General features: G+C 53.9%; 3 protein-coding genes across 7 annotated transcripts; 2 read left to right on the top strand and 1 right to left on the bottom strand.

Annotated features, from left to right (window-relative positions):
* Positions 1-5443: 5443 nt before the first annotated feature.
* On the top strand, positions 5444-38231 carry LOC106800779 (endoplasmic reticulum mannosyl-oligosaccharide 1,2-alpha-mannosidase-like). The gene is made up of 17 exons (XM_087419598.1): positions 5444-5944; positions 6050-6218; positions 6315-6535; positions 6637-6759; positions 6803-6867; positions 16914-17070; positions 17314-17435; positions 18144-18246; positions 20795-20949; positions 21235-21344; positions 22732-22917; positions 31950-32098; positions 32475-32663; positions 34838-35028; positions 35834-35954; positions 36470-36871; positions 37683-38231. The coding sequence occupies exons 1-17, from the start codon at positions 5444-5446 to the stop codon at positions 37884-37886; spliced, it is 3168 nt and encodes a 1055-aa protein (XP_087275724.1). The 3' UTR covers positions 37887-38231.
* Positions 38232-48157: 9926 nt separating this feature from the next.
* Positions 48158-52238, top strand: DPP7 (dipeptidyl peptidase 7). 5 transcript variants are annotated; one of them, XM_087418723.1, is made up of 13 exons: positions 48158-48264; positions 48340-48453; positions 48539-48678; positions 48761-48924; positions 49162-49297; positions 49373-49454; positions 49592-49758; positions 49904-50051; positions 50444-50562; positions 50818-50974; positions 51134-51198; positions 51630-51700; positions 51826-52238. In XM_087418723.1, the coding sequence occupies exons 1-13, from the start codon at positions 48183-48185 to the stop codon at positions 51959-51961; spliced, it is 1581 nt and encodes a 526-aa protein (XP_087274849.1). In that variant the 5' UTR covers positions 48158-48182; the 3' UTR covers positions 51962-52238. The 5 variants fall into 5 exon arrangements, with proteins under 5 accessions (XP_087274849.1, XP_087274850.1, XP_087274851.1 ...); XM_087418724.1 differs by having other exon boundaries at positions 50465-50562; XM_087418725.1 differs by having other exon boundaries at positions 49991-50051.
* Positions 52239-53440: 1202 nt separating this feature from the next.
* MAN1B1 (mannosidase alpha class 1B member 1) lies at positions 53441-68288 on the bottom strand. The gene is given in 16 exon segments (XM_014781990.2): positions 53441-54404; positions 55216-55347; positions 55420-55617; positions 56134-56254; positions 57060-57250; positions 59423-59460; positions 59463-59513; positions 59516-59566; positions 59569-59608; positions 59985-60133; positions 60835-61020; positions 62408-62517; positions 62803-62957; positions 65503-65618; positions 67336-67444; positions 68040-68288. Coding segments are annotated over 16 exon segments (1962 nt in total). The 5' UTR covers positions 68151-68288; the 3' UTR covers positions 53441-54200.
* Between the last annotated feature and the right edge of the window lie 517 nt (positions 68289-68805).

The raw sequence follows: 68805 nt of genomic DNA on the forward strand, positions 1-68805 counted from the left end.
CTAGGCCCTGACAATTTCCTCCCTTCTGTTTTCCCTCTTCTCTTTCTCAAGCCCTTATTCTTTGACTGTGAGATCTTCTAACTGAGCCCCTGGGATTCCAAGTGCAGTCTGGTGGACCAGAGGTACCGCAGCATCCCCTGGGAAGATGTAGGAGCTTCAGAACCTCAGGCCTCGCCCCAGACCCCAGAGTCAGCCTCTGCATTTTAAGAAGATCTGCAGGTGGTTTGTCTGCACAGGAAGATCTGAGAAGCACTGGGAGAGGCCTCTAATCTTTTCTTTCATGTTATGTTTTTGCCTTCTTTTTGGCTCCATATTCTGGTATATTTCCACTACTTTGTCTTCCAAAGTAATTACTGAGGTTTTTTCAGCAACAATATTTTTAATTTCCAAGAACCTCTCTTGTTCTTTTTCTTTTATAGCAATCTACTTTTATTTAATAGATGCAACATCTCCCTGAATCTCTCCAGGGGTTTTAATCCCCTTGATCCTGGGTTCTCGCTGTTTCCGAGGGTGGCTGCCCTTACTTATGCGGATCTTTCTCTTCCACCTTCTGGTCTCCTTTACCCCTGAATCAGACTTGGTTGAATCCTTCTAGTTCAGAAAGAGGGAGCCAGGTGGCTTTTCTAGGTGGCTGCTGTGCACTTTTTCTGCTCTTTGCCCACTGGTCTCTCCCCTGACTGTAAAGGCTGCAGGAGCTCTGGGGCAGTGGGGTGCCGCTGTAGGCTGACCAGTCCCTAAATGCTGGGCTGAGGGGGCGTGGTGGACATGGAGACTCCTTGGCAAGAGAGACTTACTGCCCAGCTGCGGAGAGCGTGGTCAGCAGGCAGCCCCCAGCTGCCAGCTCCTTCAGGGTCAGCCTGCAGAGAGCCACCACGCCACAGTCACGCCCTCCTGGACACCTGGTGACTGATCAGGTGAAAGTAAAAAACTCTGGTCATTTCAGCCTGACCAAGGCTTTGGCGGGCTGGTGTCACCATCCGACTTCTTCCTCCAACCAGTCCTGCTTCCTCTCCTGTCCTTTCTCAGTGTTGAACCCCAACAGCTACTCTGCACCCCAAAATCCATCTCAGCATCTGCTTCTGGGGAACCCCACCCGGGACAGCTGTTCCCTGGAGGGGTCTGAGAAAGCTGGTGGTAAGATGGGGCTTGGTGCTGGGTTAGGACCACCCCCGCGGCAGTGAGGACCCAGGCGAGGACCCGGGCACTGGTGGGCAGTGGAGCTGAGAGCCCAGGGAGGCCGTCCAGCCATGAAAGCTTTGCTGGGGGGGAATCCGGATGACATGCTGGGGGGAGGGACGGGAATGCGCTGGTGGGGGCTCATGTGTCAGGCAGTTGAAATTTGGAGCAAATAGGCCATCAGGACTGGATGGCTAATGCCAAGTCTATTCGTGCTCAACAGGAAGATAATAAACATCTGAGGGCCAGGGTGAAGGCCAGGCAGGGCCTCTGGTCACTTACAGAGAAGTTCTCATCCCCTGCAGGGAGGCCAGAGGAAGCCCAGGCCTTAATCCTCAGAGTGGTTGAACCTAGAGGACAGACAGTCGCCAGCCAAGGCTGGCCTGTCGAGCCAGGGTCAGAGGCCTGGTTGGGAAGAGTGGGGCTGCACGCTTCGGGTGGAGATGCCCCGAGGCTTCAACCCTGACTTTTCTGAACCTTCTAAGCCTGCAGACATGGCCCCCACCAGCCCCAACCCCAGGAGACGATGCAGAGGCTCAGCCGCCTCCTCTGACAACATGTGACCCCCTCAGGAACCCCTCCCCTCCTGGCCACGAGGCCTTTGCCAGGGGGAGTCCAGCAGAACCTGGCCAACCCAGTCTGTGCCTGGAGGAAACGGACCCTGCCATGAGGAGCTGCAGGACCCCACAAGCAGGTTTCAGGGAGCCAAGGCCAGACTGTGGGAGTGGATGCTGGGGTGCCTTACCAGCGGCTACGACGTCCAGCAGAGAGGGAGGTTTCTAGACTCGGGAGCTCCCTCTCAAGATGCCAGACTAAACCCTTCACAAAGACCCTTAGAAGTTGGCAGTAATTCGCCATTGGACAAGAGGCGGAGAGGCCACTGTTGCCATGGCAGACAGCGGAGGATGGGACGGGAGGCTCAGGGAGGCAGGGAGGCTGGACCAGACAGGAAGCCCACACACACCCACGAGACCAGTGATGCCAAGGGCCGCCAGTTCTGGGTGGAGTCCACACGACCCACTGGCAGACCTTGAGATGTAGGAGCCTTTGGTGGTGGGGAAGACACCCTGTGGCGTTTGTGGCCCCAGCGGGAGAATCACACGCAGGCTGTGACTGGAGAAGGCCACAACGGCAGCAGCAGAGAACTGAGTGTCTTTGGAGAAACAGCTGCTGGTAGGTCACCAGGTCCTGGCAGAGACACACCTGTGTGAGTAACCCTGGCCTGAGAAGGATATAGTTTTCCAGGACCCATGGGGGGACGGTCAGGGACACTTCCTAGAGCTTCTGGAAGGAAAGTGGGCCCCAGGCTTCCAGTTGTGGACAGGAGGGAGAAGGAGGGGGCCGGGGCCCCTGCTGGGAGCTGGGACCCTCTCCCCTCCCCCTCAGGCCAGTCTGTTCACGGGCTCCTCCGTGAGACAGGCCTGGGAGGTGCCAGTACCCAGAGGAGGGAAGTGGCCACCTTTCCCCCGGAGTCCAGTCCAGGGCCTGGGTGACGGGCCAGACCAGCAGAGGCAGGCGACCAGCTCAGCCACAGGTGGGGCCATGTCCCCGCAGCCCAGAGCGGGTTGGGGGAGGCCACCCTGCCCCAGGCTGCAGATGGAAGGGGAGTCACCCACCCCTACGCCCAAGGCTGTCCCTGGCCAGGGTGAGCCTGGTCTCTGCCCAGGCCCAGTTTGTCCAGTGCTGGGACCGCCCAGGCTGGGGTCCTAGGCTCTGGCTGCAGCCAGGAAACCCACGTCTCCAGACCAGCCCGAGGCTCAGTGGGGAGGACTGACCACTTGAGTTGGCCCTTTGGCTGCCCCTCACACTGTCCAAAAACTGTTGCTGTCACAACCAGCGTGGTGACAATGACTGTCCATTCCGTCACACCACCTCATGGGCACTGATGTGGCTGCCACTCCAGGGTGGGAGTTCCAGTCCCTGTTCACCCTGGATGAGGACAGGGCCAGGGCGCTGTGGCCCTCACTCACTCCCAGACCTGCAAACCTGGGGTCTCCAGGGGTGGGGACGTGGTTTACTCCAGGAGGGTGGGACCTCTCCTGTCACCTGTTTCCATGGACACAAGGGACGCCAGGCCTGCTGTCAGCCAACTCAGGATCTTGGGCTTCGCTCCTGGCTGTGGGGTCCGAGGAGGAGGCAGAGGGACTCAGGACCTTGGACAGTGGGGCTGAGAGGAGGCTGTGGGGAGGGGCCAACGGAGGTGTGGCGTCAGCGGGTGAGAGCAGCGCACCCTGCCTCTCCTGTTTGAGCTGAGAGGTGATGGGAAGGCGGCTCCTCTGCCCCACGTGCACGTCTGCGTGGTGAGAAGGAGCCCCAGCCACACGGAGAAGCATCTCTGCAGATGTACAGATGAGGGAACGAGAGGAGGGGACGGTGTCCTTCCCTCCCAGGGTGACGTGTTCACAGAGGCTGCCCCCTCCCTCCCTGGCAGCTGAACCACTAACACAGCCCAGCCTGCCCAGCTGAGGCCCACAGCAGAAGGAACCTGACCCCTACCCGTAAAGGCTGGTCGCTCAGGGAGAGTCGGCTCTCAGAGAAGCTCAGCCTGCACACCTGAGACCGAATTCTCTCAATTCCTCTCCAAAGCCTCAGCCTCCGTCACGTCAGTGGCTGGTTTAAGCTGCTGAATTTTATGTGCTTCCCCGAGAACCAGGGGCGGCCTCCCACGGCGGGTGATTAATCTCGAATTTACCAGGTGGGGGGCGCCATCCCTCGCCCGGCCAGCCAGGAGCTTCTGACAGCTGTTGGTGCTCCCCCTCCTCCCCGGCTCTGGTGGGGGGGGACACAGCCTCCATATTTGGGGCCATGGCCCCCTCCCTGCTCCCCTGCAGCCTGGCCGAGGCTGGAGGAAACCAGCTGGCCCTGGGCCTCTGGCTTTGCTGTCTGGGCCCCGGCACCTGCTCTCCCTTCTGGAAAGCAACGCAGCAGCACCACCTCTCCCCGTGATGTGAGGAGCAGCATTAATGCAGCCTACTGCCCCACCGGGTCACCCGCCCCCTTCCCTCTGCTGCAGCCCGCAGCCCACGCGTGGAACCCCTGGTGTCCCCAAGGCAAGGACGTTATCTGGGTGGTGGGTTCAGACGCAGCTGATGACTCCAGTGGCTTGGGGTGGACGGTGGCTGTGCCCATGCATCCTGACCCGGGCATGACGGCAGAGTCAGGGTCACGCCTAGGCTCTGCCAGTCTTGTGCAAACCTCAGATTCAAACCATGTGCCTTAGGATCCTTCTCTCAGCTGCTCTACAGGCAAGCAGAGGGCCGGGGGCAGAGGGGGGTCGGCCAAGGAGGAGGCCCGGGTCCAGGTCCTGCCCACAACGGCTCCTCACTGCTCTAACTGCACGAGCTCTTCTCTACACAAGTCGAGTTAGCTGGGTAAACGGCTGAAACAGCTCGCTTTTTAAAAACTTTTTTCAGATAACTATACCTTCACATGAAGTGTCAAACATAGCAGGGAGAGGTCCTGGGGACCCTTCACAGTTTCCTGCAGTTTTCACCTCACTGGTCACAGGACCCGGCAGACCAGGAGAGGCTGATGCTGCTCTAAGTCGCTAACCACAGGTGTGGATTCCTGCGCCTGCTCTGCTCTCAAGAGGCAGGTGTCCCATCACCACAGAGACCTCCCTCATGCTACATTTATGGTCACCCCATCTCTGACCCCAGACTCCCTCTAATGAAACAACTGAGTTTTGAAAGATTGCCAAACTCCTGATCTTCCACAGGAGGTGGGGGATTTCCAATAAACACAACGTGTTGTGATTGACCGCCTGGGAGTGCGGTTTCTGACGAGCACGTGTGTGCTGGGAACAGCACCAGGTGTTCACAGCTCTGGTCCATCCGAGGGCTGGAGCCCAGTGGGGGCCCTTTGGGACCAAGAGCCCACACGGGCGAACCCGCTCTGGGCTGCCCAGGAATTCCCTCGTGCTCCCGTCCAGCTCTTCTCCAGGGTCTCAGGGGGGCCTGAGACAGCCTAGCGGGTCAGGCACCCTGGGGGTAGGCCCAGAACCTGCCTCTTGACCCAGCTCCACCGGGGTGGCCCCGGCGCTCTCAGTCCGAAAGCCTGGGGACTAGCCCTCCTGCACCTGCATCCTCCAGATGCCACCATTTCCCTGGGAACAGGCTGTGCAGGGAGGGACGCCTGAGGGCATTGCTAGGACTACCCGAGGAGAGCAAGGGGCAGGAGAGCGGGAGGGGCTTCCCGGAGCCGGTTCAGACAAGCGAGGCGCTGAGCAGGGGGCGCGCACACTGGGGAGCCCTCCGGACACCCAGAAATGCTGCAGCCAGGACCGCAGGAGGCAGCGGGCTCCCCCCAGGGGCAGTGGGCAGCCTGGCCTGGAAAGCCGCAGGGAGGGGCCGAGCTTGAGGTCCGGCAGGGCAAGAGCCAGGCCGACCTCGCCGTGCGGGGCCGCAATGCGCCCCGCATCTGCGGAGGGAAAACGCGCGCACAGCAGAGCGCGGCGACGCCTCGGGCACCCCGAAGGCTCGGGGGCGGGACGAGGAGCCCGAGAGCCGCTGCCTCCCACCCCGCGCGGGCGGCGCGGACAGTCCAGCGGGCCGCCCGCCCCGCGGGTCCAGGAACAGGGGCCCCCTGCCTGCATGGCGGGGAGGCCGGCCGGTCCTCACCGACCGCCGCCCGTCGGGGAAGTCGCGGCCGGGGGCGCAGCGGGGCCACCACGGGGAGCCGGGAGCCGGGACGCAGCAGAATCCAGCCCCACCTTCTCGCCACGGCCACTGCCGCGGCTGGAGACGGCCGGCGCAGGCGCAGAAAAGCTGTGAGCGCGGGACGCAGGCGCACTAGACCCAGTCGGCGCTCCGTTCCTGCCCATGCGTGCTGCGCTCGCGGAGGCTGATTGTTGACGCGCTGCGTTGGCGCCCAGCGAGAGTCGAACTCGCGGAGCCTTAGGTCCCTTCCGGAGTGCGGCCTCCCGACGCCGCCAGAGCCGGTCGCCTTCGTGTGTCCGCCACCGGCGCCGCCTCGGGACTTCATCTCGGTCACGCTGAGCCCCGGGAAGGGCTTCGTCGGCAGCAGGAGCTGGCGCGGCCCTCGTGCTGGAGGGTGAGGGCCGGGCCGGCGGGTCTCCGCGCTGAGCGGCCCCCGGGCGTGTCCTGGGCGAGGGGGAGAGCGGCCCCTGGCTCGCGCAGGGCCCCGTGCGCGGCCCGACCTCATCGTGTCGCGGCCGGCCTGGGGCGTGCCCCGGCCTCGGACGGGCGTCGAGCAAGCGAGGGACGACGAGGCCATCAGCCGTGTCCGAGCACGGAGCACAGGGTCTCTGCCGCCCGCCGGGGACCCGGTCGTAGCGTTGCGCTGCCTCTGCGGGCGTCTAGTCTGGAGCACATCCCCCGATCGCTCTCCCGGAGCTCGGGTGCGGCGCTGTCCCCGTGACACTGCCGGGGCGGCCTGCGGAGCCCGGGCGCTAATAAACGCGCTTGCCCACCAGGCGCGTCTGCGGGGGTCTGGCTGCAGGGCGTTGAGTGGACTGGAGGTTCACAGCCTCAGACTGAGACCCTCGACTCAGCAGCGGTGACTCCAGCTGAGACGCCCGTGTCTCTCTGCCTGAGGCACCGCCTGCCGTCGGCCGGGAAGCAGGTTTGCGCTGACCTGAGCTCTGCTGTTTCCCTGACGCCCTCAGCACTGTGTGCGTGTGTGTGAGTATGTGAGTGTTCCTCGGAATAAGTCCCTCAGCACCGTGAGTGTGTGAGTGTGTGAGTGTTCCTCAGAATAAGTCCCTCAGCACCGTGAGTGTGTGAGTGTGTGTGTTCCTCGGAATAAGTCCCTCAGCACCGTGAGTGTGTGAGTTCCTCGGAATAAGTCCCTCAGCACCGTGAGTGTGTGAGTGTGTGTGTGTGTGTGTTCCTCGGAATAAGTCCCTCAGCACCATGAGTGTGAGTGTGTGTGTGTGTGTGTTCCTCAGAATAAGTCCCTCAGCACCATGAGTGTGAGTGTGTGTGTGTGTGTGTTCCTCGGAATAAGTCCCTCAGCACCGTGAGTGTGTGAGTGTGTGTGTGTTCCTCGGAATAAGTCCCTCAGCACCATGAGTGTGTGTGTGTGTGTGTGTTCCTCGGAATAAGTCCCTCAGCATTGTGTGCGTGTCTGAGTGTGTGAGTGTTCCTCGGAATAAGTCCCTCAGCACCGTGAGTGTGTGAGTGTGTGAGTGTTCCTCGGAATAAGTCCCTCAGCACCGTGAGTGTGTGTGTGTGTGAGTGTTCCTCGGAATAAGTCCCTCAGCACCGTGAGTGTGTGTGTGTGTGAGTGTTCCTCGGAATAAGTCCCTCATCACCGTGAGTGTGAGTGTGTGTGAGTGTTCCTCGGAATAAGTCCCTCAGCACCGTGAGTGTGTGAGTGTGTGAGTGTTCCTCGGAATAAGTCCCTCAGCACCGTGAGTGTGTGAGTGTGTGTGTGTTCCTCGGAATAAGTCCCTCAGCACCATGAGTGTGTGTGTGTGTGTGTGTTCCTCGGAATAAGTCCCTCAGCATTGTGTGCGTGTCTGAGTGTGTGAGTGTTCCTCGGAATAAGTCCCTCAGCACCGTGAGTGTGTGAGTGTGTGAGTGTTCCTCGGAATAAGTCCCTCAGCACCGTGAGTGTGTGTGTGTGTGAGTGTTCCTCGGAATAAGTCCCTCAGCACCGTGAGTGTGTGTGTGTGTGAGTGTTCCTCGGAATAAGTCCCTCATCACCGTGAGTGTGAGTGTGTGTGAGTGTTCCTCGGAATAAGTCCCTCAGCACCGTGAGTGTGTGAGTGTGTGAGTGTTCCTCGGAATAAGTCCCTCAGCACCGTGAGTGTGTGAGTGTGTGAGTGTTCCTCGGAATAAGTCCCTCAGCACCGTGAGTGTGTGTGTGTGTGAGTGTTCCTCGGAATAAGTCCCTCAGCACCGTGAGTGTGTGAGTGTGTGAGTGTTCCTCGGAATAAGTCCCTCAGCACCGTGAGTGTGTGTGTGTGTGAGTGTTCCTCGGAATAAGTCCCTCAGCACCGTGAGTGTGTGTGTGTGTGTGAGTGTTCCTCGGAATAAGTCCCTCATCACCGTGAGTGTGAGTGTGTGTGAGTGTTCCTCGGAATAAGTCCCTCAGCACCGTGAGTGTGTGAGTGTGTGAGTGTTCCTCGGAATAAGTCCCTCAGCACCGTGAGTGTGTGAGTGTGTGAGTGTTCCTCGGAATAAGTCCCTCAGCACCGTGAGTGTGTGTGTGTGTGAGTGTTCCTCGGAATAAGTCCCTCAGCACCGTGAGTGTGTGTGTGTGTGAGTGTTCCTCGGAATAAGTCCCTCAGCACCGTGAGTGTGTGTGTGTGTGTGAGTGTTCCTCGGAATAAGTCCCTCAGCACCGTGAGTGTGTGAGTGTGTGAGTGTTCCTCGGAATAAGTCCCTCAGCACCAGGAGAGTGTGTGTGTGTGTGTGTGAGTGTTCCTCGGAATAAGTCCCTCAGCACCAGGAGAGTGTGTGTGTGTGTGTGTGTGAGTGTTCCTCGGAATAAGTCCCTCAGCATCGTGTGCGTGTCTGAGTGTGTGTGTTCCTCGGAATAAGTCCCTCAGCACCATGAGTGTGTGTGTGTGTGTTCCTCGGAGTAAGTCCCTCAGCACCATGAGTGTGTGTGTGTGTGTGCACGTGTGTGTGTGTTCATTCCTGGGAATAAGTTCCTCAATGGGATTTTGGTTGTCTTGACTACATTTGTATTTTAATTTGGTGAAATTGTTTTCTGGCCTCTGACGTCTGCTTATCTAATGCTTTGTCTGTCTATCTGCTTTCCAATGGCTTCAGTTATTTGTCTGTCCATCCTCAAGCTGGCCTCCACAGCTAAGACATTCAGAAGGTTTCTTCTCAGATCCGTTTCCTTTGGACAGACTTTGCCCCAGTCACCGCTTCATAGCTTTATAAGGACTTCCTCCCGCGTCTTGGGCGTGAGTCCCTGAGAGCTGCTTTTCTTTTCATTTCTTCTGCCTGGAATCAGGGTTTTTCTGGCCACTGATAGGTAACAAAACAACACTAAAACAGTCTCCATTATCTTCATGCTGCTATTTCTGACTCCCATGGTCTCCCAACAGTTAAGGAAAAACAAAACTCTTTCCTGCCTCTTCCCCAGACAGCCCTGCAACAAGCCCCTTTTGGTACTTAAGTTCTCTTCACATCACTGATCCCAAATGTAAGTCACGAAAATTGGACCTTGACCTCACTTCAATAAAATGTGTCTGCTGAGGTCACTGCAGCCCTATCACAAGGCCCAGTGGGTCAGGGGTATCCCGGGGACAACTGCCGTAGTAGGCTCGTTGTCGTTGGTTCATTCTCAACTTGCTTTGTGGGAAGTGTTTAATTCCACTCAAGGAATTTGTACATATCAAGGGGCACAAACTTGACTCACTCCTATTAGGATAAATGATACTTTACTTACAATGCCATCTATGTTCCACTAGGGTACTCCTCGTGTGCGTATCAGGGTTATACCTACCTACCGCACATTAACATTCTGTGTATTCAGAATAATTGGTAGAGATTTCCACATATGTAAAATTCTCATCCCTCAAAGAAATCACATTTACTTAAAAAGAATAGCAAGAAGTTTTCAAAATAATGCAAGTATAGGCTATTAAGAAAACTTCCAGCAGGGATGACTAATTCTCCTTCACCCATACTCTGAGCTACAGGTCCCACAGCAGAAATAAACAACTAGAGGGCCGGCCCCGTGGCTTAGCGGTTAAGTGCGCGCGCTCCGCTGCTGGTGGCCCGGGTTCGGATCCCGGATGCGCACCGATGCACCGCTTCTCCGGCCATGCTGAGGCCGCATCCCACATGCAGCAACTAGAAGGATGTGCAACTATGACATACAACTATCTACTGGGGCTTTAGGGGAAAAATAAATAAATAAAATTATATATAAAAAAAAAGAAATAAACAACTAGAAAATGTGGTCAGACTTCAGAAGTCACCAATGGCACCACTGCTTTGTTGACCTAAACAAAACAGCCAACAGCCAGTTATTTTACAGCAAAATGAGTTTATTCAGGAATACTGAGGAATTGCAATTCAGGACAAGCAGGCTATAGCAAAAGCCATAGGCAAGTCCAGCAAACAAAGGAGAGGAACGTTATAGAGAAAAAGGAGGAAGTTGGAAGAGGTTGTTTTGAACAAAAATCCATTGGAGAAGAGTGAGAGTTCAGGGTGGTGAAACACTCTCATTGGCTGAGTTGCTGGTCAGGGAGGAAATCCTCTTGCTGGGGTGGTAACAGACAATTCTTCCTGTCGGGTCTGTAATTGACATTGAGTAGTAGTGTGTGAGGCTCCCCCTTCTGGCCTGCACCCATTTTAAATGAAGTTCCCTTTATTCTGTCACATTTTCCCCTTTTGATCAAGATCTTTCTTCAGAAGCATTGTTGTCAAGAATTCAGTGGTGTGTTCCCTGTCGGAGGAAAAGTGCACAGACTGGACACCTATTGAGGTCACATTCAAGGAACAAGGAGGGCTAAGAGGGAGAACTCTCAGGCACTTCCCATCTAAAGTCTGTATCTTATCAAGGTTGTAAGCGTTGGAGATCATTTCAAAGCGTTGAGCCAGCATCACCTTATCAGGTACATTGTTTTTACAAAAAGTTTGGCAGGCAATGAGTACAAAACAATAATTACACAAAATAGAATCAAAAGTAGCATGACAGTTCCAAATTGTATTATGGTTTTTTTTTATATAATTTTATTTATTTTTTTCCCCCAAAGCCCCAGTAGATAGTTGTGTGTCTTAGTTGCACATCCTTCTAGTTGCTTATGATAGTTCTAAACTAGGACCCTAGGCCTGAACATAGCCAACCGAACAAATCAAAGGGCCATTGAGAGTCAGGTGAGACTTGTTGCAACCAGCGCGCTTGCTCCCTGACTCTATGCAACTGAATTTCCATTTCCCCAGAAGATTTTGTCCATGTGCAATTGGTGGTGTCTGCTATCACAGAAATGCCTTCCTGCTCAGCAGATAAGTATTGAGGGCTAAGACTACCTTAGCCAATGAGTTAAGTGATTTTTGTTGGGCTGCTACTGTTTTTGGCTGTCGAATCGGCTAGCTCTCCTAATGTTAGGGAGAGGTTTCTAATCATGTTTTCATTGGCATTTACTACAATCCAGGGGAAAAAAGACTCTCCCTACAGAGGCAAAGAGTCGTGTATACCTCCTGGAAGTTCCTGCTTAAGTCGGCCATGGAGGTTTAGTAAAGTGGATCGATGGGAGGCTTCCATTTTGTTATGAAGAGAAAAAACAGTGAATACAGCAAGGGCACACTCCAACTGAAAGAACTGACTGAAGGCATCGGGAAGACAGTGCAGGAATAAACCTGAAGCAAGAGCCGATGAACTCTTCACAAAAATAGAAAACTTCAAAGACGTATTGAAACAGCATTGTTACCTCAAAAGAACTGTTTTGAGTGTTATGTGTTATGCAGTGATACAGCCTATAAGGTCGGACATTTCTGAATTTCGATAAGAACTCAGACTCCAGGTGAAAGAAAGGCTTCTGTGAATTCTCAACCTTCTAACCCTTCAGAAAAAGCAAGTGAAAAGATTAATTTGTCACGGGATCATGATGAGGCTGTTTCCAAAAGACCATAATCAAGAGAAGAGGTTTCCCTCTTTCGCTACAGTTTGAGAAATGTGGACGAGGCCATTGTCTTTCCATGAAAGAGAGAAAAGAAGCAACAGTGGGAAAGGCGTGTACAGGCCTGGTCCCGTTGTCTTGGGAGAGCTGCCTGCCTCAGGTGTTGGCTGCTTTTTTCCCTAGTGAATTTGATATGGAGCCTCCAGTGTTTGTACAGGACTAGATGTCAGGTGGAGCCGCCTTTAGCTCTGAGATGTGCACCCAAGGCTCGAGTACCTGAAATTTGGCTGCCATCTGGGTAGTGAGGAGGACCTGGGATAGTCCCTTCCAAGGAGATTTCAAGGGCAGTAAAAATGGGAAATGTTAGTTTGGAGAGTCATAGACATTTAGGGAAACTAGAAGAATTTAGGATCCAATTCAGCTTGTAGGTATATAACAAAACCTTGAAGACAATTAATAGGATGAGAATTTAATATCTACAAAGATGCAAACATAATTTATCTCTCCATGATTACCTGCATTTTTAATTCTGGAGGGATCAGGTAGGGAGAAAAAGATAAATGTTTTAACCCTTGTTGCAAAGATACATTTTCTCAAGGGAGAGGAGAAAAGGGATCCTTTAAATCTAGTTCAGTGTGATGATCTTAAAGTTATCAGATACCTGCATTCTAGAGTATTGGTCAGGGTCTTTTCCCTGAATTTCTCTGAAGATGAGAAATATTTGCAAAAGCACCAGAGTAAAGCAATAACTGTCAGTAAATGACAAAAGACTTAAAAATATCAACAAAGGTCTGATGAAGGTTCATTATAGTGTAATTGACAAGTAAATTTGGTTATTTCTGTGACATACATCTTAAAATTATGACTGATAACATTATACCAGAACATAACAATTTTAGAAATTTTCATACAATCTCTAAACATTGATTTTAATAACCTTCACCTATGTAATATAACCTAAGGTTTATCATCATTTATATGACAATGCTTCCCAGGTAATTTGACATATCAAATAAGCCTAATTAGTTTAACATCTCTTTTATTTTATTTATTTTTTTTAAAGATTTTATTTATTCAGTTTTTTCCCCCCAAAGCCCCAGTAGACAGTTGTATGTCATAGGTTCACATCCTTCTAGTTGCTGTACGTGGGACCCGGCCTCGTGTTGGAGGGAGAAGTGGTGCCTCGGGGCGCTCCCGGGATCCGAACCCGGGTCGCCAGCATCAGAGCGCGCGCACTTAACCGCCAAGCCACAGAGCCGGCCCATCTTTTATTTTAATAAGGAGAGAATAAGTCCTTTGAGAAGTCTCAGGGGACTTCTGGAAATTCCCAAACTTACTTTCAGGTTAAAAAGATTTTATTTAGAATTTGATTTTTTTAAGGGGGAAGTTTGTCAAAAATATCAAAAAGTTTTGGACATTTGACCAAAATAGGATCACAGAAAATTATGAAACAATACTTAATTATCCATCTAATCAAAGTGACAGAAGATTTCAAAGACAAATATAGAAAGTTACATAGCTGCAAAAACCTTAGCTCTTTTTAATAGAAAAGACTCAGCTTTTAACATAAAGCACAGGAAATAATTTTGATAAAACACAAAAAGGTAAGGGGAAACCTTTCACAATCTCTTATCAGGAGCATACCAATAGCCCAAGCAAACTTTGTCCTTTTATCAGTAAAGAAAATTAAGTTATAATTTTACATAAGTACACTGTTGATATTAAAGCTTATTTTAAAACCCTGATAGCAATTTTATTTAATCTTATCCAGCTTGATGGCATATAAAATTTCTTTCCAAAGATTCCTGTTTCACAAACCTATAATTTTATTTTTACATTCAAATTTTGTCCTATCCTTTCCTTTCTTATTCTGACAACTATTTTACTTTAGGACAAAATTACTTTCTTTTTCTTCAACAAAAATATATCTCCATACCTCATACCTTTTTCTAACCAAAAACACACATCCTACTTTTTTTGCATATGGGGATGTTTCCCTTACCATTCCTAGTAGCTTTAATCACATATGTTAATTAGAATTCTTGGGCCGGCCCAGTGGCATAGCAGTTAAAGTGCTCGCACTCCGCTGTGGAGGCCCGGGGTTCAGATCCCAGGCACGCACTGATGCACTGCTTGTCAGGCCATGCTGTGGTGGCGTCCCATATAAAATGGAGGAAGATGGGCACAGATGTTAGCCCAGGGCCAGTCTTCCTCAGCAAAAAGAGGAGGATTGGTGACAGATGTTAGCTCGGGGCTAATCTTCCTCACAAGAAACAAAAAAGAATTCTTAGGCCTTAGAATCCTTGATTCCTAGTGAAAACTAAGAAGTAAGCAATTGTGGACTAGCAAATTTATAAATACATTTCATAATTTCTAGAAACATGCCCCTTTAAGTAGTATAATCTTTCAGTGTGGCACAAGACATGGTTACTAACAGAACCAAATTTATCTTTGGTTTCTCTACAAGAGGAAGCCAGAAGTAGACCTATGTTCAGTAATTAATGTTTTAGTATTTTACCTTGTTTGGAGAATGATTCAGATAGTCAATGAAATTCCATCATTTAATTTAACTTACCAAAACTCTAAAGTTTTAAGTTACCCAAAAAGATTTGGAGTGCTATTTTTAAGCACATATATAACATAAAACATAATTATTGCACCTAAAAACTCTTATCCCATTTTCATGTATCTAAATAAATTGTTCCCAACAATTATATTTAGATTATTCACAGAAACTTCATGAAACAAAATCAGACATCATCTCAAGTGAACTTTTTTTTTGCTGACAAATTTTGCAATGGAGAATAACAATATTATATTTAATGTGGATAACTAAAGACATGCCTGTTTCAGTTAAACCAACAAACTTAAACTAGCTTTAATCCCGAATCTTTTCCCAGATCACATGAACCTGAAAAGCATTTGCATTAGTTTTTATTATATTCCTGATAATTTTTTAGTATAAGTATTTGATTTTCCTTAAGTCAATTAAATAGAGCTCTTTTACAAATTAATTCTGGCAATACCAGCTAGGGGTAGAAAAATATCACATATCTAAAACATACACACTTGGACATACATAACATACAGATAGACACAAAGATCTTATTGTCTTAGTTTAAAGTTTTACCCATATCTCAGGTACAAAACTCATAACAATTTTCTGGCAGGTGGACTAAGTTAAGGTTACCTGCTCTGATGGCCAAAGTATTATTTGTTTTCTTTTTTAACCAAAGGTTTTTATAGAAAGGTTATTTTATTTATTTATTTTTTTGTGTGTGAGGAAGATCAGCCGTGAACAACATCCATGCTAATCCTCCTGAGCTAACATGTATTGCCAATCCTCGTCCTTGCCCCCCCCCAAAGCCCCAGTAGATAGTTGTATGTCATAGTCGCACATCCTTTTAGTTGCTGTATGTGGGACGCGGCCTCAGCATGGCCGGTGAAGTGGTGTGTTGGTGCGCGCCCGGGATCTGAACCCGGGCCGCCAGTAGCGGAGTACGGGCACTTAACCGCTAAGCCACAGGGCTGGCCCTAACCAAAGGTTTTTATAATTTGCATGCTATAAGGATAATTTTTAGGGCACTTTTTGAATTCACTTTGTCTTTTAGAAAGTTCTGCATCTGAATTACTTTTGGTTATGTGGGTACATTTAGGTAGAAATGCACATGAGGATGAACTGCAGTTTTTGGACGTAAAACTGGCCAGAGTCCCTGAAGGGGGAGCCTCCAAGCATTTAGATGCCTGGAATCCCATTTCTCAGAGGTTTTTCTCCAGAGCAAAAGAAAAATTCCTAAACAGCCTAATTCCAAAGCAGTCATACCAAATGCTAGCACACTTCCAATAGGCCTAATTATACAAATGGGTACTCACAGAAAGGACAAACCCTTTAAACAGAAAGGATGAAGCCTTTATCAAACAGATCCCAAATAAAGTTGGAGAGCTCGAAATGCAAAGACAGTGGAGCTTGGATCCAGGAGAAAACCTGCCCTCAAACTCCAGGGCCGGCAAGAAACCAGTGACCCCAGTGGGCTCTGTGGGTACCAGCACCTGTTTGCTCTCCAGCCTCGGAGTTGTTGGCGGTCTTCTCTGGGTCCCACTTCTGATCACCATGTGATGTTGACCTAAACAAATGAAATAGCCAGTTATTTTACCAGCAAGATAAATTTATTTGGGAATACAGAGGAATTGCAACTTGGGACGAGCAAGCTACAGCCAACACCACAGGCAAGCCCAGCAAACAAAGGAGAGGAGCATTACTTTATAGAGAAGAAGGAGGGAGTGGGGAGGGGTTGTTTGAAGGAAAGTTCACTGGAGAAGAGCGGGAGTTCAGGGTGGTGATGGCTTCTCACTGGCTGACCAGCCGGTCAAGGAGGAAATCTTCTTTCCTCCTGCTGGGGTGGTAATTGACAATTCTTCCTGTTGGGTCCCCAACTGACTGTAGTAGTAGCGTGTGAGGGTTTTCCCCTTCCGGCCTCCTGACCCCATTTTAAATGAAGTTTTCTTTACTCTGTTTCACAGCTTTAAAAGCCAAAAAAAAAAAAAAAAAAAAGTCTAAATCCACTAAGTGGAGTTGTCACAGAATATTCCATAGTCCTTGATTTCCTCTTAGCTAACCAAGGGAAAATGTTTGCTATAATAAATATTTCTTGCTAAACCTATATAAATACTACAGAGAAAATAATAATCAGTGACTAGGATTTTAAAAAAAGGGAGGAGTAGAGGGGGGAGAAAGCTACCTAATTCTCTAAAACAGACCCAGCTGTTTTCATTGCACCTGTTTTCATTGTCTGGTCTCAAATCTAGGTTCTTGGCTTTAAGACTCATTACAAGGAATAACCATCATTTTGTTTCTGACAATTGCCTGTGTTACAATTAGCCAATGATCCTGCCCAGTCTTAAATACTACTGAAAGCCCCTGTCATGTCCAATGGTTCAACTGCTCATCACACAGCAGAAGAAAGATGCACCCTGCCTCAACTGCACACACCTTCAGTGCTCTCTTTTGAGCTTAATCAACAAAATCCCAGCAGTGGGGAGAATCTTGATATCATGAGTTAATGTCCTGTGGCCTGATGTCAGTGGTCCTTGGCCTAAAGAGGTACTGAAAGAGAAAACGCCAGCCCCGAGTGCTTCCTGACACCCTCTTATTGAGACCCCTGAGGCCCGGATCTGTGTTCTCCCTCAGTGCGGAGAGGACTGAGCCCACCCTGCTGAACCATGGGTGTGTTCCTGGTGGTCCCCGGCTGCAGGGCGTCGGGACACCACGTCTGGGCAGACGCAAGGCCCAGCTGGGTGTCTCAGCCAGAAGCCGCGAGCTGCGGGAGTCTTCGTCCACTGCCCATGCAACGGGACAGAAATGGTTTCCGCGTCTGTTTTTACTTCATCTTACGTGTGCCCGTGCATTATGTCGCTGGAGTGTCGTCCCAGCCCTAATCCCTGCCGAGAGGGAACAAAGTTCAGAAACAGTAGAACTCAACCCTGCACCTTCGGAATTGCTCATCCTCCTCGCTGAGTCTGTAGCAGCTGGAGAGATTTCCAGTTGCGTTATTTTCAGTAAAAAGTGTCATTCTCTGTCCCTCCCTCAGAAATGGAAGCAACTGTCGAGATTACAGCGGAACGTGATCCTCTTCCTCCTCGCGTTTCTGGTGCTCTGCGGGCTCCTGTCCTACATCAGCGTGGCTGACCCGTGGAAAGGTATCAGCTACTCGTGTGGCGTAACATGATGGGTGCGGGTCGTTGAGGGTTGACAGGCAGGACGTCTTGCAGTCTATCTTAACTGCCTCCAGGAGGCGTAAATGTCAGCGGATTGGCAGAAATCCAGCTAGAAGGAAGCGTCCTGTTGTAACCACCTAGCTAGGACGTGGATGTTAACTGGCACTGTCTGATGCTTCCTACGGGTCTGGTGTCAGTCCTGGCGCCTCCCTCCTCTGCGTCTACAGAGAAATCCAGTCCCAAGGTTGAATGCTCAGCCTTCCATGAATTTCCATTGGCATTCCATGAATTTCATAGCACGTGTTTCCGTGTGTTTGGAAAGGACTGGGCAGAGTTCTGCTGAGGATGTAAGAATCCTGAATTTCTCTAAGATCGCTTCTTTAGGAGGAAAGCTAAAGAGCTGCCCCAGGTCGCTCAAGTAGACGGCTTGTTTGCCACCATTTGTACTTCCTGGAATGGAACATTAAGGCCCAGTATTTTGGGTTGTGGCTTGGGGATGTGGACAAAACTGCCAAGTGCTTTTAAAAGCTTTCATTCTCTTTGGCCATTCTTGAATCACTTAAATGACTTCTGAGGTCTCCTGATGTCCTCTTATAAGGAATCACACCTGTCTAGACGTATCTACGGCCCACCATGCCTCTCCTCTAGGCCTCGTGGCGTATTTGAGATGCATGAGATTCTCTTGTTTAGCCCCGAATGGCAGGTCAGTGGAAGAGCAGACGATGAGACCAGCAAATCCACCAGTCTTACCAGCTCCTCAGAAAGCAGATGCTAACCCAGAACACTTCCCGGGGGTCTTACCTCAGGTACTTTCAATAAAATATGTGGAGTTGTAACGGGTCAGTTCCAGAAGCACTTCAAAACATACGTGGTATTTCAAACAGATGGGGAAGAATTCTTTTTCTTCCCATTTGTTTGATGTTTTAACCTCACACTCCTTATTCTGGGCTGGTTGGACAATACTTGGGGAAAGGAGGAGGAATATTCTTTCCTTCCTTTTTCTTTGAACACCTGCTGTGTGCCGGATCCTGTGTTAGGTGACGAACAGACAGACCCGCCCCTTCTCTCTCAGAGCTACAGGCTGGCGGGAGAGGCAGGCGAGACACCAGCAACACACAGGAGCAGGCAGGTGGCCCGTGCTGCACATCCTACAAGGAAGAGAGCAGACGCCCTGGGAGATAAGGCTGGAGCGGGTCCTCCAGTCAGGGAAGCCCCTGTGAGGACAGACACTGAATTGCACTCCGAAGGCAGAGGAGCTGCTGGCTCTGTGTAGAGTCCGGAGAGCAGGGCTTGAATGGAGGGAAACGGCCCCGGGCAGTGGGCCTGGCTGGGGAAGGGGGCTGGGCTCAGTCCAGACCAGGTCCTGCGGGTCCTCCTGGGGCGTGGGCAGCACTGGAGGTTTCAGTGGCACACACATGGGAAGATTGGGAGTAGGAGTGTCGGAGATTCTCACCATGAAGATTCTCTGGCCGCCTGGTGGAGACGTGGTGTGGAGCATCAGGAGTGGACGGCAGGAGGCAGGAGAACTGAGCTGCCTGGACCATGGGGAGAGTGCGCGACAGGAGAATGGCTGGGCAGGACTTCAGCCATGAGAAGGGGAAGGAGGGTGCCCAGGGGAAGGGCCAGCAGAGGCCGAGCAGGACCTGGTTGGGGCCATGCAGGCCTCCGTTGTGGACCTGCCCAGTTCAGGGTGCCTGGGGGCCCCAAAGGGACGTGCACAGGTCGTGGAGTCAGGATCAGAGTCTGGGCACGGGAGACAGGTTTGAGAGTCCCCGGGTACAGGGTTGTGTCGTCTAGAAAGGGTGGAGGAAGGGCCTGGTCCTGGGGTGCCCCCACCCTTACCATTGGGATGGGGAGGAGGAGAGGGGTAGCGGAGACTAGAGGGTGGTCAGGAGGCAGCCAGGGGAGCAAGAAACATGCCCTCCACAGAGAGCTGGTTCCGGGGAGAATGCCTTTGAGAACCAGGTGCCCTGCACCTGGGGACGCCCTGTGTCGCTAGTTAGGGTGTCGACGTGGGCCAAGCCTGCCCCGGGAGAGGATCCTGGGCCCAGTGCGGGCTCCACCGTGCAAGGCTGCCCTGGGGAGAGACAGGAGGCCGCTTTCCAGACTCTCACTCTCCAGACTCTCACTCTCCATCAGTGTGTAGAGAAGGGAGTTTTCAAGCGTGGGGCCGGCCCCGGGGCATAGCGGTTAAGTGCACGTGCTCCGCTGCAGCGGCCCGGGGTTCGGATCCCGGGCGTGCACCTACGCACAGCTTGTCAGGCCATGCTGAGGCAGCGTCCCATATAAAGTGGAGGAAGATGGGCACGGTTGTTAGCCCAGGGCCATTCTTCTTCAGCGAAAAAAAAAAAGGAGGATTGGCAGATGTTAGCTCAGGGCTGATCTTCCTCACACACACACACACACACAAAAAGCAGACAAGCGTTTCTTTCACTTCTTTGGGCCACTCTTTGCATATTGACTCGTAACTGTAGGGAAGCGGAATGTGGCGCGTTTCCCTATCGACAGACACGTTTCCGCTGCTTGAATTGCCGTGATCCAGTCTCTGGTGTCCAGGAGGGGCTGGATGGTAAGGAGTGAATGTGCACGTCTCTGGTGCAAGGCCTCGGGGAGACTGCCCTTCTGGAGGCTGCGGGGCCTCTCCTGCTGGACTCTGGGCCTGTCCCTGAGACCTGTGTCAGCGACGGTGCTGTGGCAGGGCCAGACCCCATTCTCTCGGCCAAGGGTCCCAGCTCTGAGTTGGCGGCATCTTTAAATGAGAACATCTTCACGGGTTACGTGGACGCTGAAAAGCAGAGACTTCTCCCTTGCAAGTCGGCCTCCGTCCTGTCCTCGGGAGGAGCCGCCTCGTCACACCCTCTGCTGAGGGTGGCCACCCCATCTGGGAGAGTGCTGCAGTCAACAGAGCGCCTGAGCCCTGCGCTCTGTCAGCGGCCCCGGTGCCCCTTGTCTCCCGCTTTGTTCTGGGGATGAAGTGGGGGAGCCCCGGGGCGCAGGCCTGCAACATTGTTCTTTGAGGACGTGGTTCTAACCCTTTCAGGGTACCTTTAGTGTCTGTGACAGCTTGGAAATACCCCGCGCCAGGGGCTCAACCCGTCATCCAGGGCTGCACTAGCCCGTTGGCGGAGTCTCCATGAGTGTGGTCAGGGCCAGGAGATTGTGCATAAGGAGCTCCTCCTGAATCCGCATTTCGTGAAGAAAAATGAAAATGGTCTCCTCTGGGGCCGTGCTCCTCGGCCAGTGCACAGCGCTCTGTGGGGTTGGGTCTGGTTGGGGAGAGTGTCCCAGATGGAGAAGGAATAGCGGCTCCTAAGCATTGAATTATTTTCATAACTGACTCTCATTTTTGTCTAGAAGCCTCAAAGGCATTTCCGACGGGGACCACCCAACCTGCAGATTAGAGCCCCCGGTAAAGACTCGAAGGGCATGAGGCAGGATGACGCCCAGAGGAGGGAAGAGGCTGTGGGTGCTGCTCGCCAGGAAGAAAACACCCAGAGAACAATCATTAGGTACGAGGAGCACCAGAGATGGGTCTGAACATGTGGAACCACTGTGGCTGGTCCGTTTCGTGTTTCCTTTTCTGAAAAACAAAGATAAAGAACCAGCATGATGTCTAAAGGAGCTTTTCCTTTTGAAGCTGACAATACGTGCCCCATCCTGAGGGCGGGGCCCTGCCTTCTTGTAGCCCTCCATCCCGCATGGAGGGCGAGGCTGAGCCCCAGCTGGGCAGTGACCCCGGGACATTTGGATCTGTGTCCTGCGCTGGCTGACTGCCCTTCCTTCTCTCCTTGAAGCTGGAGGGGAGCAGTGATCGAGCCAGAGCAGGGCACTGAACTCCCTTCCAGAAAGGCAGACGCCCCCACCAAGCCTTCCTCGCAGGCCGCCAGGATTCAGAACCAACCAGGTAAGGCCCCACCAAGCCTTCCCGGGCCTTACCTGGACATTCTGACTGAGAGGGCGTGTAGACAGGCATAGATTGTCCTGGGTGTGCGGTGCAGCGCTGCTGTCCCTCTGCATGCTGGTCATCCTTCCTCACCCAGGTGGGCCCAGGTCCTTGGGGTCACAGGGCCTTTAGAGCTTTGGTGACGACCTGTGGCTCCTTGATGGCCCGTCGTCCTGTGTCCCATGTTGTAGCCACAGGAGGAGTGCGTGTGCGGGGGAGCTCGTGTCCCTGCCTGTGTCTGGGCCACCAGGGGCCTAGGAATGTGACACACAGCGTCTCCCCTGGCCTGGCGGGTTCGGGCAGCTCTGTGGGGTCCCTGTGTTCTGGCACCAGTGGTTGAGGGCCTCCTGGGCGCTGGTGCCTTGTAAGGTGTGTGCAGCCCATCTGCCTTGTTCTGACGGTGCCCTTTGAGGTAGCCCGTCTCTCGGATCCCCATTACACAGACAGAAACTGGGGTTAGGTCAGTGCCTGCCAAGGCCATCTGCCTCGTGTGTGGGGTCTTGCGCCAGGTCAGCTGAGTCCGGGGCTCAGGCTGTGACCCTCCTTCCTGCTGCTGGTGCCTCTGATGGAAGGACGAGGGAGCCCAGGGCCAGGACGTGCAGCCAGGCATGTGGGGGACACTGAGCAATCTTGGGGCATTAAGACTGGATGGCACAGCCATGGCCGTCCACACAATAGGTGTCACACCACACTGAGAGGACGTGTGTGTGAGGCCGTGGACACAGGACACAGGTTTTCATCCACACCAGAACCCTGTGGTTGTATGTGGTCCTCCCACGTGTGGAGAGACGACGTCTCCCCGAATCATCCTGGGGGCGCCCTGGAAAGGCCACAGAGGGGCCTGAGTGTATCTGCTCCACGGTGTTTCCTCCTTGATGACACCTGGAGCTGCTGTGGCAGAACGTGGGGACCTCTGAGATCAGGGGCTCTCCTCGAGTCCCCAGCCCGTCACATTTGACATTCCCAAACCCGGACGGAGTGCGCACGCAGCCACGTGATCCACGACGCTGGGCTGCTGCCTCAGATGCCTTTGCTCACAGCGTGCTCCCTGCGGCCCCAGAGGGTCATACCTGCCCAGCCCCTGGTGGATGTGGATGGGCCCAGGCCAGGCGGACGAGAGTCCAGGCTGTCGTGTGCAGTCCCCAGAGGCCTCGCTGCCTTGGTGGCTGTGTCCAGGTGTGAGGATCTGACCTTCGGTGCTGTGCCCGACCTTCCCTGCTGTCCACTGCTGCCCTGTGGGCCCAGACAGTGTTGCGTGTGTCAGGGTCACTCACTTTGGGGCCATAGGGGGTCTCTGTCTGAGCCCTGACCAGGACCAGGTCCCCATGACCTGCTTCCCTCCTTCCAGCCTCCCCGAACGAGCGTCAGCAGGCCGTGATCGAGGCCTTCCGCCACGCTTGGACCGGATACCGCAAGTTCGCCTGGGGCCACGACGAGCTGAAGCCTGTGTCCCGGTCCTTCAGTGAGTGGTTTGGCCTCGGCCTCACTCTGATTGACGCCCTGGACACCATGTGGATTTTGGGTCTGAAAAAAGGTATCTGCTCGATCCCTAGCATGGGCTAGTTCTCTGTGTGTGACGCTCGGGCAGGGCTGCGAGCCGCACCCACGGGAGTCCACACTGCTGTTTACATCTGACCATGGAGTGGACCTGCTGGGCGGTTCCTTTGTCACCTTACGTCCAGGCGCCCCGGGGACGCTCAGGACAGCTGTCCCCTACGCCCCCTGCTGAGAGCTGAGCGTGGACCCTGGGCAGGCGTCCAGGGCCATTTGCAGCCTGTGTTTCTGTTGCAGTCGGTCGGGGCTCCATGGCGGGAGGTGACACGTGATCTGATGTAGTTGCCAGCTCCTGAATCTCTCCCTGACGGCCTCCTTATGCCACACAGATGGGCTTAAATTGGGATTATGTGTTTTTAGTTATTTCTAAATTGATATTTTAAACACCGTTGTAAGTTTTGTGAATAGGCTGAAGACTACCCCTGAATCTCTCACGTGGTCCTTTGTGTGGTGGCCTCTGACTGTGGACCATTCGTGCTGACACTGCATGGCTCGCCGTGCCTGCGTGCTGGCTCCTTTTCCTCTGCGGAGTTGATAGGCCTCACCCCCTTGCACTAGGCAATGAGAGGGAAACCGTGTGGGAGAAGGATGGGCGCAAGAACGCATGCAGCACCTGTGAAACTTAATGAAGAAACCTCCACTAATCTGGCCGGGGAAGGCCTGCAGGTGGCGCTGTCGCCCCCATCACACGTCTCAATCACTCTAAACAGGAAGTACCACTACTTACTACTGAGAAAAGACCCCTCTCCTCACCGGGCAACAGCCCAGCCAATCCGAAACGTCACAGCTCAGCCAATCAGAAACACCTCAGCTCAGCCAATCAGAGACACTGCAGCTCAGCCCATAAGTAATTCCTCAGCTCAGCCAATCAGAAACGCCTCAGCTCAGCCAATCAGAGACACTGCAGCTCAGCCCATAAGTAATTCCTCAGCTCAGCCAATCAGAAACGCCTCAGCTCAGCCAATCAGAGACACTGCAGCTCAGCCCATAAGTAATTCCTCAGCTCAACCAATCAGAAATGCCACAGCTGGGCTCGTGAGAAGCCTTTGCGGCCCTGATCTGTTTCTCTCCCCGAATGGACTTCCCTTTAGGGCAGCCTCTCCCTCTCCCCCTTTTCTCTATAAGAGCAGCTCCCTATGTTGTTTGTTAGATTTGCCTATGGTTTGCCATAGGAGGTGCATCTTGAATTGCAAATCTTTTGGCTATTCTTGAATTAAAAAAGCCTTGTTTTGAGGCTTTTCAAGTTAATATATTTGGTGTCAGAAAAGTGGGCTCCAAAGGATGCAACCCTCGAGAAACAGTGACCCCCCAGAATCAAACGAGGTACCCACACTGGGCCCCTTGTGCTCATCATTCTGTGGGGTGTCGCCTGCTTTCGGTTTGGTGAGTCTCCTCTTGGATTCTGAGCTCCGCTCTCCTTGCAGTCTGGGGTCTCGCACTTTACTCAGGATCCAGAGAGGCTTTGTCATCTCAGGAGAGGGACCTTGTCCTCCAGGTTCAAGCCTCTGTCCTTGGGTTCAAGGGGTCGTCCTCGGTGAGTTCTCAGTTGTTTTCTGAACGTAGCGCAGTTCCTTCTGGGGCTCAAGCTTGCTGAGAATCCAGTTTTTCTTTGGTTTTCAGATTCCTTTTGGAATCAAGGCTGGGAATCCGGCAGCTTTCTTTTATTTTTAGATTCCTTTTGGGATCAGGTCTAGGACGCTAGCAACTTCCTTGGGTTTTCAGAGGAAATTTCAGAAATGGGATCCCAGTCATCTAAATGTTCTGAGGGCAGCCCTCCTTCAGGGACCCCAGCCAAGTTTATGTTTAAGAACTTTGGGCCCCCTACATGTGCATTTTTAACTAAGTGGGTCAAACAGACCAAAAGCAGTCCAGAGTTGCAATGGCCATTATGGGGAACTTTGGATCTCCCCAAAATCACTTGTCTTAAAACCAAATTGGAAGACCGCAGCTCTAAAATTAAGTAAAACGAATGGTGTGTCTATTTTCATTGGTGCCTGGAGGCATCTGGATATGCACAAAGCTCTAAAATCGACTCACTACAACATACTTTGTCTAAATCAGCTGAAACAACTAAAAAACTGAGGGAGAGCAAAATGGTTTCTGAAGCCTCCTGCTCCCCTCCCCCTTCCTCTGTCTCAGGGGCCATCTTGTTTGTCTCCCCAGACTCCTTTGTCTCAGGCTCTGCCCTAGCAGCTTTCTTATGCCCAGTCTCTGTCCCCATCGCCATCTTCCTCTGTCCCTTCTGCACCACCCCCCTCTTCTCTACTCTCTGCTCCCCCACTCAAATTTTCTTGCCGAACTTCCTTTCTCCTCTGAACCTACCCTTGCCCCTTCTTCTGAACCCGTTAGAACCTTCCCTTTTAAAGTTAAACCTTCTAAGGATCTAAAAAAACCTCAGGTTCCTCATGTTTCCTGGACTAAAGCTGAATTGTGAGCCTTTGATAATGACCAAAGGCAACAAAGGACCCTTCTAGATTAGCTGATGAATTTAACATACTCATTCAGACCTACCAACTGGGGTTTTCAGATTTATATCGGCTAGTTCACGTGCCTGTTGGGGAAGGCCAGGCCCAACACTGGATGAAACTTGCCCGATGGTAACATCCTGAAAGAGATTTAGAAAAATAAATGCTAACTTTTGGCAAGAGGCTAGAACACTTCCTGGAAAACTCCACCAAGCAGTCCCAGTTGCCTTTCCCAAGCCTGTCGATTGGAACAAAATTCAGGCTTGTGTGCAAAAGCCTGCTGAACCTGTTCATGCCTATTTTAATTGACTTCAGATCTCTTTCAAAGAAAATTCTGGCCTCCCCATGGAAGCTAAATCCACTCGGGTTGCTTTTAATTCTATATTTGTTTAATGGGCTGAACTGGGATCTTTCCTTCTTGGTGAAGAGGACTCAGAGGAGTGGGAGACCACGTCCACTCCAGATTTGGTAAATTTGGCAAATCAGTTCGCTTGCATCCAAGATGATTTCACTAGAATAAAAGACCACAAAAATCCTAAATGTTCATCTCCAACAAATGGAGGCCTCTGGATGGAACCAGAAATTTTCTGGTCTCTGTCATTTCTGTAAAAAGCCAGGACATTGGGAAAAGGACTGCCCCAAGCTAAGAAACTCCAAGGGTTCTCAGCCCCCCAACTGATCCTTCCAATGTCCTCCTGATCCCCAATGACGGGGCTCTGATTAACCACAGCGGCTCTTCCCAATCCTTTCCCTTAATCAACGTGGGGAAACCACTCTCCAGATTGGGAATGAATCTTTCCCTGGACTTATTGACACTAGAGCTACAGTCTTGGTGCTCAACCCCACTGTGATCAAACAGCCCCTGCCTCGGAGAACTGAATAGCTCAGACAGTGGGGTCTCAAACCCCAATAGTCCTGTCTCTAAACCACCCCCTTTTGTTTGGGCCCTCTGAGGGACTCTCACGCTCTTCCCCTAAGTTCCTCCACTCCTATTCATCTTTTGGGCTGAGATTTCCTAGAGAAATACCATGCTGGTGTTTCTCTCTCCAAAAAGGGGGGTGGGGTGGGATTCTAGAATTTGATAGCAGCAGTGATAGCAGCAACCAAAATGGCCAACTAGGTGAATTAAATGACCCTTCAACATCTCTTATTTGCTCCATCTCTGACGACATTAAAACTAATTTTAAGGACACTAGCCATTGATCCCTATTAGATTAATTATGACCCTGCTTATGGGCAAAGTCTGCAACTGATATTGGCAGAATCCATAGTGCACATCTTATCAAAATTAAAACAAATCCTTCAAAGCCTTTGTCTAAAATTAATCAATACCCTATAAATAAAGAAGCTCTCTGGGGCATTGGGCCAGTAATAGAAGATTGTAAGGCCTAAGGCTCCCTTATCCCCTGTACCTGTCCCTGTCACACTCTGATTACCCTGTAAGAAAACCCAGTGGATGGAGATCGTCCAGGACCTCCAAGAGATCAATAACATTGTCATCCCTCAGCACCCGGTTGTTCCAGGCCCTCCTACGCTGCTGCCCTCTATCCCACCTGAGAGCAAACTCTTTACCACGACTGCTCTGTGCAGCACGTTCTTTAGTGTCTGGGTGGTGAGGACAGCCAGTTCCTCTTCACTTTCACTTGGGAAGGAAAGCAATTCACCTGGACGGTGATGCCTCAGGGCTTTCCTGAGTGTCCTTTCCATAAATCCTGAAGGCAGATATGGATGATGCACAGTTTCTTAGAGGTTCTGCTTTGTTACAGTGTGTAGATGATTTGCTTCTTTGCTCTCCCTCTCAGGCCTCCTCCCAGGAAGACAGCATCCACTTACTAAGGCTTTTAGCCCTAGAGAGACACAAGGTCACCAAGGAGAAACTGCAGTTTGTCCAAACCCCGGTTCAGTATTTAGAATGAGGGCTACACCCTGATCCAGACAGGCTTCTTGGTGTCCTGAGCTTCCCCAAACCGCAAACTAAGTGTCAGCTATGAGGTTGTCGTGGGCTGGCTGGCTACTGCTGAAATTGGATTCCAAATTTTTCTTTTATGGCCAACATAAAATATAGGAAACAATAATCCTGATCTCCCCAACCTTGTGGAGAGAACAGGATGGCACAGCCTTCAAAGCCTTAAGGGAGAGCTTCATAAACCCCCCTGCCTTTGGACACCCACACTGCGAGCTCCCCTTTCTCCTCTTTGTGTATGAGAAGGAAGGAGGTGTCCTCAGGTGCTTACGGGAAAACCCAGGCACCACCATCGACTGGCTGGTACTCTAGCCGGCAACTGGACCCTGTAGTGCAAAGAGACCCTCCCTGCCTTAGAGCCGTTCCTGCCACCGCCCTTTGGGTTAAGGCCAGCAAGGAAATAGTTGTGGGATCCCCTTTAAGCATTTTGTACCCCATGCAGTGGAGGCCCTCCTAAACTCTCACCACACGCAACATCTTTCAGCCAGCCATCTCACCTCTCATGAGATCCTCTTACTAACTGCTCCTCACATAACCCTTTCTCACTGCAGTAACCTTAACCCTGCCACCCTTCTCTCTTCTGCTACCGATGATGGTCCCCACGACTGCCTAACACTGACAGACCCCTCCTGACCCCATGACCACCTACAAGAAACTCCTCCAAGTAACGCTGACATCTCACGGCTTACTGATGGGTCTTATTTAAAGAGTGACAGGGCCGGCCCCGTGGCTTAGCAGTTAAGTGCGCGCGCTCCGCTGCTGGCGGCCTGGGTTCGGATCCCGGGCGCGCACCGACGCACCGCTTCTCCGGCCATGCTGAGGCCGCGTCCCACATACAGTAACTAGAAGGATGTACAGCTATGACATACAACTATCTACTGGGGCTTTGGGGGAAAAATAAATAAATAAAATTATAAAAAAAATAAAGAGTGACAATGGTAAATATTGTGCTGGATAGGCGACATCAATGCCTTTTGATGTGATTGGAGTGGCACCTTTGCCCTCGGCTACTATGACCCAATAAGCCGAATTATATGCACTTACGTGGGCCTGTACCCCCGCCAAAAGGCAAGACTGCCAACATTTGTGCTAACAGCAGGTACACTTTCAGGGTAGCCCATGATTTGGGGATGCTGTGGAAGCAATGTGGTTTCCTCACTTCCAGTGGCGATAAAATTAAAAACAGTCTTGATGTTCGGGAACTACTGGATGCAATACTCTTATCTGCTGCCTCAGCTATTACTAAGACCCGAGGGCATTCTAAAAGTGACCCTCTGGAGGCTAGGGGAGATCACCTTGCTGACACTTCTGCAGAGAATGCTGCTCTTAAAGGAGCAAATAGCAGCAAAACTGTTGTCATGGCCCAAAGGGATGTTTCTCCGAATGAGAGCCTGGAAAAACTGGCTAGAGAAGCCCAACAATTGGCTTTTGAAAAGGAAAAACAGAATTGGAAATTCAACAATTGTTGGTTTGATGAAAAGAGAAGGCTCTGGTTTGGGCCAAATAACAACCCAGTCCCACCAGAAACTGTAAACTTCCCATTACTAACCACTGTACATGCCCTGAAGCATTGGTCCGCAGAAAAACCATGGTAAGCTTTATGCACCAATGCTGCTGGGAAAATATTAATAAAGTTGCAAAAAGTACCTATTCGTTTTCCCCACCTGCCCAAAATACAATTCAGGAAAACCTGTCCACACGGTTCCCAGATACTTTAAATTGCCCAATGGACCATTCGAATGGTAAATGGATTTTATACAGCTCTTCTTGTCTCATGGATATAAATATGTCTCGGTCATGGTCTGTATCTTTTCTCACTGGACTGAAGCTTTCCTTTGTAGACTGGCTACTTCTTCTGTGGCTAAAATTCTGTTAGAAGAGTTTATCCCCACCGAGGGAGCCCCCCTCAAATATCGTAGTGACCCAGAAACTCATTTCACAGGTCAAGTGCTTTGACAGGTCTGTGCTGTTTGGCCAGCTCTGCAGCGTTTTCACTGTGCTGATCATCCTCAATCCCCTGGGCTGGTCAAACGTACTAACAGTGTTAAGACTCAATAAGCAAAGTTTGTAGAAACCCTTCAGACACCCTGGCCAAAAGCACTTCCATTGGTCCTCCTAAATCTCAGGAACTCATAAACTCTCAGCCTTTGAAATGATCGCAGATCACCCAGTACACTTGGCACCTGCTTCTCTCGACCCTCGGTATAGGGAGACAAAGTTCAGTATCGTAAAGCCCTAATTGCTTCTGTTAAAAATAACCACACTTTTGTAGAGCAATCTTTTCATGGTGCACTCGCAGGAGATGAAGGCCTTAAGCATCACACTCTCCAACCTGAAGATTTTGTTTACTGGAAAAGACACCTCCGAAAGGATTCTCTCCAGCCTCACTGGAAGGGCTGCTGACTAACCCTTGTGCTGCCAGACTCCAGGGAGTGGACTCCTGGAACCCCGTGTCACACGTAAAGAAGGCACCAAACCCTGAGTGGACCTGCACTCCCTCCAGTGATCTGAAGAGAAAACTCACCGGGATCTGAAGCAGCCAACATCTGAGGCAGGCAGCTTTCCCAAGAGGACTGGACCAGCCCTGTACACCCTCTTCCCACTGTTGTTTCTCGCTCTATTTTCTCTCTCTCTTTCCTGAAGGACAGTGCTCTTGTCTGCATTTCCCAATCCCTCGCAAAAGGGAGAAACCTCGCTAATTGCTGGATTTGCCATCAGAAATCTTGGTCTGGCCAAGACAGTAACGACCCCTTAGTACACCCTGCAAGTAATTTCACTGGGATTCCAGACACCATTGTTTGTCTAAATTGCTGTTTTACTGAGTCAGAGTGCTAAGTCCACCTAAACTCATTTCTTGCTTTAATTTGACCCAGCCTTGGGTGGAGAAGACAAGATATTTTAAATAATTGTATGAAAATTTTTGTGGGACCATCAATGTAGATGGAGTCACTTATGTAATTCTGAACACGTCCACGTATCTAGGCAACCTCTTGGTACATAACAACATAGTGTCTGAGCCTTGGTTATATAATGCTAACGCCTCTATGCTGATGAATGAGTCTATAGATGATGTCACTTATGCGGGAGCCTTATGTACACCCCTCGTTACATCTTCATCTGTGGAGGTTTCAGTAATGGCCTTTATGCTTGAGCAACTCATTGCCTTGACAGTGGGAGAACACAAGGACAGCGTGCCCTTGCCATATTCACTGTCCTGTTCTCTGAACAACCAAAGACCTTTCACGGATCTCTCCCACTGAGTCTCCATAGTTGCCCTAAATGACAACTCCCAGGAGGTGTATGTGACTCTGGGTTTGCCTCCAAAGAAAGAGCTTTCTTCTTGTGGATCAGAGTGAGTGTTAACAAACAAACGTTATTGCTCTCCCTGACACTAGAAGAATCGGCCGACTCCACAGCGAAAGCAATTTCAGCTCAGCTGAAATTACCTTAACTCATCGTTCAAGGTAGTTTGAGATAATCATAGCCCTTGACTACTTGCCAAGCAACACCTCCTGTTGCACGTGGATAAATGCCTTTGGGGAAGTAGAAACCCAGTTACAGAAGATTAGAGAGCACACACATTGGCTACAACAAATGTCACCTAACAATCCACAGTCCTTTGATTTGTTCAGCTGGTTACCTACAGGTCTGGGCTCCTGGTTTAGAACTGTCCTGCAAACTGGGCTTATGGTTTTGCTCTTAATCTCACTCTGTATACTTGTGAAGTTCGGTAGCTATTGCCTGTTAAACTTCTGTAAAAATGATGTGCCCAATAAGGTGATGCTGGCTCAGCACTTCGAGATGATCTCCAATACCTGAGACCTTGGAGAAACATAGACTTTAGATGGGAAATGCCTGAGAGTTCTCCCTCCTAACCTTCCTTGTTACTCAAATGTGGCCTAAATGGTTTCCAAACACCATGTACTTGACCTCCAACAAAAGAGACAATAACCAGGAAAGGTTCTTCCTGGCACTGAGGGACATGACCACTACCTGCAGAGAACCCGACTGCTGATCAGTGATGCTTTCAGACAAAGATCTTGATCAAAAAGGTCATATGTGGAAATTAATAACAGAAACATCAGCTAAACTGGACAGGGAAGGCCTGCAGGGGGCGCACTCGCCCCATCACACCTTGTCAATCACCCCAAACAGGAAGAACAACTACTTTACTACCGAGGGAAGACTTCTCTCCCCACTTAGCAACAGCCCAGCCAATCAGAAACACCGCAGCTCAGCCAATCAGAAACACCTCAGCTCAGCCAATCAGAAATGCCTAAGGTCAGCCAATGAGAAACACCGCAGCTCAGCCAATGAGAAGCCATTGCCGCCCTGATCTGTTTCTCCCCCTATGGACTTTCCTTTTGAGCAGTGCCACCCTCTCCCCGTTTCTCTATAAATGCAGCTCCCTCCTTGCTCTCCAGGCTGGCCTGTGGCTCACCATGCACATCCTGAATTATAATTCTTTTCGCTACTCCTGAATAAACTTGTATTGAGGCTTTTCAAGTTAACACCCAGGAGAGACAGATCACACAGGAATGCCAGGACTATTTGTTCCTGACCCTCTACTGTTTCATGTCACAGAATTTAAAGAAGCCAGGGAGTGGGTGTCCAAGAAGTTAGTGTTTCAGAGAGACGTGGACGTCAACCTGTTTGAGAGCACAATCCGCATCCTGGGGGGGCTCCTGGGTGCCTACCACCTGTCTGGGGACGACCTCTTCCTGAAGAAAGCCGTGAGTGTCCTGGCGCCGGGCTGGCAGGTGCCCTGCAGGGAGATGAGGCTCGGGTGGTCAAGCAGCATGTCCTTGCTCGAGGGGCCCTGAGGGTGGAGGTTTCCTATTTTCCCTTCTCCAGTTCATTTCCATCTCTGTTTCTGTGGGGGTGTGAGCTGAGGCAGTACTGCTTACTGCCACCACAGCCAGCAGGAAAATCCGCTCAGAGCTGAGTGAGTCCAGCTCACTTCTGCTGCTTTGAGTGTTGGGGCCGCATGAAGCCAGCAAACTCATGTCTCTCCACTCAACTGGATGAAAATGGGTGACGGCTTTGCACCGTGAAACAAAGGCCACTGTGTGACAGGAAACATTGATTCCTCGCTGTGTTGTGTATCAGGAAGATTTTGGAAATCGCCTAATGCCTGCGTTCCAGACGCCCTCCAAGATTCCGTACTCCGATGTGAACATCGGCACTGGAGTGGCCCACCCGCCCCGCTGGACCTCTGACAGCACGGTGGCCGAGGTGACGAGCATTCAGCTGGAGTTCCGAGAGCTCTCTCGTCTCACGGGAGTAAAGAAATTTCAGGTACGGAGGGGCTGGGATTCTGGCTGGAACGGGGTTTCCTGTGGGAGCGCTCACTGCTCAGCGCAGTAAGTGCAGGTTTGTGTGGACATTGACCCTGGGCCAAGACCTGTGTCCTTTTTTAAAATTACTTGTTAGAGAATCCCATTTCCTCATTGGTAACAGGTGCACAGGCACGGAAGGCATTGGCTACAGGGTGAGTCCTCTGCCCCAGCCCTGCCCTGGTGCAGTCTGTGTCCTTAGGGCCCTGACAGAGCTGACAGCTTCTCATGCAGTGCCCTGTGTGGCCCTGAGTCCACCTGGCAGTATGTCTTGGGGCCTCCTCTGTGCCAGCGCACTGTAGGCCTCCTCTGTTAGGGCTGCGTGGTGTTGGATGTGGTGAGACGCTGGCATTTTCGTAGCCAGTTCTGTGCTGGTGACACTGCCGTCGTCCCGGCCGTCGGCCTCCCCTGGCGCTGTGGTGGCACCTGGAACGGGCAGTGGGGCTCAGGTGGGCGTCTGTCCTCGGTGGACCGCTGGGAGCGGCGTTGCTGTCTCGCGGGCACCCTGTGTGTGACGTGATGGGCGTATGGTATGTGGAGTGAAGGCAGGATCCACGTTTAGTTTTTCTAACTTGCTGCCCCGTTGCTGAAATGTTTCTGTGTGTTGATCCGTGGTGCCCCTTGGCAGTGTCGCTGTTCTCCTGGGTGAACTTCCAGTACGTGGAGGGTACTTCCAGACTGGGTATTCCATTCCATTGGTTTTTTCTTCTTTTTTTTTTTAAATTGAGGGCGAATTCACATATCAAGAAATTCTTCGTTTCCACATGTACTTTGCCGTGTACTCGCACGTCTGCCACCATCACTAGTCTAATTCCAGAACTATTTCATCACCCCAAAAAGAAAACAGGACCCATCCTCCCGTTCTCCGATGCCTTTACCCCTGGACCCACAAATGGCCTGTCTCTCTAGATTTCTCTATCCTGAACATTTGACATAAATGTAATCCTACGACATGGGCCGTGTGTGTCTGGCTTCTGTCACTGAGCGTGATGGTTTCAAGGCACATCCAGGTGTCAGAATCTCCTGTTTACGGCCACACAGTGTCCCGTTGTGTGGATGGGCCACACGTGTTATCCACTCATCAGCTGTAACGTTTCGGTGGTTTGTGACTCGGGGATGTTAAGAATAGAGCCCTGTAAACAGGTTCCAACAGGGCACAAGGTTCCACTTGTCCAGGGTCTCGCCAGCACTTGCTCTTTCCGTCTTTTCCATTGTAACCAGCCTAGTGGGTGTGTAATGGTGTCTCATTTAGGATTTGATTTGATAGTGGTGAATGATGGGCAGCACCTTCCCATGTGCCGATTGGCCTGTTTATCTTCTGTGTAGACATGTGTGCTCACGTCTCTTCATTGGTTGGAGAAGCCGTCTTTCTGTTGTTGAGTTGTAATGCCAAAACTCGGCATTTCTGCCATTTGCTCCTAAGACATCCGCCAGGCACCCACATGTTGCCGGGTCTCTACAGTTGCTGGAGACAAAGAGGAATAAAGCGGCCCCGCCTCGGAGGAAGCTGTAGATGGGTGTCGGTGGACGTGTCGGGTAGAGACCAGGAAATCAGTCAGGTGCAGGGTTCTGAGCGCTGAGATAAAACGTACACACAGCCTTGGGAGAACAGACACGTGGTGCTGCCCGGGCCATACAGGTGAGCTTGGAGGAGCTGAGGTTGGTTGGGTGTTGAAGGACGAATAGGAGTTCACCCGGTGGACGAGGAGTCCAGGCAGCTGATGTCTCTAGCAGCAACCCTGGGCTCGGAACCAGACGTGCCTGCCTTCCCTCCAGGAAGTGGAAGCAGGTGGCATCCCGGGCAGGAGGTCCTGAGGACCATGGCGGTGGTCTCAGATCCAGCCTTCTTTTAATGGGGGCTGGACTGTCGAGGGGGCGCGTTCAGCCCTGTCGTCAGGCCCGAGGCGGCCACATCTGAGTGAAGGGACCTGATTGCTGTGTGGTGTGGACCATTCTTCAGAAACCCCTGCCAGGTGCAGGTGGCTGACGGATGCCGTGGGCCAGGACCAGCCTTCTCTCCCCTCTGCTGGGAACCCTTCAGTCACGAGGGTGGCGGGACTCACGCAGCCCGTCTCTGCAGCTGGCCTGCAGCTCTGCGCCCCCCGCTCACCCGCACTCTGCCCTTGTCTGCCCCAGGATGCTGCAGAGGAGGTGGTGAGGCACATCCACTCCCTGTCTGGGAAGAAGGATGGGCTGGTGCCCATGTTCATCAACACGCACAGCGGCCTCTTCACCCACATGGGAGTGTTCACCTTGGGCGCCAGGGCCGACAGCTACTATGAGTACCTGCTGAAGCAGTGGATCCAGGGCGGGAAGAAGGAGACACAGTGAGGCCTGTTTCTGCTGCCTTGGGCGGGCTCCCTGGGGCTCCCCGAGGCTCTGCTTGTCCCAAGCTCCTGGGCAGAATCAGCGGCCCTGCCGGGCCCGGTCTTGGCCCCTCCGTGGGGAATGTGCAGGCTTTTTGCAGCAGACGGGGCCCAGACGGTCACGGCAGTCTGTGGCTTGTCAGCACCACACAGGGCTGGGGGTCCGGGTCTGGCCGCGGGGCCCCAGCTCACCCGCCGAGTTGTCTTCCTCAAGGCTGGGTAGGGGCAGCTCTGCTTCTCCGCTCCCCAGGAACACCTGGGCCTCCTTCCTCTTATTACTCTGTCACTAAAAACGTACGCTCTCCAGGTAGAGAACTGTACCTCAGTTCTGTACGATCAGAAAATACAAGTATCCCTCGTAAGGGAACTGGAATCGCCCAAAGTCTCAAGCCCAGGGATGACTGTGACCAGAAGCCCCGGGGCAGCTCCAGGCTGACCCCCATGGGCATGGATAAGGGCTTCACCATCTGGGCGGTTGTTCAGACAACCGAGGTGGACGTGTTGGGTCCTGGGGCTCCGCAGAGGCTGGTCTTGGCTGGTTAAGAGGAACAGGCCCTGTTGAGGGAGCAGGAGGCCCTGCCCTCTGCCCCAAGGGGCTGCCTTGCCCCAGGCCACCACGCCCAGGCTCAGTGGTGCGGCCCCAGACAGGGCCAGGCCTCGGGGCCTAGTGTGTGCGTGGCAGCTGCCAGTTATGCGTCTGTCCCCGGATAACTGGGGGCGGTGCACCGGCCTGGCCGGAGCAGACAGGGCCTGCTGGTCTGCACAGGTTACGGGAAGACTACCTTGAAGCCGTCGAGGGAATCAAGAGGCACCTGCTGCGCAAATCCGAACCCGGGAAGCTCACCTTTGTGGGTGAGCTCGCCCATGGCCGCTTCAGCCCCAAGATGGTGAGCACGTGCCTGGTCCAGGTGGAGCCTGGGGGGACTTTGCACCGCACCCGTTTGTCCTTGTTCCTTCATGGCTCCATGAGTCTGGACTTGGGCGAGAACAATGACATTCTGGCGATGGAGGTGAGCTGTCACAGGTAGACGCTGTCCCCGTGATGGCAGGGGGAGCTGAGGTCTGTGTCGTGCCACAGGCACCTCCCCCAGGGCCCCACCCCGCCCTCCTGCAGCCCGTGTTCCTTTGGTGTTTATGGGGCGGAGGGTCGGGGACGGCCTGTGTCAGCATTTGCTCCTCCGGAGGCGGGTGTCCTCCTGCCAGCATCTCCCCTGCCCACACTGATTCCAGTGCTTGGCCTGTAGTTCAGTCGCTGGTCATGCTCCTGCGCTGTGGACGTTAAGGACACCACTCAGGCCTGGTGGCTCCTGGGGATGTGGGAGGCCTGAGATAGCGCTGGACTCGGTGTTGAGGCTCGTGTGGCCTCAGGCTCAGCGGTGGTGAGGAGACCCTCTGATTTCAGGACCACCTGGTGTGCTTCCTGCCAGGGACGCTGGCCCTGGGCGCCCACCACGGCCTGCCCGCCGACCACATGGAGCTGGCCCGGGCCCTCATGGACACCTGCTACCAGATGAACCGTCAGATGGAGACAGGGCTGAGCCCCGAAATCGTACACTTCAACCTGTACCCCCAGAAGGCCCAAAAGGATGTGCAGGTCAAGGTGAGCTGGGGCCGGGGTCAGGGCCTGGGTGGGGGCACCACGGGGGCTCACCTGAGTCTGTCTTCTCCCCAGCTGGCCGACAGGCACAACCTGCTACGGCCCGAGACGGTGGAGAGCCTGTTCTACCTGTACCGCTTCACGGGGGACCGCAAGTACCAGGACTGGGGCTGGGAGCTCCTGCAGAGCTTCAACACGTACACGCGGGTGAGCCACGCTCGCTGCCCGTCAGCGTCCCCAGCTCCTCGCTGGTCACCGGCCGGGCGAGGGCGCTGGGATCGGGGAGGGCGGGGCCTCCTGTGGCCCCGAGGAGGCCCCACCCCAGCCCCCCGGGCCCCACCTCAGCCTCTCCCTCAGAGTTGAGGGCACGTGTGACCCAGGGTCTTGGTGTCTGGGGTATCCCTCAGTCCTGTCTTGAGGGACCAGTGTGTGTGGAAAGGGTCCCTACAGTGGCCTGATGTGCACAGAGTGTGTCCCTCCTTGACCCTCTGTGTGGCATGGGCAGCACTTTCCACCCAGGGGCGACCTCGGGACTACTGCTCCCCAGGATGGGTGCCGTGACCACAATGCCGCCCCCGCCATCTCAGGCCTGGCCATCCGTCTTACAGTCAGCGCCATGGCTCAGAGGATGTCATGCCCTGCCCAGGGCCCACCACCTGCCCTGGCAGAGCCAAGATAGACCTTTGCCCTGTGGTGTGTGAGGCGGTGGGTTCTGGACCCGTGGGGTGACCTCAGGGCCTTTGCGAGGCCTCTGCCGAGTTCTGGATGTGGCACTTTCCATCTGGTCACTTGAGCTGTCATCTCCAGGGGTCTCTGGAGGAACTGTGGCTGAGCTCCAGGGCCGCCAGTCCCCTTGTTGACCTTGGTGTCCTCCACCCCAGACCCTCTCCTGGGGCTGTACGTGGTGCAGTGAGGCAGGGGTTATGCCTCTGGCTGGTCCCCTCCCAAGGGCTGAGCCTGGGAGTGGGAAGCCAGCTGTGCCTGCAGCTGTGACGTTGTGGCCTCGGCTCTTGTGCAGGTCCCCTCGGGCGGCTATTCTTCCATCAGCAACGTCCAGGATCCCCGCAGTCCGCAGCCCAGGGACAAGATGGAGAGCTTCTTCCTGGGGGAGACACTCAAGTACCTGTACCTGCTCTTCTCTGACGACCCGGACCTGCTCAGCCTGGACGCCTACGTGTTCAACACCGAGGCTCACCCACTGCCCATCTGGGCCCCTGCCTAGGCGGGATGACTCCTGAGTGGGCACCGCCCGGGGGTCTGACACGTCCTGTCGTCGAGGGCGCCTGTCAGCAGGACCTGGCCCTGGGAGATCCACCTCCTTTGACCTTGGCCGTGTGGTGTCCACCCAGCTGGCTGGACGTGCTCCAAGCCAGGCTGATGATGGAGGCCGGTGTGTGACTGGCCCGGGACGTCTGGGGGCCTCATGAGGTGCTCGGGGTGGCCACTGGGCAGCAGGTGGTCCTCCGCTGGCTCTGGGCTCCTTGTCTGTGGCTCTTATCAGGACACTGTTAGGAACAAGTCAGAAGAAATCAGTGCTGAGATTCAGGTGATCCTGTCCTGGGAGAGCCTCCTCCCTTCTTCCTGAGAAAACTGGAATCATGACTTACATTCCTGGAACCTGGACGTCCTCCTGTCAGCTGACACAGCGGCTTATTGGGGGTCCCGGAGCCTCTGGTTGTCTCCTGGGGCTGCTGTGGGTCCCCGGAGCCCACTTTCTATTCCAAGACAAGCTGGGAGGACGGCCGGGATGCAGCTCGGCCTTGGGGTGTCAGAGCCTGTGAATGTGCCCTGACCTGAGGGTCTCGGGCGTCTGTGATCTCATGGGTGTTCTGGCTCCTGGCCAGCTTGGTGTTTACACGTTGGACTCAGGGATCCTCCCCCAGCCCTGCAGGGGCTGGGAGGGGCTGGCAGGCAAGGTCATCCTGCTCACTGGCCTCCCTGATAGAGTGCACTTTTCGGTGACAATAAAAGTACATATACTGTAATTGTGACATTTCCCATGTTGGTAAATAGATCTCTTTTACTGTAAAACTTCTGTGTATAGATTGAGAGAAACCCATTCTTCTTTGGGTCACACCTCAAAATTCAGTCCACTAAGATTCAGGTTTCCATGCAGGATGATCCTTCCATCTTCAGTCTTTAAGTTAATTACACCCAGAACTTCCATGTTGTCATATAAGGTGACATTCACAGTTTGAGGAACAGGAAGTGGACATCCTATTCAGCCTACCTCAAAAACAGACAGATAGCAAAGTTGGAGTAGCAAATGATGAAGACTGGAGCAAAAGTCAATGAAATACAGAACTTAGGTGTAATATAAAAGATCAGCAAAGCCAAAGAAGAGGTAAAAAATGTCAGCAACATGGCAGAGTAGGCAGCTCCAAGCTCTCATTCCCCTCATGGAATCATCCAAAAACAAGCAGAACCATCACAACCAGCTTTCAACAAAAGGAAGAACAAAATCACAAGGAGAAAAAAAGGCCGGAAAGTATGGTCCACACAAAGGAACAAAATTAGTTGACAGAAACCATCCCTGAAGAAGTTCAGACATCAGAATTATTAGAAAAAGACTTTAAGATAACTGTCTTAAATATGCTCAAAGAGCTCAAAGAAAACACGCCCCTGGAACTAAAGTAAATCAGGAAAATGACGTATGAACGAAGTGAGACTATCAATAAAGAGAAATTATTAAAGGGAACCAAACAAAGTCTCATCCTGTAAAGTACAATAACTGAAATGAAAAATTCATTAGAGGATTTCAGTAGCAGATTTGAGCAGCAGAAGAAAGAATGAGTGAACTTGGAGATAAGAATATTGAAACTCTCTAACGTGAGGAGCAGAAAGAAAAAAGAAGGAAGAACACTGAACAGAGCCTCTGGGATCCCATTCTCAGTGGGAGCCACGTGTACATTATAGGAGTCTCAGAAAGAGAAGAGAGAAAAGGACAAAAAGAGTGTTCGAAAAAATATTATTGAAAACGTCCCAAATTTGATGAAAGAGATGAATCTACAAATCCAAGAAGCTTACTGAATTCCAAGTAGGATCAACTCAGAGACCCACACTAAGACACTTTAATAATCAAACTGTTGAAAGACAAAGAGAGAATCTTGAAAGCAGCAAGAGAGAAGTGACTTGTCATGTACAAGGGATCTTCAGTAAGAGTAACAGCCAACTTCTTATCAAAAAAAACCGTAGAGGCCAGAAGGCAAGGGAATGATATATTTAAAGTGATGAAAGAAAAAAGTTGTCAACCAAGAATTCTATAACCATGGGGTCGGCCCGGTGGTGCAAGCGGTTAAGAGCACGTGCTCCACTTCGGCGGCCCGGGGCTTGCAGGTTCGGATCCTGGGTGCGCACCAAAGCACCACTTGTCAAGCCATGCCGTGGCGGCGTCCCATATAAAGTAGAGGAAGATAGGTACAGATATTAGCCTAGGGTCAATCTTCCTCAGCAAAAACAGGAGGATTGGCATCAGATGTTAGCTCAGGGCTGGTCTTCCTCACAAAAAAAAAAAAAGGAAAGAATTCTATATCCAGGAAAACCAATCTTCAAAAAATGTGGGAGAATTTAAGACATTCCCAGATAAAGAAAATCTGAGGGAGCTTGTTGCCACTAGACCTGTCATGCACAAAATGCTAAAGGGAGTCCTTCAGATTGAAAGGAAAGGACACTAGATGGTAACTCAAAGCCATAGGGCGAAATAAAGACCTCCACTAAGGCAAAACCACAAGCAAGTATAAAAACCAGTATTCTTGTATTTTTGGCTGTAACTCCACCTTTCATTCCTTACAGGATTTAAAAGACAAATGCAAAAAAAATAATTACAAAGTTATGTTACTTGGCACACAATGTACAAAGATGTAATTTGTGATGACAACAACACGTAAGGGATGGGATAGAGCTGTTTAGAATCATAGTCATGTATGTTATTGAGAGAAGTTGGTGTCCATTTGAAGTAGATTGTTATAAATTTAAGATATTAAATGTAATCTCCATGGTAACCACAAAGAAAATATTCTTTGTGTGTGTGTGAGGAAGATTAGTCCTGAGCTAACATCAGATGCCAATTCTCCTCTTTTTGCTGAGGAAGATTGGTCCTGGGCTAACATCCGTGCCCATCTTCCTCTACTTATATGGGATGCTGCCACAGCATGGCTTGACAAGCGGTGCATCAGTCCACGCCTGGGATCTGAAGCTGCGAACCCGGGGCCGCCACAGTGGAGCATGCGAACTTAACTACTATGCCACCGGGCTGGCCCAAAGAAAATATTCTAAAAGATATACACAAAAGAAAATGAGAAGGGAATCAAAATGGTTCACTAAAAAAATGAAAAGGTAGTCATGGAGGAAATGAGAGACAAAAAGGCATAAGCTGTACAGAAAATAAATAGCAAAATGGCAGAAGTAAGTCCTTCTTCATCAGTAATTATTTTTTTTTATAATTTTATTTATTTTATTTTTTTCCCCCAAAGCCCCAGTAGATAGTTGTATGTCATAGCTGCACATTCTTCTAGTTGCTGTATGTGGGACACGGCCTCAGCATGGCTGGAGAAGCAGTGCGTCGGTGCACGCCTGGGATCCAAAACCAGGCCGCCAGCAGCGGAGCGCACACACTTAACCACTAAGCCACGGGGCCGGCCCAGTAATTACTTTAAATGCAAATGGATCAAGCTCTCCAATCAAAATCAGAGATTGGCAGAACTGATTCTAACAACCCAACATGATCCAACTGTGCTGCTAGGAGAGACTCCCTTTGGTTTCAAAGATACAAATTGACTGAAAATGAAAGGATGGAAAAAATATCCCATGCAAATAGTAACCAAAAGGGAACTTGGGTGGCTCTGCTAACACCAGACAAAATAGACTTTAAATCAAAAACTGTTACAAGAGATTAAGATATATGCAGATTATTTTATTTTATTTTTAATTTTTTGCTGAGAAAGATTTGCCCTGAGCTAACGTCTGTTGCAAATCTTCCCCTGTTTTGTATGTGGGTCACCACCACAGCATGGCCACTGACCAGTGGTGTAGGTCTGTGCCCCGGAACCAAACTTGGTGTGCCAAAACAAAGCGCACTGAACTTAACCACTAGGCCACGAGGACTGGCCCCAGATTATTTTATTTTTATTTTATCAAATAAACAAGAGGGTTTTTCCATGGGGAAAAAAAGAGATAAGGACACCATATATTGATGAAAGGATCAATTTATGAATAAGATATAACAGTTATAAACATATATGCACCAAACAAAAGAGTCCCATGATTTATGAAGCAAACACTGACAGAATTGAAGAGCGAAATAGACAACTCTACAGTAATAGTTGGAGACTTCAATTAATCACTTTCAATAATGGATAGAACATCTAGACAGAAGATCAATAAGGAAATAGAGGACTTGAATGACACTATACTAGAAGAAACTAACTAGACCTAACAGACATATACAGAACACTCCACCCAACAACAGCAGAATATACATTCTTCTCAAGTGCACATGGAACATTCTCCAGGATAGACCATACATTAGGCCACAAAACAAGTCTTAATATATGTTGAAAGACTGAAATAATACAAAGTATCTTCTAGTCACAATGGAATGAAGCTAGAAATTAGTAACAGAGAGAAAACTGGAAAATTCACAAATACATGGAAATTAAACAACACGCTCTCAACCAATGGATCAAAAAGGAAATCAGAAGGGAAATTAAAAAATACTTAGAGACGAGTGAAAATGAAAGCACCACATACAGGGTTTATGGGGTGCAGCAAAAGCTGTGCTCAGGTGTAAATTGAGAGCTTTAAGCAGCTACATTAAAGAAGAAGAGAGATCTCAAATCAACACCTAAACTTACACCTTGATGGGACTAGGAAAAGAAGAGCAAACTAAACCCAAAGCTTGCAGAAGGAAGGAATTTATAGAGTAGAATGGAGGTAAGAAAAATAGAGAATAGAAAAACAAGAGAGACAATCACAAAACAAAACTTTGGTGCTTTGAAAATATCCCAAAATTGACAAACCTTTAGCTAAACTAAGAAAGAAAAAAAGGAGAAGACACAAATAACTAAAATCAGAAATGTAAGTGGGGACATTACTACTGACCTTACAGATATAAGGATTATAAGAGAATAATATTAAAAAATTATATGCCAACAAATTTGATAATCTTGATAAAATGGACAAATTCCAAGAAATGCAAGAATTACCTAAACTAACTCAAGAAGATATAGAACATCTCAACAGACCTATAACAAATAAAGAGATTCACACAGACACACACACACACACACAAACCTCCCAACAAAGAAAAGCCCAGGACCAAATGGCTTCACTGGTGAATCTTACCAAACATTTAAAGAAGAATTAACACCAATCCTTCTCAAACTCTTCCAGAAAATTGAAGAGGAGGGAACACTTCCTAATTAATTCTGTGAGCCCAACATTACTCTGATACCAAAACCAGATAAAGATATCACAATAAAACAAAACTAAAAATCAATATTTCTTATGAATATTGATGCAAAAATCCTCAGCAAAATACTGACAAATCAAATCCAACAGCATATTAAAAGGATTTTACACCATGACCAAGTGGAATTTACCCCAGGAAGCGAGGGTGGTTCAATATAGGAAAATCAATCAATGTAACACACCACATTAATAGAACAAAGTGGGGAAACACACCATCTTTTCAGTTGACATAGAAAAAGTGTGTGACAAAAGCCAACACCCTTTCATGGTAGAAACACTCAGAAAATTAGGAATAGAAGGGAACTTCATCAATATGATAAACAGCATTTATGAAAAAGCTAACATCACATTCAATAGTGAAAGACAAAGCTTTTCCTCTGAGATCAAGAATAAGACAGGGATGCCTGCTTTCACCGCTGCTATTCAAAATTGCACTGGAAGTTCTAGACAGAGCACTTAGACAATAAAAAGAAGTAAAAGACATTCAAATTGGAAAGGAAGAAGTAAAACCGTCTCTGTTCACAGATGATATAGTCTTGTATATAGAAAATCCCAAAGAATTCATGAGAAAGCTATGAGAGCTAATAAGCAAAGGAAAGTTTCAGGGTACCAGATCAACAAACAGAATCAGTTATGTTTCTATGCATCTGCAATGAACAATACAAAAAGGAAATTAAGAAAGCAATTCCATTTAAAATAGCATCTAAAAGAATAAAATAACTAGGAATAAATTTAACCAAGGAGGTGATAATACTTGTACACTGAAAATTACAAAACATTGCTGAAAGAAATTAAAGAAGACAGAAATAAGTGGAAAGACATCCTTTGTTCATGGGTAGGAAGATTTCATTTTAAGATGTCAATACTACCCAAAGTGAGCTACAGATTCAATGCAATCCCTATCAAAATTCCAACAGCATATTTTGCAGAAATGGAAAAGTCTCCTCAAATCCCTGTGGAATTGCAAGGGGCCCCTTAAAGCCAAAATAATCTTGAAAAAGAAGAACGCAGTTGGAGGACACACATTTCCCAATTTCAAAACTTACTACAAAGGCACAGTATTCCAAACAGTCTGGTGCTGGCGTAAGGACAGACATATAGACCAATGGAACCAAAGTGAGAGTCCAGGAATAAACTCATACGTTTATGGCAAATTGACGTTTGCAAGGGTGGTGAATTTATTCAGTGGGGGAAAGAACTTTGTCTTCAACAGATGGTGCTGGGAAAACTGGATTTCCACAAGCAAAGAATGAAGATGGACCCCTACCTCACACCATATACAGAAAATTAACTCAAAATGGATCAATGACCTAAATATAAGGACTAAAACCACAAAACTCTTAGAAAAACACATAGGGGTAAATCCTCATAACCTTAGATTTGACTATGGATTCTTAGATAAGACTCCAAAAGTATAATCAAGAAAAGAAGAAATAGACCAACTGAACATCATCAAAATAAAAACTTGTGGGCACCAAAGGAGACTATCAACAGTGAAAAGGCAACCCACAGAAGAGGAGAAAATATATGTAAACTATGTATCTGATAAGGGATTATTATCCAGAATATATTTTTAAAAATCCTAAGACTCAACAATAAATAAGAAAAAAGCCCCCCAAAATACCTCCACAAATTCAACAACAGAAAACCTCCTAAAACTCAACAACAAATAAACAAAAAAAATAAAAACGCCTTTCATAATGTTAAAAGGGTACATTATACATTATGTATAATTTAACGCACACAAATGGACGTGGCCGAGACTGCAAGTGCAGCACGGGTCAGAGCTGAGAGCACTGGGACCGACTTGGGGACACTCCCTGCCCATTAGAAAATGGGTAAAGGACCTGAGTTGACGTTTCCCCAAAGAAGATACACAAACGTCTGATAAGCACATGAAAAGATGCTCAACATCACTGACCATTAGGGAAATGCAAATTGAAGCCACAACGAGATCCCACCTCACACTACTGGGATGGCTCCTGTCAAACAACAGAAAACAAGTGCTGGCGACATTGCGGAGCAGTTGGAACCTTTGTGCTCCGTTGGTGGGAATGTAACGTGGTGCAGCCACCGTGGAAAACAGTTTGGTGGTTTTTCAAAAAATGAAACATATAATTACCATACCATCCAGCAATCCCCCCTCTGGGTATAGACCCCAAAGAATTGAAAGCAGGGTCTCAAGGAAATACGTGCTCATAGCAGCACTGTTCATAACTACAACGTGGAAGCAATCCAAGTGTCCACCAATGGATGAATGGATAAGCAAAATGTAGTCTATCCATACAATAGAATTTTACCTTTAAAAAGGAAGGAAATCCTGACACATGCTATGACACGGATGGGCCTTGAAGACATTATGCCAAGTGAAATAAGCCAGACACAGAAAGACAAATTCTGTATGATTCCACTCACATGAGGTATCCAGAACAGGCAAACTCAGAGAGAGAGTAGAAGGGAGGTTGCCAGGGGCTAGGGGAGGGGGTGGGGAGTGAGTGTGTGTTGGGTGAAGGGTTTCTGTTTGGGAAGATGAAATAGTCTTGGAAATACATAATGATGATGGTTGCACGGCATTGTGGATGTACTTAAAGCTGATGAATTTAAACATGGTTAAAAGAGTGTAATTTAATGCTCACACAAATGAACACGGCCATAACTGCAGGTGCAGCACGGCTCAGCTGAGAGCACTGGGATCGACTTGGGGACCACCCCTATTCCCCATCCCCACCCCGCTGTTGCTGGCAGCTTCGAGTCTGAAAGGGGCAGAGCAGGTGGTGGTGAGGGGCTGGGCCTGGCTCCCCAGATCTGCGTGCCGTGGAGGGGGGATCCGGCCCCAGCTTTGTCTCCAAAGTCACTGGCCTTGGGCAGTTGGAGAGAGGGCTTCTGGACCTCCAGACGTACCTGCACACTCAGGGCCACCAGGTGTGGCAGGACAGTCTCAGGGGGAATCAGAATGCACCTCTCTGGGCCTTCCCGGTGCCACCCCAGGCGTGGAGGAGCTGTCTGGAGAGTTTCAGGGGGGAACGTGGTGGGTCTGCAGTGGGGGGCTTGGGGTCAGTCACCTGAGCTGAGAGATGAGGGGACAGTAGTGGGGGCAGCCTGGGGGGGGCACCATCCAGGGGGAAGGGGCTGTGAGTCCTTGTGTCTTGTCCTGGCCCCCACCCTGCAGAGGCTGTGTGTGCCCTTTAAGGGCAGCTCTCTACTCGGACAGGCAGCCCTGGGTGTGGGGACGGGAACACAGGAACAGGGACATGGGAACCTGGGGACACAGAGATATGAGGATGGGGACACGGGGATGGGGACACAGAGGTTTGAGGATGGGGATACGGGGACACGGGTATAGGGACATGGGGACATGGGGACACAGAGATTTGAGGATGGGGACATGGGGACACAGGGACAGGGACAGGGGGACATTGGATAGGGACACGGGGACTTGGGGACACGGGGACAGGGACATGGAGATATGGGGACATGGGGTTGGGGACACAGGGATACGAGGACACGGGGACATGGGGACATGGAGATGGTGATAGGGGAAGACAGGAACAGGGACATAGGAACATGGGGACATACGGACATGGGGGTGGAGACATGAGGACACGGGGATGGGGACACGGGAATGGGGACATAGAGGGGGACATGAGGACACAGGGACAAGGGGACGAGGACAGGGGGACATGGGGATATGAGGGACATGAGGACATGGGGATGGGGATAGGGACTTTGGGGTGATTGTGTTGTGGCACTGAGTGACTGTGGGGTGACCACACCCATGGGGTGGTATGATGTGCTGGACAGTCATTGTCACCACGCTGGTTGCCACAGCAACAGTGTTGGGACAGTGTGAGGGGCAGCCAAAGGGCCAACTCAAGTGGTCAGTCCTCCCCACTGAGCCTCGGGCTGGTCTGGGGACGTGGGTTTCCTGGCTGCAGCCAGAGCCCAGGACCCCAGCCTGGGCGGTCCCAGCACCGGACAGACTGGGCCTGGGCAGAGACCGGGCTCACCCTGGCCAGGGACAGCCTTGGGAGTAGGGGCGGGTGACTCCCCTTCCATCTGCAGCCTGGGGCAGGGCGACCTCCCCACACTCGCTCTGGGCTGTGGTAGATGTGGCCCCACCTGTGGCTGAGCTGGCTGCTCGCCTCTGCTGGTCTGGCCCGTCACCCAGGCCCTGGACTGGACTCCAGGGGAAAGGTGGCCCCTTCCCTCCTCTGGGTACTGGCACCTCCCAGGCCTGTCTCAGGGAGGAGCCCGTGAACGGACTGGCCTGAGGGGGCGGGGAGAGGGTCCCAGCTCCCAGCAGGGGCCTTGGCCCCTTCCTCCTCCATTCCTGAGCTGCCCAATCCCCCAGGGGTACACCCCAAACTCCTGTCTGGGCTCCAAGGCCCCCCGCCCGCTCCCCTGGCGCAGCCCCACAGCCCTGTGCTATCCCTTGGACAGCCCTGTGCTCCTTTCTCAGGGCCACTGACCCTCTGCGTGGGAACCCCCGTCCCCAACCACCCCCATCTTCCCAAGCTTCCTTCCATCCCCCATCAGGGACCCTGCCCTGGAGAGCCACTCCTCCCCCGTGGGCTGTCTACAGGAGGACCCGGCCCAGAACATCGCTGTGTGGCCCTGAGGCTGGGAGGGGGCCTGGTAGGGAGCCGAGCACTTCTTGCCTGGGTGTGTGTGTGGTGGTGACACATCGCCCAGCGCCGGCCCCACAGGGCGGAGGGTGCGTGTGGCCACTGAGCGAGGACCAGCCTGGAGGACCCAGCGGGGAGGTGTGGGGCAGGGCTGGCACCAGGGCGACCCTCCTGCTCCCCGGGATCTCACTGTGCGCTGGGATCACGTCCTGCCCCAGCACCAGGTCCTGGAACCCTATGCGTGCTTCACATGTCCCCACGGCAACCGTCTCCGTGGTGACACACTGGGGGCCAGCAACCTATGGGAGGACCGGGAAACTAGGCTGGCTCTGCTCACTCACAGCCCCACCCAGACTGTCACGTGCGGGTGTCCCGCGAGTCATGTGACCCCGCTCACGTGACCCGCCACTGCCGGCAAAGCAGACATGAGCCCCCAGCCCCGGGCAGCCCTGCCCTGGGCCCTGGCCCTGCTGCTGGCACTGGGGCTGCGAGGCCTGGAGGCTGGGGGTGAGTGCGGACCCGCGGGGACCCTCCCCGCCATCCCCCGTGTCCCCCCGACCGCTGAGTATCGTGTCTCTCCAGCCCATAGAGCGACAGACCCCGACTTCCAGGAGCACTACTTTGAGCAGCTTCTGGACCATTTCAACTTCGAGAGGTTTGGCAACAAGACCTTCCGCCAGCGGTACCTGGTGTCAGGTGAGGTCGCCCTGGGGACCCCGGGACCCCGCGACCCCGGGGGGCCTGTCCCACGCCTCACCCACCCCCTGCCTGCCTCCAACAGAGAAGTTCTGGAAAAGGGGCGAGGGGCCCATCTTCTTCTACACCGGCAATGAGGGGGACGTGTGGTCCTTCGCCAACAACTCAGGCTTCATCCTGGAGCTGGCAGCACAGCAGGCGGCCCTGGTCATCTTTGCGGAGCACGTGGGTCCCCGGGCAGCGGGCTGCGGGCTCGGGGGCTGGGCGGGAGGCCGCGGAATCAGCGTCTGCCGTCGCCCGCCCACAGCGCTACTACGGAAAGTCGCTCCCGTTCGGCGAGTGGTCCACGCGGCGCGGGCACACGGAGCTGCTGACCGTGGAGCAGGCGCTGGCCGACTTTGCCAGGCTGCTCCGGGCGCTGCGGCGGGACCTCGGGGCCGTGGATGCCCCCGCCATCACCTTCGGCGGAAGGTGGGTGTCCCTGTGAGGAACAAGTGTGGAGTTGGCCCCAGGGCCAAACTTTCTGTGGGTCTTACATGCTTCAGGTCCTTCTTGGGGGCGCCCACGGGCTCTGGGGGGGGACGCGGGTGCTGGGGTGCAGGCCCGGCCCGGAGAGGCGGCCTGGGAAAGGCTGCCGCCAGAATCTCCCTGGGGCGGGTGTGCACTGCGGTGGGAGGGCCACGGACCTGACCCTGCGCCTCCGCCCAGCTACGGGGGGATGCTCAGCGCCTACATGAGGATAAAGTACCCCCATCTCGTGGCGGGGGCGCTGGCGGCCAGCGCACCCGTCCTAGCTGTGGCCGGCCTCGTCGACTCCCACCAGTTCTTCCGGGACGTCTCATTGGTGAGTGGGGGCTCCGGGGCGTGGGCCAGCCCGGGGCGTGGCGGCGGCTGCAGCCACAACCAGCCCTCTCTCCAGGACTTTGAGAGCCAGAGTCCCAAGTGTGCCCAGGGTGTGCGGGACGCGTTCCGGCAGATCAAGGACTTGTTCCTACAGGGAGGTGAGGGCTGCACACCCTCCTGCCGACCACCCCGCACCTCCCCCCCCCTCACCTGATGGCCACGCCTCACACACCCCGTCCCCCACCCCACATGCGGCGGCAGCCTCCAAACGCCCTTGTCCTCCCCCTCCTGGCAGCCTACGATACGGTCAGCCAGGAGTTCGGCACCTGCCAGCTGCTCTCTGACCCAAAGGACCTGACCCAGCTTTTTGGGTTCGCCCGGAACGCCTTCACCGTGCTGGCCATGATGGACTACCCGTACCCCGTCGACTTCCTAGGGCAGCTTCCTGCCAACCCCGTCAAGGCGAGGAGGCCTGCTCCCGGCGCAGGGAGAGGCGGGCTGGAGTCTGGGGAGGGCAGTGCCCCAAGCACAGAGATGGGCCCAGCTGCCCTGGGGTGGTCAGTGCCGGCCAGCCCTCCGCTCTGAGGGTCTCCCACCCACTCTGCAGCTTGGGACCAGGGAAGAGCAAGCGGGGAGGAGGGCTGCAGGCCGCAAGTGGGGGTCTCCTGCTGAGCACTCTGCCGGCACCCCCCAGGTCGGCTGCGACCGGCTGCTGAGTGAGAGCCAGAGGATCAAGGGGCTCCGAGCACTGGCGGGTGCGTCTGCCCCTCAGCCCTGGGCCACTGCCCAGTGTAGCGGCCCGACATCGGTGTGGGCGGGTGGGCCGAGGAGTAGGCGGGCGGCAGCCAGGTCCAGCGAGGGCCCTGTGGAGGCAGGGAGCAGAGATGACCCCACACAGTCCCTGGGGGAGGAAGTGGCCACACCCCCTCCTGGCCCAGCCGGGGGGTGCTGCTTCAAGGGGCCTCTGGGAGGTCCAGGCGGGGAGGCCCTGCTGGGAGGGGGAACTTCCAGTGGGCCCCCTCAGCAGCTAGGGCAGGAGCTGACAGCACAGACACCAAGGACCCCACTCCTCACTGGGCACACAGGCCCCCTCTGAAGGGGCAGGGTGGGTGTCCAGGTGCCTGGCCCCAGCCCCCCTCTCCTCCAGGGCTGGTGTACAACTCCTCAGGGACAGAGTCCTGCTACGACATCTACCAACAGTACCAGGCCTGCGCAGACCCCACGGGCTGTGGCTTGGGCCCCAACGCCAAGGCCTGGGACTACCAGGTATGGGGGTGCTGGGGGCCGGGACTGCCAGGGATAGAGGTGGTGGGGGCCTGGGACTACCAGGGATGGGACTGCTGGGGACCGGGGCTTGCCAGGGATGGGGCTGCTGGGGGCCGGGGCCTGCCAGGGATGGGGCGGCTGGGGGCCTGTGACTACCAGGGATGGGGTGGTAAGGGCCTGGGACTGCCAGGGATGGGGGAGCTGAATGAGGTGACCCACCCCACCAGCCTGACCACAGTGTGGGGCGTCCTGCAGGCCTGCACCGAGATCAACCTGACATTTTCCAGCAACAACGTGACGGACATCTTCCCCGAACTGCTGTTCACTGAGACCCTCCGCCAGCAGTACTGCCTGAACACGTGGGATGTGTGGCCCCGGCGGGACTGGCTGCAGACCAGCTTCGGGGGGGGCGGTGAGGCTCAAGGCAGGGGCTGGGGGGTTGCATCCTTACCTCTGCACTGAGCTGGCTCTGCCCCCCCACTCCCAGGGGCACAGCTGGGGTCTGATCTGCCCCACGGGTCACTAATCCAGGGTCCCCCGTCCCCACCACCGCTTGCTCTGTCCCTTTCAGACCTCAAAGCTGCCAGCAACATCATCTTCTCCAACGGTGACCTGGACCCCTGGGCAGGTGGTGGGGTGAGTCATGGCCCGGCAGCCACTGCCCCTGGGTGGGTCCTAGCACCCTTGGCTCTGACCCAGCTGTGGCCGTCAGTCTTCAATAGCGGTCCTGTCCAGGGTTTTCCCTCTGGGTTTGCCAGAATCTCACAAGAACTGATGTTGCCTTTGCTGATATCCACATCTCAGTTCTGTACCTCCTTCATTTTTGCTCCAATCTTCATTATTTCCTCTCCCTTTTTTGGTTCTTTTCCTGACTTCCTACTGTGAACTGACATCCGGCTCATTAATCTTCACCTCTCCTTTCTAACGGGACCATTCGAGGCTATGCAGTCACCTCAAGTTACTGCTTTAGCTGCGGCCCACAAGCAGGCTGCGCGGGGAGGGCTGAGGTGGGGCTGTGGCAGAGCGCACACCGCACACCTGACGGGAGCCTCCCTCCGTGGACACAGATCCAGAGTAACCTGAGCGCGTCTGTCCTCGCCATCACCATCCAGGGGGGAGCCCATCACCTAGACCTCAGGTGCAGACCTGACCCGGGAGGGGTTGCTGCATCAGGCCGGGGACAACAGCTGGATGTGGGCTGGAGGTGGCGTGAGGCTCCAGGTCTGCCTGCCCAGCTGAGGGTCCCCCATGCCTGCTCCTCAGAGCGTCCCACCCAGAAGACCCCGTGTCCGCTGTGGAGGCACGCAAGCTAGAGGCCAGCCTCATCGGTGAGTGGGTCAGGGCAGCCAGACATGAGCAGTGGCTGCAGCTGGCACAGCATGGGGGCCACAGAGCCTGAGGGGCGCTCCCCCAACGAGGACCAGAAAGGACAGCAGGGGAGTGTCTCGGGAGAGATTCCGGGGGCGAGGAGCCGCAGCCGATCTTCCTGAACCCGGAGCTCCGCCCAGGGTGGCCAGCCAGGCACCTTGCCCGGGGCAGAACAAATGTCTGGCATCCTGGCCAATCACCTCGTGTCCTGTCTGTGGTCTGCGCGGGAGAAGGGAGCCCGACATGGTGAATGTGTGGCACACAACCTCCTAAAATCAGCTGCACACTTAATAAAACAGAATCCTCAACCCCGTGGTTTGCTGTTTTGGGGTGACAGGGGCGGGGGGGGCCTTTCCCGTGGCCAGCTGACCTGCAACACCAAACACGAGAGGCTGCCGAGTGATTCCCTTCCACATCACCAATGCCACTGCCCCGAGCGTCCCTCCGGGGAGCCCCGCGGAGGGAATGTGGCTTTGCATCCCACCCCTCCTCCTAGTCCATCTGTTTGGGGCCAGGCTCCGGGGTGTGGGGTGCAGAATCTGCCTTTCTCGGCTGCCTCAGGCCCCACCGCCCAGCCGGATGTCCAGGTAGACACACTCGCTGTCCCAAGTCCTGCTGCACAGCTGCTGAGGAGGCTCCCAGGCTCCGAGGGGCCAGCAGGGAGCTCGACACGCCCTCCAGCAGATGGGGGCTTTGCAGGGCAGGCAGCTGGCAGCTGTGAGTGCTGGGACAGGAGGCCACTTCAGAGACAGGCCCTGCACACCTTTCCAGGCACAAGCCATGCGAGGTTGGGAGCCGGGCTGGGTGAGTCGAGGAAGACAGTGCAGGTGGGTGGCTGTGGGAAAGCAAGGGGCTGCCACCAGGCACCTGAGTGCCGGAAGGAGCAGGGAACGAGGACCAAAGCTCTGCCCGAGGCTGGGAGCCCAGCAGAGGCACGCCCAGCAGTAGGGGACACCCGGCTTCAGAGGGAAGAAGGATCTTCTAGAAATGAAGAGAGCAATGGGTGCCTCACACTTAACAAAGAGGGAGAGCGGAGCCTGTCCTACAAGGTCATCTGATCCTAGGAGGCAGGGGACCCCTCGCTTTCCCACAGCCGTGGCCTGGGTTTCTGTCTTCTCTCCAGAAAAGGGCCCTGGGTCAGTCCTAAGGGAGGGACCTGCAGGTTACACTGAAGGAGGCAGGGCAGAGTACAAGCCCACACCCGGAGGAGGAGGCGCGAGGCCCAGCTGCGCCACACGCCAGAGGAGAAGCGCACAGAGCAGGTGCAGGTGCGACCCCACCGTGCCACAGCACCTGCACAGCCTCCCATCCTCACCACCACTCTGGGCCCCACAGGGCCCAGGGCCTGCCCCGTGGGTCCCACGACACTTCCAAAGTCCCCTGCATGCCAGTGAGGGCAGGAGTCCTGACCTCAGTGGACAGGATGTGAGGCCTGACCCAACCACAGCTCCCCCAGGGCCATCCACGGGTTCCAGAAAATACTCGCTTACACACACGGGAAACACCACAGTTAGAGCAAATCTACTTTATCCCGATTGAGAAGTCCATTCTATCGGGGTGGGTGGGGAGCAGGACGAACTTGCTCCCCAGCCCCTCCCAGCCCTTGCAACGGGGGGAGGATCCCTGAGTCCAACGTGTAAACACCAAGCTGGCCAGGAGCCAAAACGCCCATGAGATCACAGACGCCCGAGACCCTCGTGTCAGGGTACGTTCACAGGCTCTGACACCCAAAGGCTGAGCTGCATCCTGGCCGTCCCCTCAGCTTGTCTCAGAACAGAACATGGGCTCCGGGGACCCACAGCAGCCCCAGGAGGCAACCAGAGGCCCCAGGACCCCCACGAAGCCCCTGTGTCGGGTGACGGGAGGACATCCAGGTTCCAGGAATGTAAGTCACGATTTGAATTTCCTCAGGAAGAAGGAAGGAGGCTCTCCCAGGACAGGACCACCTGAATCTCAGCACTGATTTCTTCTGACTTGTTCCTAACAGTGTCCTGATAAGAGCCACAGACAAGGAGCCCAGAGCCAGCGGAGGACCACCTGCTGCCCAGTGGCCACCCCGAGCACCTCATGAGGCCCCCAGACGTCCCGGGCCAGTCACACACCGGCCTCCATCATCAGCCTGGCTTGGAGCACGTCCAGCCAGCTGGGTGGACACCACACGGCCAAGGTCAAAGGAGGTGGATCTCCCAGGGCCAGGTCCTGCTGACAGGCGCCCTCGACGACAGGACGTGTCAGACCCCCGGGCGGTGCCCACTCAGGAGTCATCCCGCCTAGGCAGGGGCCCAGATGGGCAGTGGGTGAGCCTCGGTGTTGAACACGTAGGCGTCCAGGCTGAGCAGGTCCGGGTCGTCAGAGAAGAGCAGGTACAGGTACTTGAGTGTCTCCCCCAGGAAGAAGCTCTCCATCTTGTCCCTGGGCTGCGGACTGCGGGGATCCTGGACGTTGCTGATGGAAGAATAGCCGCCCGAGGGGACCTGCACAAGAGCCGAGGCCATAACGTCACAGCTGCAGGCACAGCTGGCTTCCCACTCCCAGGCTCAGCCCTTGGGAGGGGACCAGCCAGAGGCATAACCCCTGCCTCACTGCACCACGTACAGCCCCAGGAGAGGGTCTGGGGTGGAGGACACCAAGGTCAACAAGGGGACTGGCGGCCCTGGAGCTCAGCCACAGTTCCTCCAGAGACCCCTGGAGATGACAGCTCAAGTGACCAGATGGAAAGTGCCACATCCAGAACTCGGCAGAGGCCTCGCAAAGGCCCTGAGGTCACCCCACGGGTCCAGAACCCACCGCCTCACACACCACAGGGCAAAGGTCTATCTTGGCTCTGCCAGGGCAGGTGGTGGGCCCTGGGCAGGGCATGACATCCTCTGAGCCATGGCGCTGACTGTAAGACGGATGGCCAGGCCTGAGATGGCGGGGGCGGCATTGTGGTCACGGCACCCATCCTGGGGAGCAGTAGTCCCGAGGTCGTCCCTGGGTGGAAAGTGCTGCCCATGCCACACAGAGGGTCAAGGAGGGACACACTCTGTGCACATCAGGCCACTGTAGGGACCCTTTCCACACACACTGGTCCCTCAAGACAGGACTGAGGGATACCCCAGACACCAAGACCCTGGGTCACACGTGCCCTCAACTCTGAGGGAGAGGCTGAGGTGGGGCCCGTGGGGCTGGGGTGGGGCCTCCTCGAGGCCACAGCAGGCCCGCCCCTCCCCGATCCCAGCGCCCTCGCCCGGCCGGTGACCAGCGAGGAGCTGGGGACGCTGACGGGCAGCGAGCGTGGCTCACCCGCGTGTACGTGTTGAAGCTCTGCAGGAGCTCCCAGCCCCAGTCCTGGTACTTGCGGTCCCCCGTGAAGCGGTACAGGTAGAACAGGCTCTCCACCGTCTCGGGCCGTAGCAGGTTGTGCCTGTCGGCCGGCTGGGGAGAAGACAGACTCAGGTGAGCCCCCGTGGTGCCCCCACCCAGGCCCTGACCCCGGCCCCAGCTCACCTTGACCTGCACATCCTTTTGGGCCTTCTGGGGGTACAGGTTGAAGTGTACGATTTCGGGGCTCAGCCCTGTCTCCATCTGACGGTTCATCTGGTAGCAGGTGTCCATGAGGGCCCGGGCCAGCTCCATGTGGTCGGCGGGCAGGCCGTGGTGGGCGCCCAGGGCCAGCGTCCCTGGCAGGAAGCACACCAGGTGGTCCTGAAATCAGAGGGTCTCCTCACCACCGCTGAGCCTGAGGCCACACGAGCCTCAACACCGAGTCCAGCGCTATCTCAGGCCTCCCACATCCCCAGGAGCCACCAGGCCTGAGTGGTGTCCTTAACGTCCACAGCGCAGGAGCATGACCAGCGACTGAACTACAGGCCAAGCACTGGAATCAGTGTGGGCAGGGGAGATGCTGGCAGGAGGACACCCGCCTCCGAGGGAGCAAATGCTGACACAGGCCGTCCCCGACCCTCCGCCCCATAAACACCAAAGGAACACGGGCTGCAGGAGGGCGGGGTGGGGCCCTGGGGGAGGTGCCTGTGGCACGACACAGACCTCAGCTCCCCCTGCCATCACGGGGACAGCGTCTACCTGTGACAGCTCACACTCCATCGCCAGAATGTCATTGTTCTCGCCCAAGTCCAGACTCATGGAGCCATGAAGGAACAAGGACAAACGGGTGCGGTGCAAAGTCCCCCCAGGCTCCACCTGGACCAGGCACGTGCTCACCATCTTGGGGCTGAAGCGGCCATGGGCGAGCTCACCCACAAAGGTGAGCTTCCCGGGTTCGGATTTGCGCAGCAGGTGCCTCTTGATTCCCTCGATGGCTTCAAGGTAGTCTTCCCGTAACCTGTGCAGACCAGCAGGCCCTGTCTGCTCCGGCCAGGCCGGTGCACCGCCCCCAGTTATCCGGGGACAGACGCATAACTGGCAGCTGCCACGCACACACTAGGCCCCGAGGCCTGGCCCTGTCTGGGGCCGCACCACTGAGCCTGGGCGTGGTGGCCTGGGGCAAGGCAGCCCCTTGGGGCAGAGGGCAGGGCCTCCTGCTCCCTCAACAGGGCCTGTTCCTCTTAACCAGCCAAGACCAGCCTCTGCGGAGCCCCAGGACCCAACACGTCCACCTCGGTTGTCTGAACAACCGCCCAGATGGTGAAGCCCTTATCCATGCCCATGGGGGTCAGCCTGGAGCTGCCCCGGGGCTTCTGGTCACAGTCATCCCTGGGCTTGAGACTTTGGGCGATTCCAGTTCCCTTACGAGGGATACTTGTATTTTCTGATCGTACAGAACTGAGGTACAGTTCTCTACCTGGAGAGCGTACGTTTTTAGCGACAGAGTAATAAGAGGAAGGAGGCCCAGGTGTTCCTGGGGAGCGGAGAAGCAGAGCTGCCCCTACCCAGCCTTGAGGAAGACAACTCGGCGGGTGAGCTGGGGCCCCGCGGCCAGACCCGGACCCCCAGCCCTGTGTGGTGCTGACAAGCCACAGACTGCCGTGACCGTCTGGGCCCCGTCTGCTGCAAAAAGCCTGCACATTCCCCACGGAGGGGCCAAGACCGGGCCCGGCAGGGCCGCTGATTCTGCCCAGGAGCTTGGGACAAGCAGAGCCTCGGGGAGCCCCAGGGAGCCCGCCCAAGGCAGCAGAAACAGGCCTCACTGTGTCTCCTTCTTCCCGCCCTGGATCCACTGCTTCAGCAGGTACTCATAGTAGCTGTCGGCCCTGGCGCCCAAGGTGAACACTCCCATGTGGGTGAAGAGGCCGCTGTGCGTGTTGATGAACATGGGCACCAGCCCATCCTTCTTCCCAGACAGGGAGTGGATGTGCCTCACCACCTCCTCTGCAGCATCCTGGGGCAGACAAGGGCAGAGTGCGGGTGAGCGGGGGGCGCAGAGCTGCAGGCCAGCTGCAGAGACGGGCTGCGTGAGTCCCGCCACCCTCGTGACTGAAGGGTTCCCAGCAGAGGGGAGAGAAGGCTGGTCCTGGCCCACGGCATCCGTCAGCCACCTGCACCTGGCAGGGGTTTCTGAAGAATGGTCCACACCACACAGCAATCAGGTCCCTTCACTCAGATGTGGCCGCCTCGGGCCTGACGACAGGGCTGAACGCGCCCCCTCGACAGTCCAGCCCCCATTAAAAGAAGGCTGGATCTGAGACCACCGCCATGGTCCTCAGGACCTCCTGCCCGGGATGCCACCTGCTTCCACTTCCTGGAGGGAAGGCAGGCACGTCTGGTTCCGAGCCCAGGGTTGCTGCTAGAGACATCAGCTGCCTGGACTCCTCGTCCACCGGGTGAACTCCTATTCGTCCTTCAACACCCAACCAACCTCAGCTCCTCCAAGCTCACCTGTATGGCCCGGCAGCACCACGTGTCTGTTCTCCCAAGGCTGTGTGTACGCTTTATCTCAGCGCTCAGAACCCTGCACCTGACTGATTTCCTGGTCTCTACCCGACACGTCCACCGACACCCATCTACAGCTTCCTCCGAGGCGGGCCGCTTTATTCCTCTTTGTCTCCAGCAACTGTAGAGACCCGGCAACATGTGGGTGCCTGGCGGATGTCTTAGGAGCAAATGGCAGAAATGCCGAGTTTTGGCATTACAACTCAACAACAGAAAGACGGCTTCTCCAACCAATGAAGAGACGTGAGCACACATGTCTACACAGAAGATAAACAGGCCAATCGGCACATGGGAAGGTGCTGCCCATCATTCACCACTATCAAATCAAATCCTAAATGAGACACCATTACACACCCACTAGGCTGGTTACAATGGAAAAGACGGAAAGAGCAAGTGCTGGCGAGACCCTGGACAAGTGGAACCTTGTGCCCTGTTGGAACCTGTTTACAGGGCTCTATTCTTAACATCCCCGAGTCACAAACCACCGAAACGTTACAGCTGATGAGTGGATAACACGTGTGGCCCATCCACACAACGGGACACTGTGTGGCCGTAAACAGGAGATTCTGACACCTGGATGTGCCTTGAAACCATCACGCTCAGTGACAGAAGCCAGACACACATGGCCCATGTCGTAGGATTACATTTATGTCAAATGTTCAGGATAGAGAAATCTAGAGAGACAGGCCATTTGTGGGTCCAGGGGTAAAGGCATCGGAGAACGGGAGGATGGGTCCTGTTTTCTTTTTGGGGTGATGAAATAGTTCTGGAATTAGACTAGTGATGGTGGCAGACGTGCGAGTACACGGCAAAGTACATGTGGAAACGAAGAATTTCTTGATATGTGAATTCGCCCTCAATTTAAAAAAAAAAAGAAGAAAAAACCAATGGAATGGAATACCCAGTCTGGAAGTACCCTCCACGTACTGGAAGTTCACCCAGGAGAACAGCGACACTGCCAAGGGGCACCACGGATCAACACACAGAAACATTTCAGCAACGGGGCAGCAAGTTAGAAAAACTAAACGTGGATCCTGCCTTCACTCCACATACCATACGCCCATCACGTCACACACAGGGTGCCCGCGAGACAGCAACGCCGCTCCCAGCGGTCCACCGAGGACAGACGCCCACCTGAGCCCCACTGCCCGTTCCAGGTGCCACCACAGCGCCAGGGGAGGCCGACGGCCGGGACGACGGCAGTGTCACCAGCACAGAACTGGCTACGAAAATGCCAGCGTCTCACCACATCCAACACCACGCAGCCCTAACAGAGGAGGCCTACAGTGCGCTGGCACAGAGGAGGCCCCAAGACATACTGCCAGGTGGACTCAGGGCCACACAGGGCACTGCATGAGAAGCTGTCAGCTCTGTCAGGGCCCTAAGGACACAGACTGCACCAGGGCAGGGCTGGGGCAGAGGACTCACCCTGTAGCCAATGCCTTCCGTGCCTGTGCACCTGTTACCAATGAGGAAATGGGATTCTCTAACAAGTAATTTTAAAAAAGGACACAGGTCTTGGCCCAGGGTCAATGTCCACACAAACCTGCACTTACTGCGCTGAGCAGTGAGCGCTCCCACAGGAAACCCCGTTCCAGCCAGAATCCCAGCCCCTCCGTGCCTGAAATTTCTTTACTCCCGTGAGACGAGAGAGCTCTCGAACTCCAGCTGAATGCTCGTCACCTCGGCCACCGTGCTGTCAGAGGTCCAGCGGGCGGGTGGGCCACTCCAGTGCCGATGTTCACATCGGAGCACGGAATCTTGAGGGCGTCTGGAACGCAGGCATTAGGCGATTTCCAAAATCTTCCTGATACACAACACAGCGAGGAATCAATGTTTCCTGTCACACAGTGGCCTTTGTTTCACGGTGCAAAGCCGTCACCCATTTTCATCCAGTTGAGTGGAGAGACATGAGTTTGCTGGCTTCATGCGGCCCCAACACTCAAAGCAGCAGAAGTGAGCTGGACTCACTCAGCTCTGAGCGGATTTTCCTGCTGGCTGTGGTGGCAGTAAGCAGTACTGCCTCAGCTCACACCCCCACAGAAACAGAGATGGAAATGAACTGGAGAAGGGAAAATAGGAAACCTCCACCCTCAGGGCCCCTCGAGCAAGGACATGCTGCTTGACCACCCGAGCCTCATCTCCCTGCAGGGCACCTGCCAGCCCGGCGCCAGGACACTCACGGCTTTCTTCAGGAAGAGGTCGTCCCCAGACAGGTGGTAGGCACTCAGGAGCCCCCCCAGGATGCGGATTGTGCTCTCAAACAGGTTGACGTCCACGTCTTTTTGAAACACTAACTTGTTGGAGACCCACTTCCTGGCTTCTTCAAAATCTGCGACATGAAAGAGTAGAGGGTCAGGAACAAACACTCCTGGCATTCCCATCTGATCCAAAGCTCTGGTGCTGCATGCGTTCTTGCGCCCATCCTTCTCCCACACGGTTTCCCTCTCATTGCCTAGTGCAAGGGGGTGAGGCCTATCAACTCCGCAGAGGAAAAGGAGCCAGCACGCAGGCACGGCGAGCCATGCAGTGTCAGCACGAATGGTCCACAGTCAGAGGCCACCACACAAAGGACCACGTGAGAGATTCAGGGGTAGTCTTCAGCCTATTCACAAAACTTACAACGGTGTTTAAAATATCAATTTAGAAATAACTAAAAACACATAATCCCAATTTAAGCCCATCTGTGTGGCATAAGGAGGCCGTCAGGGAGAGATTCAGGAGCTGGCAACTACATCAGATCACGTGTCACCTCCCGCCATGGAGCCCCGACCGACTGCAACAGAAACACAGGCCGCAAATGGCCCTGGACGCCTGCCCAGGGTCCACGCTCAGCTCTCAGCAGGGGGCGTAGGGGACAGCTGTCCTGAGCGTCCCCGGGGCGCCTGGACGTAAGGTGACAAAGGAACCGCCCAGCAGGTCCACTCCATGGTCAGATGTAAACAGCAGTGTGGACTCCCGTGGGTGCGGCTCGCAGCCCTGCCCGAGCGTCACACACAGAGAACTAGCCCATGCTAGGGATCGAGCAGATACCTTTTTTCAGACCCAAAATCCACATGGTGTCCAGGGCGTCAATCAGAGTGAGGCCGAGGCCAAACCACTCACTGAAGGACCGGGACACAGGCTTCAGCTCGTCGTGGCCCCAGGCGAACTTGCGGTATCCGGTCCAAGCGTGGCGGAAGGCCTCGATCACGGCCTGCTGACGCTCGTTCGGGGAGGCTGGAAGGAGGGAAGCAGGTCATGGGGACCTGGTCCTGGTCAGGGCTCAGACAGAGACCCCCTATGGCCCCAAAGTGAGTGACCCTGACACACGCAACACTGTCTGGGCCCACAGGGCAGCAGTGGACAGCAGGGAAGGTCGGGCACAGCACCGAAGGTCAGATCCTCACACCTGGACACAGCCACCAAGGCAGCGAGGCCTCTGGGGACTGCACACGACAGCCTGGACTCTCGTCCGCCTGGCCTGGGCCCATCCACATCCACCAGGGGCTGGGCAGGTATGACCCTCTGGGGCCGCAGGGAGCACGCTGTGAGCAAAGGCATCTGAGGCAGCAGCCCAGCGTCGTGGATCACGTGGCTGCGTGCGCACTCCGTCCGGGTTTGGGAATGTCAAATGTGACGGGCTGGGGACTCGAGGAGAGCCCCTGATCTCAGAGGTCCCCACGTTCTGCCACAGCAGCTCCAGGTGTCATCAAGGAGGAAACACCGTGGAGCAGATACACTCAGGCCCCTCTGTGGCCTTTCCAGGGCGCCCCCAGGATGATTCGGGGAGACGTCGTCTCTCCACACGTGGGAGGACCACATACAACCACAGGGTTCTGGTGTGGATGAAAACCTGTGTCCTGTGTCCACGGCCTCACACACACGTCCTCTCAGTGTGGTGTGACACCTATTGTGTGGACGGCCATGGCTGTGCCATCCAGTCTTAATGCCCCAAGATTGCTCAGTGTCCCCCACATGCCTGGCTGCACGTCCTGGCCCTGGGCTCCCTCGTCCTTCCATCAGAGGCACCAGCAGCAGGAAGGAGGGTCACAGCCTGAGCCCCGGACTCAGCTGACCTGGCGCAAGACCCCACACACGAGGCAGATGGCCTTGGCAGGCACTGACCTAACCCCAGTTTCTGTCTGTGTAATGGGGATCCGAGAGACGGGCTACCTCAAAGGGCACCGTCAGAACAAGGCAGATGGGCTGCACACACCTTACAAGGCACCAGCGCCCAGGAGGCCCTCAACCACTGGTGCCAGAACACAGGGACCCCACAGAGCTGCCCGAACCCGCCAGGCCAGGGGAGACGCTGTGTGTCACATTCCTAGGCCCCTGGTGGCCCAGACACAGGCAGGGACACGAGCTCCCCCGCACACGCACTCCTCCTGTGGCTACAACATGGGACACAGGACGACGGGCCATCAAGGAGCCACAGGTCGTCACCAAAGCTCTAAAGGCCCTGTGACCCCAAGGACCTGGGCCCACCTGGGTGAGGAAGGATGACCAGCATGCAGAGGGACAGCAGCGCTGCACCGCACACCCAGGACAATCTATGCCTGTCTACACGCCCTCTCAGTCAGAATGTCCAGGTAAGGCCCGGGAAGGCTTGGTGGGGCCTTACCTGGTTGGTTCTGAATCCTGGCGGCCTGCGAGGAAGGCTTGGTGGGGGCGTCTGCCTTTCTGGAAGGGAGTTCAGTGCCCTGCTCTGGCTCGATCACTGCTCCCCTCCAGCTTCAAGGAGAGAAGGAAGGGCAGTCAGCCAGCGCAGGACACAGATCCAAATGTCCCGGGGTCACTGCCCAGCTGGGGCTCAGCCTCGCCCTCCATGCGGGATGGAGGGCTACAAGAAGGCAGGGCCCCGCCCTCAGGATGGGGCACGTATTGTCAGCTTCAAAAGGAAAAGCTCCTTTAGACATCATGCTGGTTCTTTATCTTTGTTTTTCAGAAAAGGAAACACGAAACGGACCAGCCACAGTGGTTCCACATGTTCAGACCCATCTCTGGTGCTCCTCGTACCTAATGATTGTTCTCTGGGTGTTTTCTTCCTGGCGAGCAGCACCCACAGCCTCTTCCCTCCTCTGGGCGTCATCCTGCCTCATGCCCTTCGAGTCTTTACCGGGGGCTCTAATCTGCAGGTTGGGTGGTCCCCGTCGGAAATGCCTTTGAGGCTTCTAGACAAAAATGAGAGTCAGTTATGAAAATAATTCAATGCTTAGGAGCCGCTATTCCTTCTCCATCTGGGACACTCTCCCCAACCAGACCCAACCCCACAGAGCGCTGTGCACTGGCCGAGGAGCACGGCCCCAGAGGAGACCATTTTCATTTTTCTTCACGAAATGCGGATTCAGGAGGAGCTCCTTATGCACAATCTCCTGGCCCTGACCACACTCATGGAGACTCCGCCAACGGGCTAGTGCAGCCCTGGATGACGGGTTGAGCCCCTGGCGCGGGGTATTTCCAAGCTGTCACAGACACTAAAGGTACCCTGAAAGGGTTAGAACCACGTCCTCAAAGAACAATGTTGCAGGCCTGCGCCCCGGGGCTCCCCCACTTCATCCCCAGAACAAAGCGGGAGACAGGGGCACCGGGGCCGCTGACAGAGCGCAGGGCTCAGGCGCTCTGTTGACTGCAGCACTCTCCCAGATGGGGTGGCCACCCTCAGCAGAGGGAGTGACGAGGCGGGTCCTCCCGAGGACAGGACGCAGGCCGGCTTGCAAGGGGGAGGGCTCTGCTTTTCAGCGTCCCACGTAACCCGTGAAGATGTTCTCATTTAAAGATGCCGCCAACTCAGAGCTGGGACCCTTGGCCGAGAGAATGGGGTCTGGCCCTGCCACAGCACCGTCGCTGACACAGGTCTCAGGGACAGGCCCAGAGTCCAGCAGGAGAGGCCCCGCAGCCTCCAGAAGGGCAGTCTCCCCGAGGCCTTGCACCAGAGACGTGCACATTCACTCCTTACCATCCAGCCCCTCCTGGACACCAGAGACTGGATCACGGCAATTCAAGCAGCGGAAACGTGTCTGTCGATAGGGAAACGCGCCACATTCCGCTTCCCTACAGTTACGAGTCAATATGCAAAGAGTGGCCCAAAGAAGTGAAAGAAACGCTTGTCTGCTTTTTGTGTGTGTGTGTGTGTGTGTGAGGAAGATCAGCCCTGAGCTAACATCTGCCAATCCTCCTTTTTTTTTTTCGCTGAAGAAGAATGGCCCTGGGCTAACAACCGTGCCCATCTTCCTCCACTTTATATGGGACGCTGCCTCAGCATGGCCTGACAAGCTGTGCGTAGGTGCACGCCCGGGATCCGAACCCCGGGCCGCTGCAGCGGAGCACGTGCACTTAACCGCTATGCCCCGGGGCCGGCCCCACGCTTGAAAACTCCCTTCTCTACACACTGATGGAGAGTGAGAGTCTGGAGAGTGAGAGTCTGGAAAGCGGCCTCCTGTCTCTCCCCAGGGCAGCCTTGCACGGTGGAGCCCGCACTGGGCCCAGGATCCTCTCCTGGGGCAGGCTTGGCCCACGTCGACACCCTAACTAGCGACACAGGGCGTCCCCAGGTGCAGGGCACCTGGTTCTCAAAGGCATTCTCCCCGGAACCAGCTCTCTGTGGAGGGCATGTTTCTTGCTCCCCTGGCTGCCTCCTGACCACCCTCTAGTCTCCACTACCCCTCTCCTCCCCATCCCAATGGTAAGGGTGGGGGCACCCCAGGACCAGGCCCTTCCTCCACCCTTTCTAGACGACACAACCCTGTACCCGGGGACTCTCAAACCTGTCTCCCGTGCCCAGACTCTGATCCTGACTCCACGACCTGTGCACGTCCCTTTGGGGCCCCCAGGCACCCTGAACTGGGCTGGTCCACAACGGAGGCCTGCATGGCCCCAACCAGGTCCTGCTCGGCCTCTGCTGGCCCTTCCCCTGGGCACCCTCCTTCCCCTTCTCATGGCTGAAGTCCTGCCCAGCCATTCTCCTGTCGCGCACTCTCCCCATGGTCCAGGCAGCTCAGTTCTCCTGCCTCCTGCCGTCCACTCCTGATGCTCCACACCACGTCTCCACCAGGCGGCCAGAGAATCTTCATGGTGAGAATCTCCGACACTCCTACTCCCAATCTTCCCATGTGTGTGCCACTGAAACCTCCAGTGCTGCCCACGCCCAGGAGGACCCGCAGGACCCGGTCTGGACTGAGCCCAGCCCCCTTCCCCAGCTAGGCCACTGCCCGGGGCCGTTTCCCTCCATTCAAGCCCTGCTCTCCGGACTCTACACAGAGCCAGCAACTCCTCTGCCTTCAGAGTGCAATTCAGTGTCTGTCCTCAGAGGGGCTTCCCTGACTGGAGGACCCGCTCCAGCCTTATCTCCCAGGGCATCTGCTCTCTTCCTTGTAGGATGTGCAGCACTGGCCACCTGCCTGCTCCTGTGTGTTGCTGGTGTCTCGCCTGCCTCTCCCGCCAGCCTGTAGCTCTGAGAGAGAAGGGGCGTGTCTGTCTGTTCGTCACCTAACACAGGATCCGGCACACAGCAGGTGTTCAAAGAAAAAGGAACGAAAGAATATTCCTCCTCCTTTCCCCAAATATTGTCCAACCAGCCCAAAATAAGGAGTGTAAGGTTAAAACATCAAACAAATGGGAAGAAAAAGAATTCTTCCCCATCTGTTTGAAATACCATGTATGTTTTGAAGTGCTTCTGGAACTGACCCGTTACAACTCCACATATTTTATTGAAAGTACCTTAGGTAAGACCCCCGGGAAGTGTTCTGGGTTAACATCTGCCTTCTGAGGAGCTGGTAAGACTGGTGGATTTGCTGGTCTCATCTTCTGCTCTTCCGCTGACCTGCCATTCGGGGCTAAACAAGAGAATCTCATGCATCTCAAATATGCCACGAGGCCTAGAGGAGAGGCATGGTGGGCCGTAGATACGTCTAGACAGGTGTGATTCCTTATAAGAGGACATCAGGATACCTCAGAAGTCATTTAAGTGATTCAAGAATGGCCAAAGACAAAGGAAATCATGAACAAAATGAAAAGACAACCAACCAACTGGGAAAAAATATTTGCAAATCATATGTCAGAGAAGGGGTTACTTTCCAAATATATAAAGAACTCGTACAACTCAACAACAAAAAGACAAACAACTCGATCAAAAAATGGGCAGAGCATATGAACAGACATTTTTCTAAAGAAGATACACAGATGGCCAACAGGCACATGAAAAGATGTTCAACATTAGTGATCACATCACATTAGTGACGTTCAACATCACTAATTATCAGGGAAACGCAAATCAAAACTACAATGAGATATCACCTCACACCCGTCAGAAGGGGTATAATTAATAAGACGAGAAATAATAAGCATTGGAGAGAATTTGGATAAAAGGGAACTCTCATACACTGCTGGTGGGAATGCAAACTGGTGCATCACTATGGAAAACAATACAGGGATTTCTCAAAAAATTAAAAATAGAAATACCATACGATCCAGCTATCCCAGTACTGGGTATTTATCCAAAGAACATGAAATCAACAATACAAAGAGATATATGCACCCTTCTGTTCACTGCAGCATTATTCACAATACCCAAGATGTGGAAGCAACCCAAGCGCCCATCAATTGAAAAATGGATAAAGAAGATGTGATATATATATACAATAGAATATTACTCAGTCATAAAAAAAAAAAAAATCGTCCCATTTGCAACATCACGGATGGACCTTGAGAGTATTAGGCTAAGCGAAAGCAAAATAAGACAGACAGAAAAACACAAACACTGTACGATTTCACTCATATGTGGAATATAAACAAACACATGGATAAAGAGAACAGATGAGTGGTGACCAGAGGGGAAGGGAGAGTGGGGCAAAACGGGTAAAGGGGCACATATGTATGGTGACGGATAAAAACTAGACTATTGGTGGAAAGCAGGACGCAGTCTACACAGAAACTGTCATACGATATCATACACCTGAAATTACACAACCTTATAAACCAATATGATCTCAAAAAAAAGAATGGCCAAAGAGAATGAAAGCTTTTAAGAGCACTTGGCAGTTCTGTCCTCATCCCCAAGCCACAACCCAAAACACTGGGCCTTAATGTTCCATTCCAGGAAGTACAAATGGTGGCAAACAAGCCGTCTACTTGAGCGACCTGGGGCAGCTCTTTAGCTTTCCTCCTAAAGAAGCGATCTTAGAGAAATTCAGGATTTTTACATCCTCAGCAGAACTCTGCCCAGTCCTTTCCAAACACACGGAAACACGTGTTATGAAATTCATGGAATGCCTGTAGGCTGAGCATTCAACCTCGGGACTGGATTTCTCTGTAGACGCAGAGGAGGGAGGCGCCAGGACTGACACCAGACCCGTAGGAAGCATCAGACAGTGCCAGTTAACATCCACGTCCTAGCTAGGTGGTTACAACAGGACGCTTCCTTCTAGCTGGATTTCTGCCAATCCGCTGACATTTACGCCTCCTGGAGGCAGTTAAGATAGACTGCAAGACGTCCTGCCTGTCAACCCTCAACGACCCGCACCCATCATGTTACGCCACACGAGTAGCTGATACCTTTCCACGGGTCAGCCACGCTGACGTAGGACAGGAGCCCGCAGAGCACCAGAAACGCGAGGAGGAAGAGGATCACGTTCCGCTGTAATCTCGACAGTTGCTTCCATTTCTGAGGGACGGACAGAGAATGACACTTTTTACTGAAAATGACGCAACTGGAAATCTCTCCAGCTGCTACAGACTCAGCGAGGAGGATGAGCAATTCCGAAGGTGCAGGGTTGAGTTCTACTGTTTCTGAACTTTGTTCCCTCTCGGCAGGGATTAGGGCTGGGACGACACTCCAGCGACATAATGCACGGGCACACGTAAGATGAAGTAAAAACAGACGCGGAAACCATTTCTGTCCCGTTGCATGGGCAGTGGACGAAGACTCCCGCAGCTCGCGGGTTCCGGCTGAGACACCCAGCTGGGCCTTGCGTCTGCCCAGACGTGGTGTCCCGACGCCCTGCAGCCAGGGACCACCAGGAACACACCCGTGGTTCAGCAGGGTGAGCCCAGTCTTTTCCACACCGAGGGAGAACGAAGGTTCCACTCAGCACGGAGACGGCGGAGGCGCGCCGAGACCTGCCGGCCCGGCCTCTCCCCCAGACCCTCCCCGCGCCTGCCCGCAGGGCTGGGCCGCGACGAGACGGCTGAGGGCGGCCGCCCTCCGCTTCCCGGCGCGCGGCGGGACGGGGCAGGGGACCCGCGGGCACGACCCTCACCCTCCAGCACGAGCGCCGCCGCCAGGTCTTGCTGCCGTCGTAGCCCTGCCCGGGGCTCAGCGTCACCGAGATGAAGTCCCGAGGCGGCGCCGGCGGCGCCGGCGGATACATGACAGCGGCAGAGGCGGCCCAGGGGATCCCGCCCAGTGGCCGCGTCAGGAAGCCGGGCGCTGAGAAGGACCGAGGACTCGGCTGCTCGGATAGCCTCGGGCAGCCATCGCAGCGCCGACCACACCACGCCCATCGCGCTGCGCCGCCGATGCGCCTGCGCCGAGCCTTACTAACCCCACTGCGCCTGCGCACGCTCTCGCTGCGACCTGCGTGAGGTATACGGCCTACGGCTCCTGCGTAGGCGCGCTCTCGCGCCTGCGCGGTGACCTTACACCTTGCGGCGCTTGCGTATGCTGGCGCCCCCGCGTATCTCAGCGGAAAGCGGCGGTGGCCTGGACTTGAGAGGGTTTTGGCTTTCGCACAGCCCCGGCTCCCGGTTCCCGGGTCCCCGTGGTGGCCCCGCTGCGCCCCCGGCCGCGACTTCCCCGACGGGCGGTGGTCGGTGAGGACCGGCCGGCCTCCCCGCCATGCAGGCAGGGGGCCCCTGTTCCTGGACTCGCGGGGCTGGCGGGGGCGGGCGGCCCGCTGGACTGTCCGCGCCGCCCGCGCGGGGTGGGAGGCGGCGGCTCTCGGGCTCCTCGTCCCGCCCCCGAGCCTTCGGGGTGCCCGAGGCGTCGCCGCGCTCTGCTGTGCGCGCGTTTTCCCTCCGCAGAAG

The sequence above is a fragment of the Ceratotherium simum genome, chromosome 29, assembly GCF_057802395.1.
Source record: "Ceratotherium simum simum isolate JZ-2026a chromosome 29, ASM5780239v1, whole genome shotgun sequence".
NCBI classification, from domain to species: Eukaryota; Metazoa; Chordata; class Mammalia; order Perissodactyla; family Rhinocerotidae; genus Ceratotherium; species Ceratotherium simum.

Excerpts from the sequence above, each read along its gene's own strand:
- DPP7 (XM_087418723.1), top strand. The coding sequence starts at position 48,183 with ATGAGCCCCCAGCCCCGGGCAGCCCTGCCCTGGGCCCTGGCCCTGCTG. Across the intron at positions 49,455-49,591 it reads GGACTTGTTCCTACAGGGAG|CCTACGATACGGTCAGCCAG; the intron begins GTGAGGGCTGCA and ends CCCTCCTGGCAG. Across the intron at positions 50,563-50,817 it reads CCAAGGCCTGGGACTACCAG|GCCTGCACCGAGATCAACCT; the intron begins GTATGGGGGTGC and ends GGCGTCCTGCAG.
- LOC106800779 (XM_087419598.1), top strand. The coding sequence starts at position 5,444 with ATGCTGCAGCCAGGACCGCAGGAGGCAGCGGGCTCCCCCCAGGGGCAG. Across the intron at positions 18,247-20,794 it reads TCCCGGGGGTCTTACCTCAG|AAGCCTCAAAGGCATTTCCG; the intron begins GTACTTTCAATA and ends ATTTTTGTCTAG. Across the intron at positions 32,664-34,837 it reads CGGGAGTAAAGAAATTTCAG|GATGCTGCAGAGGAGGTGGT; the intron begins GTACGGAGGGGC and ends TGTCTGCCCCAG.